Raw genomic sequence first — 60,948 nt, forward strand, 5'->3', positions numbered from 1 at the left:
AAACTACAACCTACGTATGAGTGAGTTGAGAGTATGAGACTAAATGTCCCAAATAAAAAAGAAGAGAAATAATGACTAATATAATTGTTATACGGATGGAACACTACAATAGGGGGGGTGAATTGTAATATGGAACTTGCTAGCCAATTTTTGCGGAATTATAAAGAACATAAGCAAGTAGAGAAACAATGCAAGAGAGATTTTACGAGGAAACTTTCCAGGGCCCAACTGGAAAGAAAACCTCGACCCACTAGGGATTTCAACTCAAACTCTTTTCACTATAGGGCAACAACTCAGTTACAATCCTATAAGAAACTCGGCCATTACTTGAGTTCCTCTACGAACTCAAGTTCCCAATAGTTGTTCCCTCAAACAACTACGCTCTCACTGACTTCCCTAGAAGTCTCTCTTGACTCTTAGACTTCACTCAAAGCCTTTCTGCTTCTCTCTCATAGACTTCACTCAAAGCCTACCCAAATACATATCAGGAACTCACTCAAGTTCCTGCCCCATACACATCAGGAACTCACTAAAGTTCATGCCCAAAACTTGATACAAGAATTCACTCAAACCCTTGACCAATTCCCCATTACAAGAGTTCACTCAACCCTTGACCAACTCTCAAAATATTGATGATTGATAATTGATTAGTATCCCTCTAGAATGTAGCACGTGAAAAACCAATGGGGAACATGTCACTCGTAGGAACTTGTAACTCGTAGGAACTGACTCAAAAACGTGGAATGAAAAACATATTCTTCTATAACATTATTCCACAGCCAACCCTTATGGAATGACACAAGTCAGACACTTTGGAATGAAGATATAAGCCTCTATTTATAGTGTGCACAAGACTTAACCATAATCCCACTTATTCCTCCACTAACAGTAAGTTTCCTAACTTCTAGGCACTTAACCATGATCAGTTAGTTGGGGAGAAACTTGGGGAGAAAGCAGTCAAAGTCTTGGGCACAACTTATACCATGTTTACAGTAAAACAGTTAGAGTAAAAATAGGAAACAAAAAGAAAATAAATACTTGGAGAAAAAGCAACGTTTTATCAAAACATAATCCAAGAGATATTTTTCCAAAACTCGCTTTTTATTTATTTTCTTATGCAAAAATATTTTACTGAAAACCTTTTCATAAACGTGAAATAAATACATGAGTTTTCGTTTGTGGAGGAACTTGCGTTACAAGTTCCAACACTCACAAACTCATTATACGTATTATAAATTTTGACTCTTTATTTTCCAAAAGCAGGTAAGATAAAAATAAATAAAAGATGCAATTAAAATCAGAATCCTAATTAAAGTTTATTTAATTTAAAACTTATCTTTTATTTTAAAATAAATCTTATCCTAAAATAACTAGTGCATATTATCTAAAACTCTTAACCAAGTAGAGATTTATTAAGAAACAAAACTCTAAATAATTCCCTATAGATTACGATAATAATATGCAACATATTCACCGACTCTTAGATGCTTTTGACTCTAAGTTCCACGAGTTCCTTTTGACACCTTGTTTCATTTCCTTTCACGCTAATATATACTTACATGAATCCTAGAAAATACTCCCTCCATTTCTAAATGTTGTATCCATTTGGAATCTTGGGGGGTTTTTAAGAAAAATAGAATCTTGGTTTGTATGGGTATAAGTGTAATGATTGGGTGTAAGAGAAATGATTGTGTGTAAGAATGTGTAAGAGATTCTTTTTTAAAGATTAAAGTAAGGAGAGAGAAAATATTAAAGAATTATGGGAAAGGGGATATTTTCATTTAATTAATCAAAAATCAGAAAAAATCTGATTGAAGTGGGGACCAAAGTACATGAGGTGGATTTATTTCATCCAATGAGATTACAGCAACAGAAAAAAACGGAGGGAAGACTTCCCAAATTGGGAAAGTCCACTTCCCTTTTTACACTTCCCTCCAAAAACAGAAATTTACCAAAAAGTTTTCCCTCCAAACTTTTTCCCTCCAAACTTTATACATTTACCACCCTTTATAAATAGGGAACAATTTCTACCCAAAAACCCTCATAAATTCCAACTGTTTTAATATCAGTTACAACAACAAAAAACCAAAGGCAATAAATGCACTACAATTAATCAGCAAGGGGACATTAATGGCTTCAGATCAAGAGGAGGACGAGTTCCTCGGTTTTTCCGATGATGAAGGAGACGGCACGAACTCTGATTCAGATTATAATGATGATGAAGCAACCCAAAATGCTGTAAGTGAAGTAAATGCTCATCAAATAGGGGACTTTGAGCAAAATCAACAATTGCCAGATCTGAATGAAGTGGGACAAGAATATGCACAAGAATGTGAAGTGGGACCACATCATACATCAGGTATATCAGATAACCACTCAGTTCCATTTTTGTTTGATTTGAACATGCCAACACAACAAGAGTTCCCACCATCTCCAATTCATCAAACAGAAACAGAGCAAAATCATCATAAGCCTAGAACCCCAAGGATTAACAACGAATTAAGGTTGGAAATCTTGTTGTTCCTTCTCTTAAGAAAAGAAAAGCATTCAGATGAACTCATTCATGGGACAAATAGGCAGGCTGTTATAAAGTTTGGTTACACAAGGAAGACAATTAGACTAATATGGCAGAGAGCATTGGCACATAAGGCAGCCATGGATTCGTATTTCTATGATAGCAAATATCACAACTGTGGGAGGAAGAGAATTCAAGTAACATATGAGTCTATAGCCTCCATAGCCATGGGGGATAGAACAACCATTATTGATCTAGCAAGGATGCAACTAGGGCCATGCTAATCAACTACCTAATCCCAGCAATTAAAGAGAAATGGCCACCACATGAGGGGGAAAGGGTGATATACATCATTCAAGACAATGCAAAGGCACACATTTTGCAAAATGATCAAGAATGGCAGCAACATTACAAGCAAGATGGCTTCACATTGATATTGACTCAGCAGCCAGCAAACAGTCCAGATTGTAACATATTAGACTTGGGGTTCTTTAGGTCAATTCAATCACTAATGCACAAAAAGATGCCTAAAACAGTTGAAGATTTAAGTGGTGCTGTGACTGAGGCATATAATGAACTGCATGCAAAGACTCTATCTAATGTGTGGATGTCACTTCAATATGTTGGAAATGAAATTTTGAAACACAAGGGGGACAATGACTACCAACTCCCACACAACAAGAAAAAGATTTTAGAAGATGAGGGGAATCTGCCAGAACAAGTTAAGGCCCCAAGGTGGGCTGTGAATGAATGCAAACAACTTGTTGATGAATGGAGAGCAAATCAGTGAAGTATAGAGCAAGAACGAGAGATTACTTTTTGTGTTTTGGGAACATGTTTTAAAAGTTACAAGAGCAAACAAAATGTCACTTTTGTAAGCTTGAATGAAAGCATCACATGTATTTAAAACATTTTGGAAGCAACATATCAACTGGAAGAATGAATGAATCAATTTGTTGTTGTTAATCTTTAGTTTTTGTTCATCATACTCACATATTTGTAGTTATTCATGTACATTGCATATTAACATATGATTTCAGGATTATTCAAAATCATAAGGGAACATGTACATTGCATATTAACATATGATTTCAGGATAAGTCAAAATCATAAGGCAACAATGCACAAGGCAATATGAACAAGACAGCATCAACAAGGCAACAATAACTAGGCAGCAATGCACAAGGCAATATGAACAAGACAGCATCAACAAGGCAACAATAACTAGGTTATCACAATCATAGTTTAGTTTTTGTTCATCATATTCACAATCATGTTTCTTATTTGTAGTTGTAATTGAAACACAAAACACCAATTTAATGAGTCAGCCATTCCTTAAACCATTAAGGGGACAACTTTATGTTTTCAAGGCAACACATGAATTCATTTTCAAGCCAAGGCAAAGCATGGGGACATGTTGTTCTCAGTTTGTATGTGTTCATCATCATTGAATCCTAAACTTTAATATCCTCCTCCCAAATGGAGTGAATGACTAACACAAACAGAAATGGGAAAGGAAAGTCACTCCATTTGACAGAGGATACTAAAAGTGTAGGAAACTCAGGACATGCAAAATCACAACTCTAAACACATCAGCTTCAAAATGGAAAGAATGAATATCACATCATTTTCAGATGGAATTTATTCCCATTTTGAAACCGATGCGTCAAAAGATGTAATATTCGAGTTACTAAATCATTTCATCATTGAACAACTCAAAAAAACAAGGCCATGAGCAAGGCAGCAAAGGCAAGGTATTTACTTACAACATACTTAGAAAGTCATATGCAAAATCACTTCTCTAAACACATCGGCATCTAAGTGGAAAGAATGCATATCACATCATTTTCAGATGGAAAATCTTACCACCTAGATACCGATGCGTCAACAAAAGTAAAATTCGATATGCTTAAACCAATTCATCATTGAACAAAGCATGAAGAAGAAGGCATCAAGTACATAGAAGCAAGTACACACAACCATCTCAGAATGTCCCCAAGCATCCCTCACACAAACCCCATCCACCAACACTTAGCTCCTGAGAAGCATTATTCATGCTAATGGCGCATGAGTGTTAATGGAATATAGGGTTTGAGTGTCAGCAAATGAAGACTCATCATAGATGACTCAAAACAAATAACAAGGCAGCAATGGACAAGGCACAACAATCTCAGATAGGTTGATTTACAGCATATATGTAGTATGTTTCCAAATTTTAACAATGACCAAACTCACACATGGGACATTAGCAAACATTAGGGTTCCAATCTCAGAGTTGTTGAATAGCATCATTGATCTATTGTATCAATATTTTCTCAACTTTAACATCCTTTTGCCGAACGGAATGATTGATATTCACTACTGATCATGTGAAATGACAATCACTCCATTCGACAAAAGGAGTTAAAGGACAAGTATTGAAACATAAATCTCAGGATATCAACCTTTAACATCATTGATTATCATTAACACCACAATCAAACATGTTGTTTAAGTGTCATGGTGGTCCTTCCAAAGGGAATTGACAAATTGTGAACTATCGCATTGGATATTTAAAAATAAGTCAATCCCCTTTGAAGGACCACCTAACTAACAAAAGTAAAACATGCATGACATCAAAATTCATCTCAGATGTCCCCAAGCATCATTGAAACAAATTCAACCTACACACACTTAGCGCCTGAGAAGCATCATCACTGATACTAATGGCAGCACGAGTGAGTGTAGGTAACTTGAATTGTTTCTCAGCATATGAAAGACTCATCATCGATGTAACTTGAATTGTTTCTCAGCATATGAAAGACTCAGCATATGAAAGACTCATCATCATGTTAAATTTGGTCTCAGATGTCCCCAAGCTTCATTGAACCACACCATGTTCACAAACCATTAGCACACAAAAGCCTCATACAGCCTACGGCTGGATGCTAATGGCGCACTGTGGTTTATGAAACATGGATAGTTTCTCAGCACTGAAAGACTCATCATAGACCTCATTCAAACCCTAACATCACAGACCAAGCATTCAGGAAAGACAAACAATAAGAGGGGACTTTAATGAAACTGTTTTTTTCCAATCACATGTTAAAATTTTATTCATAAACCCATCCCATATGCTTTCACCCCTCTCAAGGCAACACTAATCAACCAGCAAACATATGACAGTTTCAACAGGCAACATTATTAAATCAGCAAGCACACAAGGCAACATTCATCAATCAACAAGGCAACATTCATCAATCAACAAGGCAACATTCATCAATCAACAAGGCAACATGTTTCAAGCAACAAGGCAATAATAGAGGACATGAATACACTCCAAACCCTATCACATCATCAACAAAACAACAACACCCCTTGCCAACAACAGATCACAGTTGTTGGCTACTCCACCTTATGTCTCCACAGCTAACCAGCAATCCAAATATAATTAAAAGAGGGTTTATAGAAGACACACTTATCTCTAAGCATCATCAACACCCTTAGGTGGCTTTTTTTTTATTTCATCTTCCTTCACGTTTGGGGACGAAACCGAACATTGCCCATCAGAAACCTCTGGACCAGCAGTTGTGTTCTCACACTCACCCACATAGTATAGGTCGAATGAATCAGAGTGATTGGGTTCCTTGCAATCAAGAGGGGACATAAAATATGTTTAATATATTTCACATCAACTTAACAAGATCAAAGAACAACATCATCAAAGTAATCATGGAATTGAACATCCAAATCAACCAAAACAGACCAACATTCATGGTATTCAACATGCAATTTAAATAAACTCATAAAAATCGAGAAAAATCAAGGGATCTCTAACATGCAATTCATGAACTTCATCATTTGACAAAAAAATCAAGGGATCTCTGACATGCAATTCGAAAATTTATCATTTAACAAAATAAATCAAGGGATCTCTTACATGCAATTAGAAAACTTCATCATTTAACAAAAATTATCAACGAATCTCTGACATGCAATTCGAAAACTTCATCATTTAACACAAAAATCAAACATTTATGGGACATGCATGATCACAAAAAATGAACCAATGTTAAATCTAAAACAATTCACAAAAATCATCAACAAATGAAAAAAAATCATTAAAATTCACAAAAAATCTCAAAAAATCAGAACATGCAGAGTAACCCTAATTTTATTAGAAAACCTACGTTTCAACCAAAAATCACAGATTTTCTCCAAGAAACACAAAAAATCCCAAAAACAGAGTAAACCCTAATTAACTCGAAAAATCAGGAAAAAAAACCCAAAAATAAGGAAATATACCTCATCAGATTCGTCTCCTCCAAAGAATCTCAGATCTGCTGGTGTGGGGACTCGATCGTCGTATTTGGACTCCACCTCTTCACCAGGCTCCACTTCCATTTTCTCAAACCAAGCTTTGAGATAATTTCGGGTACTCGTGTTCTCCTTCTGGGCCAACCTCAAATTATTCAGATACTCGCCAGAATACGAGTGCTCGTTGTTGGGACAAATGCATTTCGAGCCCCAATCACAGTTTGAGTCAGGAATTCGTTGCCCAGAAGTACCAACCGAATAAGTCGGAAGATATTTGGAGGAAGAGGATCCCATTAAGAAATTAATAAAACCCTAATAAAACTCCGATTTTATCCCCAAAAAAATTTCACCAGAGAATCGATTACCAACCGGGATTTGGGACGACAAAGGGGACAAAACTAGAGGGGATCTCACCGGAATGTCGTTCCGGTTAAAGTTTGAGAACAATTTTGAGCGAAAACCCCAAAGATCTGAGAGATCTCACCAAAAAAAAACGAAGAACAGGGGCGGAGAAGGTTAGGGTTTTTAGAGAAACAGAGAGATTTCTTGAGGAGAGAGAGGGAGACAGGAGGAGAGAGGGATCCGAAGAGAATGAGGAGAGAGAGGGTGAGAGGGACGGGTTATAAGGAGAGAGAGGTGAGAGTGACGTTAGGGTTTTATTAATTTAATAAGGGAGGTGGGTGGGTTAAATGAATAAAATATTATGGGTGGGGAAAATTAGGTGGGAATATGGGTATATTCTTTAGGTTTTTTGGTTATTAGATTGAAATATAAGGGTATTTTAGGAAAAAAAGTATGTCCAAAAATGGAAAGATTCTAAGTGGATACAACATTATGAAACGACTAAAAAGGAAACGGATACAACAAAAAGAAACGGAGGGAGTAGACTCTTATTTCCTGTCTTCATGTTCCATGCTGCTCCGCATGTTGGTTGTTCCACCTCTGGAACTTCTCGAACCATGTTCCCATCAGGAACTTCTCGAACCATGTTCCCATCAGGAACTTCTTTATGCCTGCTTGATCAGTTTCTTTGATTGTCCAAGTCTGCATGCTTTGACCTTCTCTTGTTCCTACTCTGGAACTCCTGGTTTTCTTAGCATAGAAACTTAAACATTTATTAGTTAAGTTTGCTTGTCATCATCAAAACCATTTGGGTCAACAATAATACATTGATTGGCTGACTAAATATGACCAACGATTAAGATTTGATATCTACAAGTCTACAACTAAGGGTCCAGATTAAAAAAATTATCTACATTTTTTTATTGTACCTATTTAAAAATTGTACGGAGTAATGTAATTCCATACTACGTATATTTCAATCGTTCATTTTCAACTTATTATGAAAATAGAAATAGTTGATGTATTTAAATATTTAAATGTCCAAACATTTCAAACTATGTCCGTCATTGCTTACATTCTTCTGAATCATGCATGAGAATTTGTCACGTTTATGAATATTAAAAAATAGCACCGATAAATATTCATTTACGTTATCACTTGATTCACTACCCATGTTACATTTGCCTCATACTTGTACGTAATGATTTTAATTTCAAATAATATGAAATGAGTCAAGGCAACTCAATATGGAGGAGAAGGGTTCGACCACTTATAAGTTAAATGCAAGATTCACAATAATATTAATTGGTCATATTGGGAGTAAATGAGTAACTCTATAAGCTTATAAGTTGATATTTTCTCTTCTTTTTCTCCAATATAAGAAGAGAAAAAGAAGAGAAAATATTGAATTTCAACACCTCCTTAAAGAGATATTTCATTTGTCTCTCAAATATTGCATCATGTTAACTTTACGCTTCATAACAAATGACTTTGAATCTTATTGTCTCTTGAATTATGCACAAATACAAAATTATTTTGATATTTAGAAAGATATATATCAATACGAATTTAATAAGATTCTAAATGATTACATATTTTCTTACGTATGTAATATAAAAATGGTTAAAGACACAACGTAAGTAGCATAAAAATAAAAATAATGCGATATATATGAAACGGAAGAAGTATGCGTGTTCATCTGAATATCATTTATCTAAAAGCTAACACGAGTGGTAAAAAAATGTTTATGCCCCGTTTTGTACATATTTCGATGAAAAAGTTGGCATATGTATATATGTTGTGTAATGCGTTCTTAATAACAATCTAATCTAATTATGTTCGATAATTGTCGTAATAATATTATTTAGTAAATATTACGCAGTAGCGAGTTTAACCATGCCTTGTGTATGTTATTCAGTTATTGGAAATTAAAATTGATAAGGAACGAACTAACACAACTACACAAGTATTCGGGTTCAAAGTTAGGGATATGTAATTTTAGCTAGAGTACGACGACTGCCAATCTTTTATTGTTCGTTCAATTTGCCAAAGGGTGCAAGCAGTGGTAGATCTAAAAATGTATTAAGCGAGGTCATTATTAAAATTTATTGGAAAATTAACATAATTAAGTACTCCGTACTTTTTAATACGAATTAATATAAATTTAATAAAATTATGCAATTTCTTTCACCAACTGGGAAGTCAAGTGACCCCATTTGGTATTCATTGGCTTCGCTACTGGGTGCAACTAATTTTCTGATTTCCAATTTGTTTTGGGTTATATTTTAGCTTTTAGTGTTTTATTAAGTGTATTAGTGTGTCTCGTGTTAAAAGGGATGACAATGTTATCATAACTCAAACACCTTATTACGCCAGTTCTTTTTGGAGTTAAACAGTTTTGTGATTACTATTGTCCTTTTGATATCTCTATGTGTGTACTCATGCACAACGATTAATGAACTAGCCCATCTTCCGCCCCGGGAATATAGACAATGCGGTACTTTGTATATGAATAAAAAATTGCACTTACTCCGTTTGTTTTTACTTGCAAGGTTGCTCACTTTCACGTATGACAATGCATAATTTTGATTAGTGTCTTCAATTCTCTTCAATAAAAAATTATAAAAAGATGATATTTTGAAATTACACATTGACAATAACTTATCAAGATCTCCAATGACTAGGTTTTATCTTACATATAAATCACCAACAATAGTACGGTAAAGTAAAACATGTGAATAGTATAAAAAGTCCAAACGTTGCGAGTATTAAAAACGGAGGAAGTATACTCCTTGAAAGTTAGGGGAATGTAGACAATGTAGTACTCCTAAATGATTACTATAATTGGGTGAATGAACATTTGTAGAATTATCAACTTCTCTAATTTGATTCAATTAATTGATTGATAACTAGGCAGCCTAAATTATTAACACAACTCTTCACAAGAGGAGGTCAGCGATATTAGCGGAGAGAGGGACAATTTAATTGACATAATTTGAAAGTCAATGCAAAACTGTAGTTTGTTCACAATTAAGTTGCACCAAATTAATCTATAAATACCTCATTTACATCGATCCCAAACATAAGCAACCCACAATTAACCAAGAATTCTCTTAAACACCCCTCTCCTAATTGTTCTTTGAAGTTAAAATGGCCAATATTAAGGCTTTCTCTTTGCTTTTGGCTTTCCTCGTCGTTTCCATGCTTATTGCAGACGTTTATGCTGGAGTCAACTATTACGGGAATAACAGTTTGAAACCTTATCGTAAGTAATTATTGTAATTGGATGTTATATTATAGTAGTACGTGAAATTGTAAAGTTATTTTCTTCGTTTACACTAGTAATTAATTTGATTTGATTTGATTTGATTTTGAAATTGAACAGAATGTCAAGGACGTTGTACTCAGAGGTGCTCAAAGGCTAGAAAAACTCATGAATGCATGTTCTTTTGCTTGAAGTGTTGCGCCACATGCCTTTGCGTTCCACCAGGCACCTATGGAAACAAAGAAGTCTGCCCTTGCTACAACAACTGGAAGACTAAGAGGGGAACTTCCAAGTGCCCTTAATTTCATTGCATTTAGAGATGGAATAAAGCTCTAACATTTACGTATTACTGCTGTTTGGGCTCCCAATTGATTCTCTATTGGGCCACTAAGTCCAAAGCCCAATGGCTCTAAACAAACAGCATCAAACCCACCAATGGCTAGTCAGCCATCCATCAAGGCCCAAGGCCCAATAGCAATAAATGACCTATGGGCATTTATTGTGCAAACACTATAAATAGGCCGCCAAGGCTCACACCTCAAGGTACGTCGAATTTACCGCCTTAAGACTACTCTTCTAGAGAACTTCTCTCTAGAATCCGAGCATCATTCTTACTTAGGCATCGGAGGGGCTTTTCTCGGAAACACCCCCGAGGCTAGTAACTTTGCTATTGTGCAGGTGAATTCGGACTCCACTCATTCAAACAAGCAAGATCTTCAACACATACAAAAGGGCCTTCATTCGAAGCCCATTGTTTCCATCTTTACAACACCGGAACAATTTGGCGCCGTCTGTGGGGAAGAACACTTCAAAGCCTTTGAAAGACATCAATCACCTCTTTCCGCGAAAATGGTGAACGATGTTGTTAACAACTAAGACGACGATATGATGGTGCGGTCAGATTCAGAATCTGACCAAGAGGGGCACCCTCAATCGATGGCGAGGTCACAGCCAAGCAGAGCTACGACCGCCACAAATGCAGGACCTCCGATTCCAACTAGGGAAGAGCTCACTGCGGCCATGACCATCATGCAAAACTTCCTCTTCAATGAGAAGCAACAAGGGCTGGCAAATGACCGCAGAGAAGAGAGGAGGACCAGGCGAAGGCTGAACGAGCCACCCAGTGTGGAAGTGTCCAGACCCGAACGAGAACTCCTTCCCTTGACAGGTACACACTTGACGTCGAGGTGGATGGAAAGCACGTGGGACACCCAAAAAAGGGCACAACAGCAACCAGATTGGTTTGCGAGACCATCGCCTACTCCAACAGCTCTCCAAAGCGAATCAACTACCCGTAACACTCGGATCCGAAGCTCGGTGCTCAGCAGGTTGAGACCCTCGGTCCATTCAAGGTTAAGACCTTCGATCCATACGAGACTCGGGGTAGGTGAGTCGAGCAGGTCTGGCGAACGACCCGAGGTCAGTAGCCGAGAAAGAAGAAGAGACAGGAGGCATGATCGAACCCCTAGCCCCCATCGTACGCCCGAGCGTTCTAATCACAGAACCTCGGCAAACAAAGGCATCAGGGCTAGACTCGGGAAAAGAATCATGACTCCTACGTCATCCCCTTTCTCGGACGAGCTGATCATGGAAGAAATACCGAAAGTAAGACTGCCAGCGCACCTAACCTACAGCGGAATCACAGATCCGAGGGATCATGTCATCTCATACGAACAGCAAATGTTCTTGAGTCCCTACTCCGAAGCATGTTGGTGTAAATACTTCCCAACCACGCTAACCGGAGTGGCGGGAGAGTGGTTTAGATCGCTGCCGAAGGGATCGATCAAGAGCTGGAAAAAGCTGAAAAAGAGATTCTGCACACAGTTCGTGAGCAACAATCGCCCCGAGCGAACCACAGCAGAACTGACCTCAATCCAACAAGAAAGAGACGAAAGTCTGAGAGAATTCATGGCCAGATTCATGAAAGAATCAACAAACATACCAAACTTGCAGCCAGACGTGGCCATCTTCGCCTTGAAGCACGCGCTCCAGGAAGGGAAGTTCCGTGACGAACTCTCAATGAAGAACCCCTCCAAAATAGCTGACGTGCTCCAAATGGCCGATGCGTTCATCAGAACCGAAGAGTTCAACAAGGCCGCTGCAAAATTGAAGGGATCGTCAGATCCGAGAGACACAAAGAATAACCAGAGCAGGCCCGAGGGCGGCTCAAGGAAAGGGAAAGAGAAAGTAGGAGCTAGAGAGATGAGCCCGAAGAAAGACGGGAGAAGGGGTGAACTTCAACCCAAATACACCAACTACACTCCACTAACTCTGCCCCGAAAAGAGATATTTAGCCTCAACAGAAATGATGAAAAGTGGAAACTACCGGGGAAGCTCAAGTCCAACCCAGCTCGGAGAAACAAGAACAAGTGGTGCGAGTTCCATGATGACTTCGGTCACCATACCGAAGAGTGCAACTCGCTGAAAGATAACATTGAGGACCTCGTTCGCCGAGGCTACCTGAAACAGTACTTGTTAGACCGAAGGGAGGAAAAAGAAAAGGCCGCAAGCGGCAAACAACACGAGCAACCCCAGAAAAGGGTCTACGAAGCAACAGGGCACAAGAAAAATGACATCCTAGTGGTGTTCGGGGGACAGAAGTCTGGCCAGGCCAGCAAAAAACACCTAAGAGCCCTCTCCCATCGGGTCAACTTCAGCGCGGTTGGAGACAACCAACCACACCCCCCGAACATGACCTTCACTGCTGATGATTGCTTCGGAGTCCAGTACAAACATGACGATCCTTTGGTCATTTCCATGGACCTCAACAATCACAACGTACATCGAGTGTTAGTCGACGGAGGAAGTGCCGTCAACATCATCTTCAGAAACTGCTTCGAGCAGCTGATCCTCGAAGAACCAGAGGAAGCACTGACGAAAGTCAGTTATCCTCTGATCGGATTCAACGGATCCGCAGCTATCCCTCGAGGAAAGATCACCCTGCCAGTCACAGTGGGCGAAGGCCAGGCAGCAAAAACCCTTCGGGACGAATTCTTGGTGATGGACTGCGACTCCGTATACAACGTAATCATGGGGAGAACCATGATTCACAAGATGCAAGCAGTCCCCTCCACATACCACCAGCTGATGATATACGTCTCGGATGCAGGATTCGCCGAACGAATCAGAGGTGATCAAGAAGTGGCGAGAAGAACCTGCCACACTGCTGTCCGAAAGCCCAAACTAGGGGACGGCCCCGAGGAGGAAAAAGGAGCTACGGGAGAGGAAAGCGAGGCAAAAAGGAGAAGAGCAAGCACGAGCAGCTTGTCTCCCGCGGAAGTTGATGCTCGCCCCGAAACCCTATCCCCCGAACCGGATCAAGAAATGGAGGATATCTTCCTCGAAGATGATTCAGACAGGAGCGTCCGAATAGGCAAGGGCCTAAGCTCGGGGCTCCGAATCGATTTGATCCGATTACTCAGGGATCATAAAGACATCTTTGCATGGTCAGCAGCAGATATGCCAGGGATAAATCCGAAGCTGATTTGTCACAAGCTGGATGTCAACGCTGAAGCTCGGCCAATCAAGCAAAAAAAGAGAAATTACTCCTCGGAGAAAAACAAAGCCATCGCCGAGGAGGTTAAAAAGTTGCAAGAGGCCGGATTCATCGAACCATGCATGTATCCGAAGTGGCTGGCCAACGTGGTGATGGTCAAGAAAGCGAACGGCTCATGGCGAATGTGCGTAGATTTCACAGATCTGAACCGAGCCTGCCCCAAAGACTGCTATCCCCTGCCAAGGATAGATCAACTGGTTGACTCCACCAGCGGCCATGCACTGCTCAGCTTCATGGATGCCTTTTCAGGCTACCACCAAGTATTCATGCACCCCGATGACAGGGCAAAGACAGCGTTCATCACAAGCGCAGGAGTGTTCAACTACAAAATGATGCCTTTCGGCTTGAAAAATGCCGGAGCCACCTACCAGAGGTTAGTTGACCACGTCTTCGCCGACCAGAAAGGGAGGAATGTGGAGGTCTACGTGGATGACTCCATCGTAAAAAGCATCAAGGAGGAAGACCATGTCAAAGACTTGGCAGAGACCTTCGGAAATCTGAGAAAATACAGCATGAAGCTGAACCCAAAAAAATGCGTCTTCGGGGTGAAGTCAGGGAAGTTCCTCGGATTCATGGTGAGCGAAAGAGGAATTGATGCGAACCCAGACAAAGTCCAAGCGGCATTGGATTTACCCGAGCCGAAGACCAAGAGAGATGTGCAGAGGCTAACCGGCAGGTTAGCCGCACTAACAAGGTTCATATCAAAAGCCTCGGACAAGGGAGCTCCCTTCTTCAAGGCACTGAAACCAAAGAACCTCCCCGGAGGAGAAGCAGAACCAGTCAAGAAAAAGGGGGTCCCGAGGAAAGTGGATCCCGAACTGATATGGGAACAGGAGCAAAAAGAAGCTTTCCAGCAACTCAGAGCCCACCTAGCTCAACTGCCGACACTGGCCAGACCAAAGGAGGGGGAAACCCTGTACCTATATGTCGCAGTTAGCCCTGGAACCGTCAGCGCAGTGCTTCTTCGGGAAGAAGAAAAGAAGCAACAGCCAATCTACTTCACCAGCCGAACACTCACAGGGGCCGAAACCCGGTACCCACTCATCGAGAAAGTCGCATATGCAGTAGTGGTAGCTGCCCGAAAACTGAGGCCATACTTCGACTCCCACCAGATCACAGTGCTAACTGACCAACCGCTCGAAAAAGTACTCGACAAAATAGAGAGGTCAGGAAGATTGGCTGCCTGGGCCTTCGAACTATCAGAGTTCGGCATCAAATATCAGCCGAGGACAGCAATCAAAGCACAAGCATTGGCAGACTTCTTGGCCGAGTGCTCATACCAGGAAATGTTGGATGATACGAAAAGCACTTGGGAGGTCTTCACTGACGGATCTTCCACAATAAACGGCTCAGGGGCAGGAGTTGTATTGATCCCCCCGACGGGGAAAAGCATAGAGTATGCATTGAAGTTCGGCTTCAAAGCAACCAACAACGAGGCCGAATACGAGGCCGCAATCGCAGGGATAGAGCTTTGTTTATCCCTGGAGGCCGAACATGTTCGCCTCAAAACTGATTCCCAGCTTGTAGCCAACCAGATCCGAGGGGAGTATGAGGCCAAATGGCCCAGCATGACAGCCTATTTAGCAAAAATTAAATCCTTAACGTCAAAGTTAAGATCCTTTGAAGTCACCCTCATTCCCCGAGGACAGAACACGCAAGCAGACGCACTGTCAAAACTCGCAAGCTCAACACTCATCGACCTAAACAGGTCGGTCCACGTGGAAGTTCACCAAGAGAGAAGCATCGACTTGCTACCCACCACAGTATGCAGCTTACGTACCGAACCTAGCTGGATGGACGCAGTAGTTGCATACAAAGAAAGGGGAGAACTCCCCGAAGATAAGCTGCAAGCGAGAAAACTGAAAAGATTCAACAGATGGTTCATCATCAGCGCCGAAGGAGAGCTCATGAGGAAATCATTCTCTGCTCCGCTGTTAAAATGTGTGGGACCAACAGACGCTGACTACATCCTAAGGGAAATCCACCTCGGGATATGCGGAAACCACATTGGAGGTAGGACGTTAGCACATAAAGCCCTTCGGGCTGGGTACTGGTGGCCCACTATGGTTTCCGAGGCAAAGCAGATGGCAAGAAAATGCGAGAAATGCCAAAAGTTCGCACCAGCCATCCATCAACCAGCTCAAACCCTACAATCAACACTGTATCCCTTACCATTCGCACAGTGGGGGTTAGACATCATTGGTCCCTTCCCCTCAGCAACGAACCAGAAGAAGTGGTTGATTGTAGGAGTCGACTATTTTAGCAAATGGATCGAAGCCGAAGCTGTCTCCTCCATCACCGAACCCCAGGTCCGCAAGTTCATATGGCAGAACATCATCACAAGGTTCGGCATACCAAGACTGATGGTCTTCGACCACGGGAAACAGTTCGACAACACCCCGTTGCAAAAGTGGTGCAAACAGTTCGGCATACACCTAGCATACTCGGCAGTCTGTCACCCACAAAGCAACGGGCAAGCCGAAGCTGCTAACAAACTCATCCTCAACGCACTCAAGAAAAGAGTCGAGGATGACAAAAACAAATGGTTAGAAGAGCTACCCGGAACGCTATGGTCCCTTCGGACCACTGAAAAAGAAGCTACCGGACAAACACCGTTCCACCTTGTATACGGATCCGAAGCTGTAATCCCTGTGGAAATCGGAACAGAAAGCCTGAGGATCCAAGCATACAACAGGTATGATGGGCGCCAAGGAGAAAGCAACAATCAACTTCTATCCGAAGCTCTCGATCTACTGGACGAAGCTCGGAACGATGCAAGGACACTCAACGCAGCCTATTTGCAGAGGGTCAACAAGCATTACAACCGAAGAGTCAACGCCAGACCCCTAAAAGTCGGTGATCTAGTGCTCAGAAACGCCGCCTCGGTTCAGAAAGGACGGATCCATGGCAAACTCTCAGCCACTTGGGAAGGGCCATACATCATCCATTCCGAAAAGAGGCCAGGCACGTTTATGCTGAAACAGTTAGATGGAACAATTTTGAAGAACCATTGGAATACCGATGTTCTCAAAAAATATTTTGTATGACCTCTGTCTGTAGACCAAGTAAGTTGTTTAATGAGAAGAGGAAAGCCATTGGCACCATGTGTTTCATTAAACTTATCTCTATATTTATTGTCCCCTTATATATATATGCAGCCTCGGATCTGATCAATCCGAGACTAAAAACAGGTTGACTTTGTCCATTCCTTGATAAAATGCAAGAAATGACCAAATCATACACTTCAGGGAACCGTCCAGAATCCTCGGATTCGCGGTACCCTAATAAAAATTGTTCGCAACAAACAGTCGCTCGAATCAAGTTATAAAACTCCGGCTCAGATCCACGGACCGCCGAAGGCATAACTAAAGAGGCAGACTAGCGATCTCTTGCCCAGGTTTCCGAACCACAAGAGATCGGAAGAACAATCCAAACCTCTGAGCAGATCGACGGATTTGAAGAGTCTGGAAACTAAAGAGTCTCTTAGCAGATCTTCGGATTTGAAGAACTCGCAAAACTAAAGAGTCTCTTAGCAGATCTTCGGATTTGAAGAACTCGCAAAACTAAAGAGTCTCTTAGCAGATCTACGGATTTGAAGAACTCGCAAAACTAAAGAGTCTCTTAGCAGATCTACGGATTTGAAGAACTCGCAAAGTCAAAGAGCCTCTTAGCAGATCTACGGATCTAAAGAGCTCGCAAGGTCAAAAGGTTTTTAGCAAGTCTACAGAAAGAGGAGCTCGAGAAATCTACGGATTTAAAGACCTAAAAATTGCGAAAGAACAAGTTGAAAAGAAGCAGCCAAGTAACAAACATTCATTTTTTATTCAATATTTGGGGGAAGTACAAGTACATCGAAAAACCTCAAAAATTGAAAACAAAATGAAACAAGTTAAAATCGGCAGCCATCAACAGACAATACCGGCCTACCGAAGTACTAAAGAAAACAAAAAGAAATAAGTACAACGCAGCGCCGAGGCAAAAGGGGGGAAAGGCAAGCACATGTTCGGAAGTCCTCAACTGGAACCGACCGACTCTGAAGAAGACGACTGCCCGAATCCCTAGCTCTTGGGAGTCTCAGGAGCATCCCCCAGAGGAGCATCCTTCGAAGAACCCCCAGCAGTAGTATCACCTTCGGAAGCCGCCTTCTGGGCCCGAGCCTCGGCAAGAGCAGCTTGGCGTTCAGCTTCAGCTTCGTCTCGATCGGCCTGGCACTCCACCAAGTGATCCTGGGCCCTCATCCAGAGCGGAACCTTCTCATTCCAAGGGAAATGAGGCATGTGCTTCGCGAACATCCGCCGAGCACCCAGGATGCCATTCCAGTATTGCTCTCTACACTGATCAGCAGTGTAGAGGTCAACTCTCTCTTGCTCCAACTTCCGAATGGCAGCATCTTTCTCTCGGATCTTCAGCTGGAGAACGGGCACCTTGTCAGCTTGATTCTGAACAATCTCCCGGTGCTTGATAAACTGCTGAAGCCTCGCCTCCGCTTCCTGGCTCTGCTTAATGGCCGCCTCAAATTTAGACGTCATCTCCTTGAGAAGACTGTCTTTTTCTTCAAGTTCGCTCGCAAACTTGGCAGCCATTTCTCTCCTCTCCCTGTCGAAGGAAGCTATCTTTTCAGCATCCTCTTCAACTCGGAAAGTGAGCCTCCCAACTTCGGCCCCGATCTGTTCCGCCGCTTCCCTAGCCTCACGACTGTACTGAAGGTACAGTTGCTTGAGGTCCACCATCTCGGCCATGAGCTGCCCAGCCTTCTGGTCCAAGACAGGGATATCACGAGCATAAGCCTCCTGATACCTCCTCAGCTGCCTTTCCTCAACCGAGCTACACTCGGAAGCGAACGAGGACCAGAAAACAGCCTGGGAAAGAAGAAAAGACAAGAAAAGATGAGGAAAGAAGACAACAAACCAAAAACGGAACTCAAAACAAAATTTCCAAGACTTACCTCATTCAGATAATATTGGGCCATCATAGCTGGGTTCCTCTCCTCAGCTCCAGGAACCCTCCACTGCGGGTTGGCCCGAAGAAGATTCTCCCGTGCAGCTTCGGGACCCACCAAAGATCCCACGTGAGCCATGGGGTTCTCCCCCAAAACCGGAGCTCTGGCATAGCGAGCCATCGCTTCCCTTACCTCCTCGGGGATCCGTTTCAGCGGAACATCCGAGCAAGGGTCAGCGTGGATCAGTCTATCCAGGGCCGAGGTCGAAGTGGAGCCCAAGGTCGAATGACGCCTCTTCCTCGTCAGACCCTGCTCGGGTTCCTCCTTCTCAGCTTCGGGAACCTCTACGTGAGCTTCGGTGAGATCCACCATCTCCTTATCCGGACTTTTCTCCCTTTCGAGAGAAACGTCAGCAGCTTCTTCCTTCTGCTCGGCCACAATAGGGACATCCGAGCCAGGAACAAGGTCGGCTTCAATTGCCTCCATCACCTTGGTTATATCCTGGATCTCGATCCCTAAAGCAGCAGACGGCTTCAGCGGAGAAGGGATGGTATCTTCCTCAGCCAGCGGTTGGTCCACGGGAGGCGGTTCCACAACCACCACACTCTTCAACTTCTGCCCGGGCAAGGGCATGAAGTGAAGGAGGTTTTTGGGAGGAGGCATGACTTCCGAAACCACTTCCTACAGGGCAAACGCTCAAAGGTCAGTTTCAGAAAAAGAGAGAACAGACCACAAAAGCTCTAAGTCAGAACAAATACCTTCTCCGAAGACTGATCAGCTTTCGCCTTCTTCGGATGCGCAGAAGGCCTCAAAAGAGTGCTGCTCTTCCTTTTGCGCTGATCCTAAACAGAAGAAACCAAGGGTCAATAAAGGTAAAACAAGACAAAGGAAGGAATAAAGAAAAATCGCGAAATACCCGGTTCCTAGATAAAGAGATATCTATCCGAGCCGGAGATGAAACCGAAGGAACGGCACGCGGCACAGCGTCAGTCCCAGGACCCTAAAAAGATGGTCCAGGACCAAGACGTTAGCCGACGGCCAACCAAAAAGAAAGACAAACAAAAGATATTGAGATTAGAAACACTCACCGGATCCGAGGTTGTCCTCAAATCAGGGAGCACGACTTTCACTGGAACAGCTTCGGGAGAAGAGGCAGAATCCCACGGATCAGCTCGAACTTCAGATATCCGAGCGACACCCGACGGAGACAGCACGTAATCCTTCAAGCGAGGATTACGAGGATTCTCCTTCCCGAACTTATAATCAGGGGCCGAGTCGTGAATGGTCTTCAGATCCAAAGAAATACCCAAGACCACAGGATCAACGCAGCTGAAGCCGTACTCTGCAGAAACAAAGCACAAAACGAAATCAGTAAAACGAGACCAAAAAGGAAGAGGGCAAACTTACTAAAGCACGGTCCCAGCCGAAAGACACCTACCCCTGTCAAAAATCCTGCTGAGACCGGCAACAGCAAGAATGTCCTCCCGCAAGATATAGTTGAGGTTCGGGAGCCAGTTGGACGGCAATTTGTAGTTGTCCTCCCGAGCCAAAAACCACTGGAGGAGATCCACGTAGTGGTGATGGTTCCGATCCGGAGCAGCCACGCTTCGCATATCAGGATCAGGAGTCACAAACCACTTCGGAGGGCGGTAAAAATGTGGATGCTTCGGATCTGTCGGCACACGAACGAACAACCACTCCGTCTTCCAGTTATGATCAGAGCTGAGGTAAGGGTAGGCCGTAATATAGTTCGGCTCCCCCTTTCTTCGGGATCTTTTGTTGATAATGGTCCACCAACCATACCCATCCCCCTTGGAAGCGTGGTTGAAAGACAGATCGTGCAGATCCCGAAACACGGCAACAGAGCATGGAAAGTTAATAAAATCGCACACCCATCTAAATCCGATGATGTGCCTCATAGATTTGGGGGTAAGCTGGGCCAAACTGATGTTATACGACACCAGGAGCTCGGATATGAAGGGATCCAAAGGAAAGCGGAGGCCGTTCTCCAAATGATGAGTATACACAGAGATGAACCCCCTCGGCGGATGAGTCACCCGAGGACGCTCCTGGTCGGGAAGCTCGCACCAGTACCCCAAGGCGTGCTGGATTCCGTATAACTCTTCGGCCCTCCGATGGTAATGCCCCAGCTTCGCCTCCACCAACCAGTCACCACTGACCGATTTTTCCAAGGGACCATCGATCTTAGTGGTCTCATGCAGAATCGGGGCATACTTACCCTGCGGATCAGCTTCAGTCCAATGAACTGGAAACTCAGGGTAGGAGCGGCGCACACCCGAAGAGCCAGCCTTTTTACCAGAAGTTGCGCGTTCAGACACGCTAGACCCGCCAACAACATCATCTTTCGAAGCATCCCAACCAGTCGAACGCCTCTCCACTGGCCTCTCCGAAGGCCGACCCCTCGAAGTTTTCGGTAACCTTCCCGAAGGCACGTTCTCCCTCTCACTAGAGGAGCCAACAACGAACTTGCTCTTGCCCCTATTCTTTGCCATGGCCGCGAATTCTCGGTCTAGGGTTGAGATTGAGGGGTAGAAGGAAAAACGAAGAAAAAAGGAGAATTCAGAAACAAATTACCTTCTTCCGAAGCGGAATTCGCCGATAAAACGAACAGCACAAGTTCCCGAAGTCCAAAGTTGGCCGAATTTCGTAGATCTGAAGAAACAAATCGCACTGCGATCGCCGGAATTTAGAGAGAGAAAGGGTTTGAAAGAAGGAGTAAAAAGTTCGAAAAGAGCAATGCACCCCGTATTTATAGAAAAGAAAAGGGGCGCATCAACTTCCTCAACCCACGATCTACACGGCACAATACAACTCCCAACACTTGTCATCAATGCAAATCATCCCTTTTCAGAAAAAGAGAGGGAACTTTCGGACTTCTGACAGCTGGAAACCCACCCATTTAATTCTAAATGGACCGGGTCTGGGGGGCATGTTGTTTGGGCTCCCAATTGATTCTCTATTGGGCCACTAAGTCCAAAGCCCAATGGCTCTAAACAAACAGCATCAAACCCACCAATGGCTAGTCAGCCATCCATCAAGGCCCAAGGCCCAATAGCAATAAATGACCTATGGGCATTTATTGTGCAAACACTATAAATAGGCCGCCAAGGCTCACACCTCAAGGTACGTCGAATTTACCGCCTTAAGACTACTCTTCTAGAGAACTTCTCTCTAGAATCCGAGCATCATTCTTACTTAGGCATCGGAGGGGCTTTTCTCGGAAACACCCCCGAGGCTAGTAACTTTGCTATTGTGCAGGTGAATTCGGACTCCACTCATTCAAACAAGCAAGATCTTCAACACATACAAAAGGGCCTTCATTCGAAGCCCATTGTTTCCATCTTTACAACACCGGAACAACTGCTACTACTTTATGTTTACGTTTGTGAAATAGTACTAAGTTTCAATTTAGTACTCGTACTAGAATATGTGTTTTTCAATATTGTGATCGATTTTAAATTGTACTTTGAATTTCGTTGGCGAATTAATCATCTGCTTCATTGAAGGGTCTGAAAATTTGTTGTGAACCCACAATTGAGAGCGTTGTTGGTCAAGATTTTTTGGCCACTTTATGTTTTACATTTGGCGACGGCCCATTGGCTTAGCTATAATAATAATAATTAAAAAAAAAAGTATTGTTCTGAAAGTTCATGTATCAATGCATGTATTCCGTATTTTCGTACCATAATTTGGTTTGTATTATCTTAAACCTCGAATCATAGTTCATTGGCATTTTCCGTAAATAGAACTCGTAATGGACTTAACTATTCCCGCGTGAATCGTGATTCATAAGTAAAATCACAATTCTTATTTAAAGAATTAAAGGGGTGTGCCACAACTGGAATTTGGCACGGATTTGTAGGGAGAAAAAAAAAAACACTTTTTAATATATTTTTATTGTTAATTGGAAGTGGTTGTTAAAAAAAAATTAAGTTAATTAATTGGAATAAATATGTAAATTTATATGGTGCTCACTTGAGTAAACTGTACTGAAGGTCCCTAAACTTTCCCAAAAGGAGCAGTTAAGTCCCTCAAGTTTCAAAAGGAGCATTTAGGTCCCTCAAAATGGATGGAAAACGCTGCTTTTTGTTTTCCGTCACTAACGGCCGTTAAAATGAATATAATAATATAAAAAATTATTAAAATAAAAGGAGAATTAATATACACGTAGATTAATGATTGAAAACAGATGATTTTGATGAAAAGAAGCCTTTTCCAATTACTTAGCCTTTTCAACTTACTTTTTCAATGTGTACACGTGGGAACCTTCCAACTTCCCTCGTTTTTTCTGGTTCCTTCCTAATAATGTTTTGGCGGTAATTTTTTTACTGTTCCCAACCCTATTTCCCCCCTTTTCACTTCCTATTTATATGGTCCCCCCCCCCCCATTTTCACTCTCAGTTGTCTTTTTGCCATTTACTCACTCAAACACTTAAGAGAATTTGAAGTTATTGCTCTGAGTTTTCTGCAAAAATGGGTTCTTGCGTATCCAACAAACGCTCTGGTGATTCCAAGTGGGAATGTCGCACCCCCAAAAGAACAAGAATTTCCAGATGGGACGAAGGTATTTTCATTCAATTTGTCGGTTTTTTCAATAAATGTTTGCAGTTCAGCCATGATAAATTAGGGCTTTTTTGTTAAGTAATTTTTTCCCAAAATTGGTGCATGCATTATCTTGATTGTGGTGTTTTATATGTTAATTTAAACAATCGTGGGCTGATTTCGCATAATTTATCAATTGAAGTTGGAATTAGGGTTTCGTCCGTTTTTACTTTCCAATATTTAATTCGAATTGATGCTTGCATGTTCTTGAAAATGGTGTTTAATATGTTAAATTATACAATTATTGCCTAATTTGGAATTAATTTAAACTAGATTTTGTAGTAATTAGGGTTTCACTTACTGTTTTTGATTCACTTAAATAAAAAACAAAGTTTGATTAATTCGAATTGATGCTTGAATGTTCTTGAAAATGGTGTTTAATATGTTAAATTATACAATTGTTGCCTAATTTGGAATTAATTTAAACTAGATTTTGTAGTAATTAGGGTTTCACTTACTGTTTTTGATTCACTTAAATAAAAAACAGAGTTTGATTAATTCGGATTGATGCTTGCATGTTCTTGAAAATGGTGTTTATTTAAACTATTGTTTAATTTGGAAGTATTTTAATCTAGATTCCGTATAATAATTAGGGTTTACTTACTGTTTTATTGACTTTGGCCGTTACTTTGACTTTAGGAGACCTTGCTTTAAGGGAGGCACACCCCCTTTGTCATCATCAAGACATCATCATCACCCAGATCTTCACCAAGCTGGACTGGGAGGGGCAGGCTGCTGTGCAGATGGTGTGCAAGCAGTGGCGTAGGTGGGCCAAGTTGCGGTACCGCCTCCCATACCACTACCCTCAAGGATGCTACCGCGCGTGGCTGCGGGAGTGGGTGATCATGGACATCATTGAGAATGATGGCCGTGACTTCCACGCCTGGATGGACAAGGACATGACCGTCTACTTTGACGGCTTCCCCCTCCTTTTCAAGGAGGAGGAGTAGCTGGTGGTGGAGGCCATGCAGGGGTGGTGGCGACGCTGGTGGTGGCTCCTCTTTTGTCAAGCTTATGATGATCCAGCTTGTTTATAGTTTTTTTTATTTTTAATTTTCAAGGACAATTACATTACTACTATCATTGCAATTAGGTTTTTGTGAATGTGATAAATGTTGATTTTTGGTATTTGTCACTGCTATGACAGTAGTTTATATCTAACCGTAGGCTTCTCCCTCAATAGTGGATTGAGGTTTGAAATGTTAGGGTTGAAGCCTACCCTTTTGTAAATGAATTCTGATCATGATGGATGAATGAATGAATGCAATTTAACCTTTTGTTATCTCTTGTGTTGTTATTCAAGATTTGGTTTGGTTTGATTTCTTAAAGTTTTGTTTTTTTAATTGATATTGTTTAACTTTGATCAGATGTTGATGATTTGACTTTGAACCCTTGCATATATGTGCATCATGGTGGTGAATGGGTTGTGCAAGGTGATATGGTTTATAGTGGGGGGAGGGTGGATGTCTTTGATTACATCCATGAGAATGCAGATGGCAAATATGTTAAGGAATTAGTCGATAGTTTAGGTTATAATGATATAGAGAAAGTACATTTCTGGGACCCTAGGAAAGAATTCAAGAATGGGGTTAGGTTTTTAGGTTTTGATAGTAGTACTTGTGACCCTTTCTTAGCTTTACTCTTTGAATACAAAAGCATTCATATATAAATTGAACATAAAATCAAACCCACCTACAACTTTAACCTAAACAGGAGTGGAGGAGGGGGAGGAGGGAGAGGTAGCTTCCTTGAGTTGTTGAATACTGATGTGGTTGACTTAAATTCTGATTATGTGGAACCACCTTTTACAGTACTCCCACCCAAACGAACTGAACCTCAACCTGAACCTCAACATGAACCTCAAATTCAACCTCAAAATGTGCCTCAACCTGAAATTGATTATGATTCAGAGGGTACAGATGAGGATGATGATGAGTTAGCCACTGCTAGGTCTAAGACATCTGATGATATGAGAAGGGAAAAGGCTTATTTTGAGGAGTTAGTAATGCTGAAAAAACTAGCAGAAAGTAAAGTAGAAGGTGGTCTGAATTTGGGGGATGACTTTGATGGATACAGTGACTTAGACAGCCCTAGTGAGTCAGAAGATGAGGATGATGTTGGTTACTTAGTTGCACCACAACACCATAAGAGGGGGAGAGGGAAACAGAAGCAAAACAACACTGAAACTGAAGAGAGGGAAGCCAGTTTTCATGTTGGGCAACAGTTTGAGAATCCAAAGACATTTAGGAAAGCAATCATAGATTATTCAATTGATAAAGGAAGAAACATTCCATTTTCTAAAAATGATTCCACTAGGGTTTGTGCAGAGTGTGAGCACAAAGATAAAGGTTGTAAATGGAGAATTTGGGCTTCATGGGAGAGAGGAAGAAGGTCATTTACAGTGAAAACATTTGTCAGTGAGCACACTTGTGGTAGGACACCTATCATTAAGAAGATGACTTCACATCGGATTGCAGAACACTACCAGAATCTGTTTAAGGTTAACCCTTACATGAGAGTGCAAGATATTCAGGAAACCATTTGGTTAGAAAAGGGTATAAGGGTGAGCAAAGACAAGGCTGCCAGGGCTAGGAGAAGGGGTCAAGCACTCATTGTTGGTGAATACAAAGAGCAGTATGCATTACTCCCAAGGTATGCAGCTGAGATACTAAGAAGCAATCCAGGGAACACAGTGAAGTTGAAGTTGGATGCAAAGTGTTTGACAGACTGTATTTGTGTTTTGAGGCACTTAGGAAAGGGTTCTTGGCAGGATGCAGACCTTTCATATCACTTGATGGATGTTTCTTAAAGGGACAATTTGGGGGTCAATTGTTAGTAGCAGTAGGGAGGGATGGAAACAATCAAATGTTCCCTTTGGCTTGGGCTGTTTGTGAGGTTGAGAGCACTGACACATGGAGTTGGTTTCTAGAACTTCTAGCTACTGATTTAGGCACTAGTGAAGGAGCAGGGTACACATTCATGTCTGACCAACAAAAGGGTTTACTTGCTGCTATGTCAAATGTGTTTCCACAAGCTGAAAGTAGGGTGTGTGCAAGGCATGTGTACTGTAACTTTAGGGGAGTGTTTGGAGGTGGTTTAGAGTACAGAAAACAATTCTGGACTATTGCAAAAAGCAACACAGTAAATCACTTCAATGAAAACATTGAAGTAATGAGGGGTATTTCACATGAAGCTGCTGAAGACCTACTGAAAAGGAACTACAAGAAATGGTGTAGGGCATTCTACACTCCATTATCTTGTTGTGACAGTGTAGACAACAACATGAGTGAGGTGTTTAATGCATACATCTTGAGTGCATGGCACAAGCCTATTATTACCATGTTGGAAGATATCAGAGAGGGTTTGATGGAAAGACTGCATAAGAAAAGAGATTTCATTGGGAAAAAGGATATAATGTTGTGTCCTAGGATCCAAATTCAGTTAGAGAAACACAAAATTTGGGCTAGGGGTTGGAATGCATACTGGGATGGTGGGTTTTGCTATGGAGTAAGAGAAGGTGCAACACAGGTTAAGTATGTGGTGGATCTGAACCAACATACTTGCAGTTGCAATGCATGGCAGGTGAGTGGGATTCCATGCAAACATGCGATTGTTTCTATATGGAATAAAGTAGACCACCCAGAACAATATGTCAATGCATATTTCTGTAAACAGACCTACATGAAGGCATATGAATTTTTGTTAGAGCCTTTAAATGGTCCTCAAGAGTGGCCTACTTCTGATAGCATTGTTGTGGCTCCAAAGGTGAAAAAGGTCAATGGAAGACCTAAAACAAAGAGGATATATGGTGTTGGAGAGGTAACTGCATCTGGTAAGCTGAAGAGAACAGGTTGTTCTATGAAATGCAGCTTATGTGGTGTGATAGGCCACAACAAAAGGGGTTGCAAGAATGCCCCTAAGCAACAACAACACAGCAACAATCATGCTACTGCAGAGCAGACCACACCACAGCAACAACACCCAAGAACCAGTTCAGCTATACCAATGCACAATAGGGGTGTGGGTATTTATACCTACCCAAATGGGTATCAAAGAATAGCTACTGTAAGTCATTCAATAGACTCAAATTCTTTCTTACATGTTACTTTACTGTACTGAAGCCAACTTGTTCCTAATTTGTTTTAATTAATGCAGCCTATATCACAACATTTCCCCACACCACAGAGGCAAAGACCTCCTGCAGCTTTCTATTCTGATCATGGGGGTGAGCAAACCATCTACTCCTTCCCTGCACATGACTTCCCATTGTCACAAACTCAACCAAGTCAAGGACACACAAGATCAAGCCAAGCATTGCAGGATCTTGCAATGGCTAGAAGATTAGAAAAAAGACCATGAGGTTAGATTTTATTGAATTTAAAGTCTTCATTACATTTCATTAGTGCAGATCATTACATTTTACCTACCCACTTAACCCACTTAACTTAAAACAAACCAGATAAAAAAAACAGAACCACTAGGATTACAACCCACACTTCACATTTCACACTAATAGGTCTTCTCATCTTGCTCATCACATAGTCTGCCTCCTTCTTCCTTGCATAATTGTTAGCTTCACTAAGTTTTGTCCTAAAACTATCAACTTCAGCAGCAAGGCTTTGTTTATCTTGCATTAACCCTAGTATGACAATTGTTTGCCAAGTTGTTGGTTCTTGTTCATCAATCCATCTAAAAAAGATGCAACCCCTTCTGTTTGTTTCAACATCATAATCTGGACAAGCAATGAACCTCCTTCCAGGATTTTCTTTGGTCCATGCCTTTTGAATGGATACTGTGAATCCACAGTAGCACCTCTTAGGGTGTTCATTATCACCATTGTTGAACAAAGAGATAGCCCTGTTCATCATTCTGCAAATAAATTACGTTTTAATAATTATTTCCTAAATATGTTTAATTATTGTTAAAATAAGCTAACTTAAGATTTTTAAAAAAATGGCAGAAAAATACCTTTTTGTTGAGAAGAGTCAGCTATGGTGGAGCAACAGAGAAAAAACACAGAGCAGAAGATGGAGAAGAAAGAATTTTGTTTTTTAAGTGTTTTATTGTTGTTTTGTTGTGCATGGAATGTTAAATACTCTGTTTTTTGAGAGCCTCAACGGTTATATTTTTGTAAAAAGCTAACTGAAATGAATTTCCCTTTATTTAATTATTGGTAAATGGTAAATGTAACTGTTTTTTTTGTCGTTTAGTGCCTTTTATTTAGTTTCCTTTTAATTTAATTGAATTTTAACGGCCGTTAGTGACGGAAAACAAAAAGCAGCGTTTTCCATCCATTTTGAGGGACCTAAATGCTCCTTTTGAAACTTGAGGGACCTAACTGCTCCTTTTGGCAAAGTTTAGGGACCTCCAGACCTATTTACTCGTGCTCACTTATAACATGAAAATATTGCACTTAATTTGGGAAAAATATAAAAGGAAAATATGACACTTAAAATGGGACAGGGGGGAGTACTCTTTATACTAAAACAAACATTATGGATGACACGTATTCCTTCTTAGTGCAACATTTTTCCGTCAAAATTCATTTTCTTAAAAAGCGTATCTGTTTTAAGTTACTTTTATTCTCTATCCTCTTTTATAAACAATTTGTGTATGGAAAAAATAGTAGTTTATAAATTATGGCAATAATAGATACCTCGCGATAATAATTTTGTTAAATACTTTGTGTTCATATTTTAGTCAAATCGGTACATTAATATTGAAAATATATGAACTCAATATTTTGGTCAATTAGCATATTACGCATATAAAATACGCATATTAGATGAATAAATTAAATGAATATGCTCAAAACTTAATAATTATGCAATAGTTAGAGGTGGGGGATATTCAGTTAATATTTTGTAAAAAAGTTGAAAAATCCGTGTGTGCACGAGATGTAATCTAGTTGTATATATATCGAACTAAAAGTTACCTTGGAACACAATGTAAAAGTTATCTATTTTCAGTAATAATTTTTGTCCTTTCTCAATCACTAATATGTACTATAAAAGTACTCCGTAACTATGTAACCTTACTTTAAAATATTTATCCTTTAAAAAAAATACATAATGCTCCGTAAAAAAGTTAGTCAAAACATACTAAAATTAAAGTTATAAAAAGTTGGATAAATGTTACCTTGAATCCCCGATATATAATAAATTTACTGTTCAACTAGTGCATGCAAGACCTTTTAAAGTTACTCCGTAAATACGCATGCAGTATGATTTTTTTTTACTAAAGGAACATTGCCAGTACACTAAAACAATACGAGTACTACATAATACATTATTGATGGTATGACGTGTTCACACTTATAAATAAGTCCAACAAGTTGGTTAACGGAACCTGAAAGTAACACCAGTTATACAAAGAACCTCTAACATAAAATTGAAGAAACTGCAATAAAACAAGAAAAGTAACAGCGAATACAATGTATAAGTAACACCAACATGGAAAATAAAGTAACACCAGTCTATACAAGGAATCTCTAACATGAAATTGAAAAACTGCAATAAAACAAGAAAAGTAACAGTGAATACAATGTATATGTAACATAAGCATAGAAAGTCATGTAACACCAATCTATACAAGGAACCTCTAACATGAAATTGAAGAAACTGCAATAACTAAAAGTAACATCAGTTTATACCAGGAACCTCTGGCATGATATTGAAGAACCTGTAATAAAACAAGAAAAGTAACAGCGAATACTATACAATGTATAGTAACACCAGCATATAAAGTCAAGTAACACTAATCTATACAAATACAAGGAACCTTTAACATGAAATTCAAGAAACTGCAATAAAACAAGAAAATTAACATCGAATACAACGTATATGTAACATAAGCATAGAAAGTCATGTAACACCAGTGTATACAAGACATCTCACATGAAATTCAAGAAACTGTCGTAAAATAAGAAAAGTAACAGTGAATACACTACAAGAATTTGTATTATTAATGACAACCCAATAATGACGACTCAAAATTCCCGTCGCAAAATGCTTTTGCGATGGGGATAATAACCAAATAAAGACGGGAACAAATGTCCCAAATACCTTTTACGACGGGCTAACGACGTGATTTTCCATCAATAACGGCCCCCTTTATGACGGGTTCACTGCAGGAAGTTTCACTACTATTGGCCTTTAGCGACGGGATTTTCCGTCGTTAATGGTATATACAATGTATAAGTAATTAACACCAGCATAGAAAGTCAAGTAATACCAGTCAATAACCTTCTTCATAATAGTTGCGGCGCGCGTCACACCATCAACTATGGTGTGGCTGGTCACATAAGAGACGCGCTAATGATTTATACAGATCGGTTCTGATATTTAATAATAATAACAATAATAATAATAATAATAATAATAATAATAATAATATCTGATATGATATAATCTAAATTGAACTTATTTTTTCTGATCTGATGGTGAACTAAATAGGACCTTACTTTGAAAGATCGAGAAGTAGAAGTACGTAGCACATGCATTTATGATGCATCGTCAAAGTTTATGATGGATGACCATTATTTGTTATGATTATAAACATTTCATTTTCTATTTTAAATTCTCAACCGGCCTTCAATGATTAGCCTTGAAACTCTTGGGAGGGAACACAGTACATAACAAGATGTAGATCTGGATCACTTGTGCACTACATAAATACATAATTGAATCGATTAATTAATAATAATTCATATTTGGTTTTGGTATTATGGATTTATGATAGGTATAATTAGCGTGTCTATTTGTTATGAGTATTATGTAGTACTCTGTATGTACTATGAATCTTAAGGCACGTACCTTTGCAGCGCGCTAGTATAATTTAGTTATGATCAATTTCTTTTTTCAAAACTATGATTTTAGTTTATATAATTAGTTTGTTATTTGAATTAGTTGATGTATTTATATAATTCATCAAACAATGTCGATATGTAGTGACAAATCTAGAATTAATACTCCCTCCATTCTTGAATGTTAATCTTTTCTGTATATTAGGTTGTTTCTTTATTAGTACATTTCGAAATCTTTCTTTATTTGTTCAACATTTATCCTCATTATACCCTCATAAATTAATAATCCACTTGTTTGCTCCAAAGTAAAATATTTCCATTAAACATTTATCTCTCCTACCCACATGGTGACATGGTATGTGGGTTAGATTCATGTGACAAGTTTACTGATATTGGATTGTCTTAGATTCCAAATTTCACTAACATTCAAGAACAGATGGACTATATATGATAAATTTTTATAGGGTTGAAAAAACATGATTCAGCCCATGTATGTCATTGCTTACATTCTTCTGCATCATGCATGAGAATTTTTCACGTTGATACCCAATTAACCCCATGTTACATTGGCCTGATTGCCCCCATACATCGGAAGATCGATCTTGAAATGCCTGCATTATGCATGTATGCTTAATTAGTCCTAACCTCAATTCGTGGAGTTAAAGTATCAAAGTTAGCTGAAATTACCTACGTAATATTAAGGCTCTATTCTGCTCGACTTATTTCAGATAAAATTAGGTTCAGATAAGTTCAGCAAAAATATATTTTTTTCCAAACATTATCATACACAAATAAGTTAATTCAGACAAAGTGATTTTTTTTCAGATAAAATAAGCTCAGATAAGTTCAAGTAAGTTCAGATAAGTTCGGTTAAGTTTAGATAAGTTCAGATAATATAAGTTCAGTCAAAATAAATCCAATGGAACGGAGCCTAAGGTGGATAGTTGTTTCAAAATTATTGAAATTGTTTCCGGTGATGAACTTTGAAGAAAAAAGTTTGCTTGCTATTTCAAATAAATAAATCGTTTTCAATGTTATTTTTCAAAAGGTAAAATCCTCACTCTATTGCCCCCACCATCCAGTCATTCGAGCATCAAGGAGAAAATAAGTCACAATATGCACTATTTGTCAGTATACAAGTTAGGGGTTGTATACTTGTATTTCGCACAATAGATTTTGAATCCTGAACACACCATACATTTTCTAGTAACTGAGCTATAAGTTGGATTTATATTACCTCAATATTATTTTTATACTTGGGGAATGATAATTGAGTTATATAGTTGCAAAATGCAAGCACACCCTGCCAATTAGTGCCCACCCACTACAATTTTTTTAGTTTAAGATAATTGGACGTGATGTTGAAAAGTTAACTTACCTGAAACTTGGATTTCAGTTGTTTGAAAAGGTTAGAGTTGTTTTTATCTCAGAAATACTTCTCAATGTAAATGTTAGATAAAAGAAATAGCTAAAACGTTAGGTGTAAAGGTGCTAAAATAATAATGTACCGTTTTTTTCGAACTTCGTAAGTAATGAGGTAAATATATGATTCATTTTACAACTCATTTTATTTGTAACTTCATAAATTACCACTACTTGGTTAAAAAGAACACAAATAAACCTAACGTAATACTTAAAATTACTACTTATTACTTAATCAAGATTTTCTGTCGGCCCCAAACGATTTTACGGGTAAACTTAGTAATTTCTGAAATTGTATTACTTGTACATCTTGTTCTATGACGCGTAAAGAAGCTGCAGATGTTTTTCAGCTCAGTTAAGACCCTGTTTAGTTCACCTTATTTCTCCTGATCTGATCTGATCTGGTCTGATTTGATCTGAACTTATTTTTTCTGATCTGATCTGATCTGAACTTGTTTTTTCTGATCTGATCTGATCTGGTCTGATCTGATCTGATTCTTCTGAATTAAGTTTAAACAAAAATCTACATTTACTAATATTAAACGACTTACGTGTAAAATAAATGTTACACAAATTTATAATATTATTATTATTTACTTGACTTTGCTCATGATTTAACTATTCCTTATATTAGATAGACCTATACATGATCTAGATAGATCGGTTATGATCTGTACAGACCAGTTCTGATCTGGACATGATCTGTACAGATCAGCTCTGATCTGGACATGATATGTACAGTTCAGTTCTGATCTAGACAAGATCTGGTCATGATCTGTACAGATCAGTTCTGCTCTGATCATGATCTGTATAGATCAGTTCTGATCTGTTCATGATATGTACAGATCAGTTCTGATCTGGTCATGATCTGTACAGATCAGTTCTGATCGGGTCATGATCTGTACAGACTAATTCTGATCTGGACATGATCTTTGCAGATCAATTCTGATGTTAACATAATATGTATAGAGTAGATATCTAGACAAGTTATAATTTGGACATATCGATTCTGATCTGGACATGATCTGTACAAATTGGTTTTGATCTGAACATATTGGTTCTGTAAGGATCGGTTCTGATGTAGACAAGATCTTTGCATATTTGAACATTATCTGGACATGATCTGTACATATCAGTTATGATCTGGATAGTATCTGATCCTATCAGTTCTAGTCTAGATATATAATGGTTCTGATCTATAAAAATCAGTTCTGATATGGACATGACCTGATCATATCGTTTCTAATCTGGACTTAATGGTTTTAATTTGGACATGATCAATTTGAATGTTTTGTTAATATTTTTTTATGCCTTAAATAATAGATTTTAATTGCACCGACAACACATTATTTTTTATTAAAGCAATAATAGTAATAAAATATTAAATATGATAACAATGATATATACCAATAATAATAATAATAATAATAATAATAATAATAATAATAATAATAATAATAATAATAATCTGGTCTGGTCTGATCTGATCTGGTCTGGTCTGAACTGGTCTGATTTGATCTGATCTGAACTTATTTTTTCTGATCTGGTCTGGTCTGATCTGATCTGATTAGATCTGAAATAAGTAATAAGGTCCTGAAATAAGGTGAACTAAACAGGGCCTAAATACTTATATTTTCAGATGTTCAAAAAAAAGTTATATTGATCATCTGGCTTTCAGTAATCGAAAAACGAATGGCAAATAATTGGGGCCCTGTATATTCCATATCGGCCGAAAAAGTAGGCATGTACCTTTTTTTTTTTAATGGTATGGGGAAGAGAATAGCCGACACATGCCACAGAGTCACAGGTTAACCAATCAAGTTACACAAGTCGACACTTAACGTGATAGTAGGAGAAAGTTAGAGAATCCTCACTTTCGGTCACAAACATACGGCGAGACTCAAACTTAGTTACAACCTTATAGTCACAAGACGAGGAAGAAAAAAGGGTGTGGTTAAAAAATTATATACTCCTAGAGAGTTAGGGGAATGTAGACAATGTAGTACTCCTAAATTATTACTATATTTGGATGAATGAACGTTTGTTGAATTATCAACTTCTCTAATTTGATTCAATTAATTGATAACTAACTATCTAACCAGCTTACATTATTAACACTACTCTTCACAAGACGAGGTCAGCGATATTTACGGAGAGAGGGACAAATTAATTAATATAATTTGGAAGTCAATGCAAAACTGTAATTTGTTTATAATTAAGTTGCACCAAATTAATCTATAAATACCTCATTAAGATCACAAACATAAGCATCTCACAATTAACCAAGAATTCTCTTTCTATTCATTCTAAGCACCCACAACTTATTCTTTGAAACTAAAATGGCCAATATTAAGGCTATCTCTTTGCTTTTGGCTTTCCTGGTCGTTTCCATGCTTGCCGCTGAGGTTTTTGCTGGAGTCAACTATTACGGAAATAACAGTTTGAAACCTTATCGTAAGTAATTATTTTGATGTTACTATTAGTTGTAAAAGTACGTGAAAATGGCAAGTTATTCTCTGCCTTTACACCATGAACTTATTTTAATTTGATTTGAATTTGAATTGTGCAGAATGCCAAGGACGTTGTACGCAAAGGTGTTCAAAGGCTAGAAAAACCCATGAATGTATGTTCTTTTGTTTGAAGTGTTGCCGAACATGCCTTTGCGTTCCACCAGGTACCTATGGACACAAAGAACTCTGCCCTTGCTACAACAACTGGAAGACCAAGAGAGGAACTTCCAAGTGCCCTTAATTGCATTTAGAGACGGAATAAAACTCTAACATTATGTGTTACACTGTACTTATCTATTTTCTATATTATGCTTACAATTATGAAATAGTACTAAGTTTTTTAATTGTGATTTTAAATTGTACTTTAAATTGTTGTTACTTAATTGGCTAATCATCTTGCCGCTTCACTGAGGGGTTTAAACACTTGTGGTAAACCCCATAGTTGAGAGCGTTGTTGGGCAAATATTTTTGGCTATTTCCTTTTTTTACATTTGGCAATGGCTCATTTGCTTTTTAATAATAAAAGATTTATATACTGTTTGAAGAAGAAAAAAATACAGTGCATTGTAATATATTTGGCATTTTTTTTTTTTAGTGACCCTCAAATCAAAGGAAAATAGCATTATCCTTGAAAGGAGGTGTTAGTAGAATTCTATTTGTACACCCTTCATCCCTTTGAGATATTTTCATCTATTGTTTACGTGGTGAAACTCCGTACATTGTCAAAACAAAGTGATTTGAATCTCTATTACTTATACTTACGTACTATCTTGTGTTACAGATACAGACTACATAGTACGGAGTAGTGAATTACTATCGCTTCTCACTTTATATCTCCTGACCTAAAAGGAATTAATATGATGAAACGCTTAGACATTGTGGGATGTCCCTCGTCTCATCTCCTCTCTCTCACGTGGATCCCCTTCATTTTAGTTTTTACCGGTTTTTACAAAAAAAAAATCGTGCAAAAAATATCTGTATATGCATGAAAAAGAAAAATATTTACCCAAACAGAACTTTTAGCCTTAAGGCTGGTCAAAATAGAAAAAGAATCGAGAAGAAAAGCAGCAAATAATTTAGAAATCCTTTTTTGGCGTCATGACTCATAACTCATAAGTGTGTAGTAGCATGTGCTGAAGATCATATGGGAGCACATGCATGAGATGCATCAAGTCTCCTAGTGGGCCCAATTTCAACTGTAGGTTCTTTCATTTACATTTGGACCCTCTTTCGTGCTAAAATTGTCTTAAATGAGGATGGTAAAAATGATTTTTAATCAGTCGGATTAAAACGAGTTCAGACGAAGTTCAGATGGTAAAATTCTTTCGAGTTATTCAGATTCAGAATTAAATTGGGTTTTGGGTAATAAATTTCCAAGATCCAATGTTTTACGGGTCGATTTAGAATCAATTTTTAACCGGTCTAGTGTTACCTTATACAGTTGATCTGCCCAAGCTAAACAAAAATTATTCATATGACCAAAAATTTTGTTAGGTTCCAGTTATTGTGTGAATGAGAAATATTCTCCAATTTTGCTGAAAAAATTAAAAGACTTGTAGGAGATTTGCAGTGGTCCGGGCCCACAATCCCATTCTGATGAATTAACTCGTTATCCAGTGTCCACTCCCCATGTTCGACCCGCAGGTCTTGTTAGGCCTCAAATTTCTTTGTCCACAACTGCAAGAGCTGGGCTCACTCGTTTTCATTCCTCTAATTACGGAGTACGGAGTACTCCACTAATTTTTTTTGTTCTGTTTCAATTACTTTCATTTATTTAAACTAAAAATACAAATGTGGATTTAATTTCTTTTGCACCAGTCTACTTAATCACTAGACTTTGACCTCATTTATTCAAAGTTTCCAACTAGGTTTGTACTTTTGCATTTTTTTCCTTCCATTGTTCAATACTTCAATCCAACATTGTAGTATGAGTCAGTTCAATCTAGTACTTCAATTTAGGTCTAACAAGTTCAATTCATTTAAGTTTAGATTTACAAAACATGTTACAGAAAAGCTCATCCAATCCAAGTAAAACCCATACTTAAACCGACGTGCCTGAATAGGCATGGCCCATGTCAAGCTCACTTGTTTCATGTCGTGTCAAGCTGTTCCGAAAATTTAAAAAGGTAGCCTAAGCTGTCCCTCGTGTCAGGTCGGGGCCTAAGCCTTAATTTCACTAAATTTAACGTGTTTTGTAGTGATGGACCGTCTTGTCTATTTTCTCCAAAAAGTGTGTCCCTAGCACAACCCAAAGGCACCATTTCATGCTTGTGCCGAATCGTGATCTTTATGCCAAGTCGTGTCATGCCTCAGACCAAGAGCCCATTTAAGTTTTATATATTCTCGCACGCATCGCGTGTATAAAAGAGTAGAGTTACATAGTGATAGTATTAATTAGAATGACAATAATAAATATACTCAACCACTCACTACAGTCGACAGTTACTAATTACTACTCTCACATCCAAAAGAAAAATGAAAAAGAAAGAAAAACAGAGAGAAAATGGTGGGAAAACTAAAAGGGTGTAAATCACTAAATGTAGACATTTTCATAAAAAGTAGGGCCACAAACTATAACCAAAGCAAAAGTGTCCTTATGGGGGATCACAACTTGGGTACACCCATTCAATCTATAAATACCGTCCTACAAACACTTCCCTAACCATTCCAACTCCAATTCCATTTCCAATTCCTTTGTTTTTCTCATTCAAAAATCTCCCTTTGTTTTCCTTTTCAAGTGAGAAATGGCCAACTTTAAGGCTCTCCCTCTCCTCCTTTTGGCTCTCATTGCCTTCTCCATGCTTTCCACTCTGGTAAGTTTTGTTCACTTGCCCTTAAGTTTTGGGACACTTTGTAGGACACTTTGTTAATTAATTAACTCTCATTTTGGTTTCAGGTTTTGGCCAAGGGTCATTATGGTCCTGGGAGTTTGCAGTCTAACCGTAAGTAACCCTTTACTTGTCCATTTTGATTTTAAAGATGTTGCCTAAGTTATTCTCGAAATGTTCATGGTCAAACTTGTTCGTATTTCATGTCCTTTAAATGTTTTTGGTATATATTACTTAAATCTAACAAAAATATAGATTTAGGGTTACTTTCACACAATAGTAATACAAATGATAAATGGGATGAAAGAAATTCGAACCTCTAAACTGTTGCAACATTAGTTTTACTCCGTAACATTTTATTGCAAATACAAGTATTAATGTATTATACATAGAATGAACTTGTCAGTTGTCAGTCAATTTTGAGAATTGAAAAGAGCAAATTTCTTGTAATTAATTTTTAATTACACCAAAACAGTTTTAGTATAATATGGACAGATAATGTTCTGACAACTGACAACTATTATTGAACCCTTTAATTGTCATTGACTGTTGTCCTGAGCTTTAAATTGGGAAAAGTACACTCCCTCCATCCCGGAATACTTAACCTGTTTTTCTTATCGGACCGTCCCTTAATACTTGATCTGTTTTTAAATAATTAAAAATTTAACCCACCTACCCCCTACTCCATACAAAAATAATTAAAAATTCAACCCCTACTCCTTCCCCAACCCCACGTCCCCACCCCTTTATACATTTCCCACTAACTACATTAAAATAATACCCCACTATCAACTACTACCTATTAAATTAAATTAAATAAGTCAATTCAAGTCCCTTAAACCCTGTGTCGGTCAAACCGGGTCGAGTATTCCGGAACGGAGGGAGTAATAATAAAGCGTTACAAATGGTCTCATCTAACACTTGCTAAGTAGATAACTCGTTACAAATATATTCGAATACATTTGTTGTCAAATTTGTTTGTGTGCATTAACATATTTGGTTACATAATTTATGAAAAACAGAATGCCTGCCTCAATGCACAAGGAGGTGCTCACAAACACAATACCACAAACCATGCATGTTTTTCTGCCAGAAATGCTGCAGGAAGTGCCTTTGTGTCCCACCAGGCTTCTACGGTAACAAGCAAGTCTGCCCTTGCTACAACAACTGGAAGACCAAGGAGGGTGGCCCCAAGTGCCCTTAATTTCCTTTCTTTTCACCGCATAACGAGCAACGTGATAACTAAATCCCGAAAGCGTAGTATTTACTACTATTAAATTAATATTACTACTGCCTAATCCTTGAGACTCTGTACTAATATCTCATTAGTACTAATTAATATCCTATATCTAAGTTTATTTTTATTTTCATATTAAATTCAATATTTGTAGCGATCCATTGGGGGGAGGTTGTTTGAATCCCTCCAATTGAGAGTGGTGGTATCATGTTGTCTGGCATTGTTGTTGAATCAAAAAAGTGAAATGAATATTTATCAGCTTTTATCTTTGACCTTTTTTCTCTCTCCTTACTGTTTTTTCTCATGTTACTCACTACTCCGTATTATTTACCGTTGATGGCTTGATGGGCGGTGATCTGCCAAGACACGTGAATTTCAGAATTTATAATCATGGTCATAGATACTCCGTACCAAACCAACTACTGTAACTACTTTGGTCCAACACAATTTCAAATTACTACTCCCTGTCTTTTTATTACTGTCTTTTTATTACTGTCTTAAGCATGTGGAATTTTGGACCAAACACGGTACCATGAAATGAGAGATAATACGCATATAATGTGTGTATTTATGTAATCCCAACATACAAAATCAACGATAATCGTTAGATTAAGATCTGGTGAAAATTTTTAAGCGAGAAAAGAAGGGGAGAGAAAGCGGTAAATGCCGGAGAACTGGGTTTGACTTTCGGAAAATGGATTTTGGTACCTATTAACAACAAAAAATCTGATTCGGGTCCTATCTCACCATTTTTTTAAAAATGTCATTTATCACAATTTTTTGATTATAAAAAAATCCTTTCGGACAAAAATTCCTTAAAAAATAGTACTTCCTCTCTTTTTTAATTAATGTCTTAAGCATGTGGAATTGTGGATCAAACACCGTGAAATGTTAATTTTGCTAAATTAACATTTTCAAAAGTTACTCTACTTCCAACAAGACTTTGTTTGACAATTTACGGAAATAAGACTATGTTCTTCTATTTCTTCGGAATCAGTTTAGGCTCAATAAATTCAGGTCAGGGCAATGTAGTTCAGTTCAGCTCATTAATCCAAAAGAGCAAGGGCTAAGAAGGTTACTTGATTCGGACATGGATGAGTTCGTTTAAGTACGGTTGGAGAGTCTAAAGGGAATACGGGACCTACATCCCTGCAGATGTTGGGGCGTGATTAGAGGGCATCAAGGTGAAGTCCATGAGCTTTTTGCCTTGAATTGTGGTGTTTGTTCATGTACTAAAGTTGAATAATGGGTTGTTTTAAGAGGGTTGACTATTGCTTGGAATGGTGGTCATTGTAAGGTTCAAGTGACAGCCAACTCAGAGGTTATTGTTCGTGTGTTGGTGGATCCTATCCCACCTAACTCTCCTTTCATTCATCTGATCCGCAAATGTAAGTCTCTCATCGCTAATCGAGAATGAGAAATTATTATTGGGCATTGCTATAGGGAGGCCAATCGAGTGGCGGGTTGGTTGGCTAACTATGGTATATCGCCCGAGCAAAAATAGTCATCTTTGAGGCGGTCATGAAGGACTTTTCGACCGTTTTATTAGAGGACTTGAGAGGAGAGGCAATACCTCAGATGGTGCCACAGTTAAGCTCGTAGGAGCTTGGGGTAGTAGTTGTTGTAGCCTAGATCTCTATAGTTTGCTTTACTGCTTTATTTATTTTGCTTGTTTTTTCCGTTTTCTAGTTTGTCTCAGCTTTCTTTTCTTGGGGGTTTGCCCCCCGTAATCACCAAAAAAAAAGTTACTTGATGCAGAGCAATAATCAATCTTTATGATTTAACAAAGTGAAAATACGGTTTCACCAAGACAAAAAAATTAAAAGAGGGTTTTATTTGACGCCCTAATCCGTTTAAAACGCCCTCATTTATTGCGTAAAAGTACAAAGTTACCCTTTATAAATTAATTCACCCCCTCCCTCTTCACCTTTGATCATCCCCCACCCTTTCTACTTCACGACAGCAACCCATTATGGCCCTCCCCTCGTCGCACTCCGTTTAGTGTCGCCCTTCCCTCGCCGCCCCCCGGTGGGATTTTGTCTCTCCTTCGCACCTTTGTTTTGTGCCGCCTTCAAATCTGTTTTGTTGAAGCGTCAGTCTCTTTTTTCGATCTTTCTTCCCTTCCTCACCATTTTGTCTACCGTGCAAATTTGCAGGGTCAAAAACCTGACCGGAGAACCGCTTCCCTCTCGCCGTATTATTGGGTTTTGGAAGAAGTGATTTGCTCTTTATTAACACTATCTTTTACATTAATTCTTAATAAACAATAATAATCCCTAATATGTGCTGGAATTAAAGTCGGTAAAAGGGTCCGTCCGGTGCCACTGGGTGGTGGCGCCCGACCGAGCGCGAGTGCAAATGAAAATTATGGATTATGTGTTGCACTCTCGCCCGACCGGGCAGATTTGAGAAGCTTTTAGATGTGCACTCGCGTCCGACCGGGCGGGCTCGCCCGATCCGACCTGGCGAAGGCCAAAGGCTTGTGTTTGTCCGGTTTTTGAGTTTCTCTTTGGATTCCTTCTCTTAAACAATCTTGTTAATGTGATTTTAAAATGGTTATAATTCTGATTATTATGATTGAATGTACTCCATTATTTCTATTGATTTTGGAGGTTATAATCCCTTCATTATCACGTGTTTAATTGGATAATTAAGATCATTAGATTCTTTTGAGTTATTTGATTTTTTTGGTTGTTTTATCTCCTCCACTGATCCTATAAATACTCATCTCTTTTCTAATTTGTGGACACACAATATTGATATCTTCATCTCCTTCTCCTTTTCTCTTGTTTTGGATGGAAGACTTTTAGTTCATGATTAAGTCATGATTATTCATATCTCTTTAATCTTTTCCCTTCTTATTCTTTTTGGGCATAACTTTATGTGGCTCCATCTCATCACCCAAAAGTGTTTTTGTATGTTGAGAGTTGTGTAACCCTTAGTAAAATAATCGGTGAATACAATTGTGCACTCCGGTTGCACCTACCTCGTTTTCAAGGCAGTGGTTTGGTTACCACGACACAACAACTTCCATAAGATTCTCTTGTTCTACATTTATCCTTGAAAACACTTAAAATACAACAATTTGAAAACAAGATACTCCCTCCGTCCCAGAATAGTCGTTATATTTACCTTTTGCACAAAGTTTTAGATGATGAGTGGTTGTTTGGCTATCAATTGTTACTTTATTGAAAAAGTAGATGTGATAGGAGTTAGTGGAGTATTTTTTTAATTGAATGAAAGAGGGTGTGGGGACAAAAATAAATTTAGTGGGAAGAGAGACAATATAATAATTGTGGGGTCATTCCTAATTTAGAAGTGTAACAACTAATCTGGGACGGACGAAAAAGGAAAGTGTAACAACTAATCTGGGACGGAGGGAGTATATTTCAATGGATAAATACTTCTTATGTTTTGTGAGGAAAATTATATTAGTGAGTTTGAGTGAAAGATAAAGGAAATTTAGAGTGTTTTCAAAGATGTTTTTCATTCACGTTTTTCTGGGAGCAGTATCAAAGATTAACCCCGATTGAGGATCATACTTGATCCGATCGTCATGAAATTTTGACACAATATCCGAGACATATTCGGCTTGATTTTCAACGGATTAATTGTCAATTGATGATCTTGATTGTTAGTTACAACTTCAACAACAAACCTGCTTTTTTTGGATAAGAAAAGTCAAAAGTAATGTCTTGGAGAAGATGATTGATGAATGATGGTCATGATATCGTGATGGAGGAATGATTGAAGATTTTGAAATGTCATACAATACGCATACTTGATTTAATATCAAGGGAGGTTAATTCTAAACTACTTCTTTTAATAAGTTATTATTCTAACATTGTCCGAGCTTAACTCACGAGTAGCTCGTTTAAATTCAAGCTCGAGCCGACCGGAGCTATATCAGTATAAACGGGCTTTTCAAAGACACACCTTGATAAACGAGAAAAATCGAATTTAAACGTACATATTAATAAACTTAATATTATTTTAAAAGTTTAAAAAATAACCAATTCAAATAATGTTTTTGCATAGTACGCTTTAATACTATTTTATAATCTCGTAAAATAAAAACATTCTGAAAATTGAAGTGTAACAAAATAATTGCAACTTATTTCTAACTTAAAATTCGAGCTTGAACGAGTTTTAAACGAGCTTATAAACGATGAACGAGTTTATACACGAACATGAATAAGTTGTACACTAGCCTAAACGAGTCGAACACAAAGTTGTTCAAGCTATTATCTTATTAAACGAGTTTCAAAATTTTGTTCAAACTCGTTTCTTTATTAATGACCGAGCTTTTGTTGACCGACCTTATTCACGAGCTTTTCATGGACGTATCAGCTCATTGATATCTCCACCCTTAAATTCACTCAAGCGCGCACGGAAAAAAGATAAAAACGGACCAATGAGCCAATGACCATCCCACCACATATCATAGTACTTTTCAAACTAACAAGCCCAAGCCCACACCCAGTAAATGAAGCAAACTCGAAAATTTCGACCAGATTTCTATTAGGGACTTGGACCCTTTACATCATAAATTGGACCAGATTTCTTTCCGAGTCGAATTCGGATTGAATTATCATCCATGGAAAGACCTTGCACCGGAATCTAATTTCTTTTGAGTTTTGACAGCATTTGAACCTTTTTCAATTCCACCAAATTCACATTATTAAGTCCTTAAAAATCTTCTAAACAGACAAAACAGAAGAAAAAAAGGGGCTATTTTTATTATTAATTACTCTGTATTAAGATTGTGGACAAGCATCGATTCTCAATTTGTCCGGTAGAGCTCAGATCAGCTGCTGTTCTTGTAAGTTCTCATTGACCCACTTCATTAAATCATATTTCTCAATTACCCTTTTCGATTTTTCTTCTCTTTTTAACAAAATCCTGTCTTCTCTACTGTATTATAATGTCTGAAATTCCTTGAATTTAATATCAATACGAGCTGAGAATTTAAATAATAAAACAAAAACCATCCCCTTTTTGTTGTTGTTGTTGTTGCAGGTTGCGTTTATGTTCTTGATTTAGTAACATCTGGGTTTAATTGTTGATGATTGTTTGAAGATTTGAATATTATTTTCTGGGAATTGAAGCTTGAAATTGTTGAAGTTTTGATTGAGGGTTGAAATTGGAATTTGGGTTGAAATTCTGAATCTGGGGTTATTGATTTATTTGTGAAATTTGACCCTATTTAGTGGGGTCAGCTCTGAAAGAATTGGAGAAATTAGGAGTTGAGAGATTTGATCCTTGTGGGTTGATCTCATGATTTAGACCTTGAGTTTAGGATTAAATGTGTTGTCTGTACAAAAATAGGAGCAATGGCAAAGAAGACCTTGCCAACCTCAAGGTTGCTTTTGAGCATAACATCCTTTTCCATCTTTTTCCTCATAATTTCATCCTTCTTTCTGTTCCATTCAGTGATTAGTCCGTTTATACCATCATCGATTTTTAAGCAATTTGTTGTTGAAAGTGAACCTATTAACTACAAAAAAATCGATGATTTGTCGGGAAACAAGGCGTGTGATCCAAATACAGCTCTACTAAGGGTGTATATGTATGATATGCCTCCTGAATTTCATTTCGGGTTGTTAGATTGGAAACCAAGTCAGAACCAAATATGGCCTGATGTTAGTGATCTAAAGGATGTTCCGCGATATCCTGGTGGCTTAAATTTGCAACACAGTATAGAGTATTGGCTCACTCTTGATCTTCTGTCATCTAAAATTAAGAAAATAGTTAGACCTTGTAGTGTTATTAGAGTAAAAAAACCAAGTCAAGCAGATTTTATTTTCGTGCCATTTTTTGCATCCCTAAGTTACAACCGGCATTCTGAGGTTTTGGCAGAAGAGAATGTTAGCCTCAACCAGAAATTACAAGTTAAATTAGTAGAGTTCTTGATGAGTCGGCCAGAATGGATCAAGTCTGGTGGGAAGGACCATATTATCGTTGCACATCATCCGAATAGTTTGTCGTATGTCATAAAGGAGCTTGGTTCTGCTAGATTTGTGCTCGCAGATTTTGGGAGATATGCTGCTGCAACTGCTAATTTAGACAAGGATGTCATTGCTCCTTACCACCATCTTGTTACGAGCATCAGTAATAACAACTCAGCCCCGTTTGACAAGCGTCCTACATTGGCATATTTTCAAGGAGCAATCTTCAGGAAGGATGTGAGTAGTCTCATCTCTTTGCACCAAATTGCAAGCTTTATAAGTTTCTTTATGTGGAATTTTCATGTCTTTCTGCTTGATACTATATTTGCATTTTCTGGAGACTGTTTTCTTGTTTGGAAGTGGTAGTTTGCAGATTCAGGGTTTTTTAATGGTCTATAGACCGATATTGAGCCAGATTAAGTTAAGTCCATAATCAGATTTTCATTTTCCATATCAGATTGAGAAAAATGGAACAGTAATTGAAACTATCCTTAGTAAAGGGCCCTCTCTTCTTCTGTTTTTGTTTGGAGGTAATGGAGAAGACTTGTTTAGCAAAATCACCGAGAAGATATAGTATCATAACAATCATTAATGTTGATCCAGTTGTTCAAAATTTTCTTCCACGCCTTTTTTACAACAACATTCTTGAGAAAATTTCCTCACCATGCTGATAGTTGAGAGTATATGAAAATTTGCTACTAGGTTAAGGATTTGTTTTCAGTGAAAATACTGTTTTCGGAAAGAGATCAGCATTCTTTCCAAAAGAGGAGGTGTTATGTTATTTTTTTAAGGGGAAGAGGAGGTGTTATGTATGACGGACTGAAGTTGGTACAAATGAGGGCAAACTGATTTCCCCACTTCTTAAATGGATCATTTGATCATGTAAACAACAGAGAATTAATTTTGTGAACCCAAATTACTTGGATTGTTGCCATCATATGCTCTATCAAATAACCCTAGATGTTTCCTATGAGTGAAAGTTCGACATGTCTTGAATAGATTTCCACTTTTTACTCGTGTCAAAAAGCTTTTGATCATACTGTTTGATCAGTTAACATTTGTAGTACATTACAACCTCCAGTTTCCATCACTACGATCATTATTTGGTGTCATGCGACTGGCAACTTATTCTGCCTGTATATTTTTGTAGGGAGGAGCTATTCGCCAAGAACTTTATTATCTCCTGAAAGACGAAAAGGACGTGCACTTCACATTCGGAACTACTGCAAAGGGTGGGCGCCGCTTAGCAAGTCATGGGATGGGATCTTCCAAATTTTGCTTGAACATAGCGGGAGATACTCCTTCATCCAATCGCCTTTTTGATGCAATTGTTAGCCATTGTGTCCCGGTCATAATCAGTGACAACATCGAGCTGCCATATGAGGATGTCTTGGATTACTCAGAGTTCAGCGTGTTTGTGCTGGCATCAGATGCTGTAAAACCAGGGTTCCTGGTTAATCTTCTTAGGGAAATTGATGTAGATGAGTGGACAAAGATGTGGGAAAGATTAAAGGAGGTTGCCATTCATTTTGAGTATCAGTATCCATCTCAAACAGGGGATGCTGTAGATATGATTTGGCAGGCATTCGCGAGAAAACAACAATCTGCTGTAAAGATGAAACGCAGGCAGAGAAGATACCGATTGCCATAGTTCCTCTCAATCGATAAAATGCTAGATTTCATTCAGAAAAGCTTCAACTTCGAACAGAAGATATACTAAAATTTTGCTTATAGAATTTCTTTGTACTTTGTGTAGGGATATGTTACCAAATTTAGCAAGTTATGTGATTTCTTTGTAGAGTCCATGATATTGATCGATCTTTACGATACTTCCATCGAAATATGAAATGGATGATATATTTCTTTATGGCTAGGGCCGTAAACGAGTCGAGCCGATCCGAGTTTTACCTTGTTCGAGCTAAGCTTGATCAGGATTTTCACTGTTCTAGCTTGTATCGAGCTTAACCGAGCTTTGCAATTTGTTGTTCGAGCTTTGTCCGCTAAGCATTAGTATGTCTCGAGCTCGAGCTAAACGAGCTCCGAGGAATCGTCAAATTGATATAAATTATATAATCAAGGAGAAACGTCAGAATATATGTATGACTGGAATATTCTATGGGATATTATACTACATGACGGATTCGTTTCCGTTTTATACATTTCTTGACATTTAAGGGTCATATTTTTAAAAAAAAAACTTATATTGTATTCCATTAAATTATTTTTTCGAGCTTGAGCGAGTTATAAACGAGCGCTCTTGAACATTAACGAGCCGAACATGATGTTGTTCGAGCTTAGCTCGTTTACTTATCTAGCCTAGAATTTTTGTTCAAACTCGTTCATTAATTAATAAACGAGCTTGTTCACGAGTTGTTAGCGAATGTATCGGCTCATTTTGCAGTCCAATTTACTGCAACCATGAAATGCATGATAAGAAGAATGTTCTTCAACTGATAAAAAAACAACTGTGAGCTTCTAATATAGTTGTGCAGGTGAAATCATGATAAATTCAGAAGTCGAATCAACTGTAGATATTCTAATATTCTATATATATTCTATAACAATGGCTATTTGATTTTACAAAATGGAGATGATCCAATCTGATCTGATATGATCTGATCTGATCTGATTACTGTATGAATTCAAAGCTCTAGCAGACTAACTGAAGCTCTGCCCTACATGAAACTCTTTGCAACTACAGTAGGAGTATTATATGTTTTACATATGACCTACCTCTGTTTTTTGCCAAACAAAATTTGTGACCTCCCCTACTACACCTAAGGAGGGAATTGTGGCGCGCTTCAACATCTATTATGAATGGGGTCTGATCCCCTTCTGACTCTTCGTTTGCTCGACTGATCTGGATGAAAAACAGTTGATGGTGCTGGAGCTAGAGTAGGAGGATATATCAAATCCCTGACAAAAACTCGGTGTAGAGTTCGTGATCTTCTTGGAAGTAGGGAGTAACCCTTTAGTGCAAGATCAATGCTGTTTAACCCATCAACTTTGCTAGCAACTAGAAATGTTGAACATAACAGAAAGATGAATAATTTGTGGTGAAAACAGCCCATTTTCTCTGAATTTGCTGTAGGAAGATTGGTTTTGGACAAGAGAATGAAGAATACTTGGATATACTTAAAGAGTTTTGTGATCAAAAAAATGTTGGTTTAGTGAAGAAGAAGATTTATAAAGAATAAAGCAAAGAGAGGGGGGAAGGAGTAGGGGACCTTAGAACAAATCCAAAGAAGGTAAAATAAGATTCAGTGAATTCCCCAATGATGAGCAAACTAATTGGGAGTATTTATAGTATGTGGCAAAATGTGTAGTAGAAGAAGAATAAGTAAGAAGGGTTTGTGTTCTTTTTTGGGAAGTTTGAACAAAAAAGGACAAGTTGGAACACCATTCTTGGGAAGCTAAGTATCTTTTCAATGGTTCCCTACATTCCTATCATTTGCATTTTTGCTCTTTTAGACCAACCAAAGACTGACCATAACCATAACCCACTCTTTGTTTTATGTTATCCTCTTATATATGTGTACGGAGTTCATCTGTATTTACTGTTGTCATCTCACTATCAACGTGACTATTAGTACTGGAGGGAGGAATGATGTATGTCTATATGAATCTTTTTGTTGGTTAATGAAGAGTGGTAACATCTATGTGTTGATTCATAAGGTATTGTATAAAACAATATCATCACATTACAACTCCAATAATCCAAAAATTGTTCATATTAGTTCCTAAGAAGTCCTCAAGGTTCTCAAAATATCCTCGTAATTGTAATAAGAATGTCACAGTTATAAACTAGACAGATCTTGGGGAACAAGGGAAAAGTATAGTCTCAACTACTAAAGCAGATATCCCATTCAAGTATTCAACAATCAAAATCACATATTCCATGATCCAAAGCAAGAGTAGGGTTAGTGATAGAAACCACTAAGATATCTTTACAATAGAGTGTGCCCAACATAATTCTTTTAATCTCACTAAAACCTATGTTATACATCAACAACATTATCCAAGATCAAAAGAAATCCTATAATATAGCATTGGGACAATTTAAAAGCTCTTTTACAAAACTACATTGTAGTTCTTAATCATCCTTTAATTATAGCACTCTTAGATTGTGTGTTTAGTTAATCAATACAGTGAAAACAAAAGATATACTACCTCCGTTCCTTAATGTTCTTTACGCTTACTATTTGCACGGAATCAAATGCAATATTTAACGACTTATATATCCATTTTCGTATGTGAATTAATTATAAAAATTTGATATTTTGAAAGTAAATAACGAGACCAATCTAACAAGATCTTACATGATAACATTTTGATGTATATAACAGTGAGAATCCACAGTCAAAGTTTTCATACTTTGGACACATATTCCAAAGCGTAAAGAACATTAAGGAACGGAGGTAGTATATTAGTACTATTAGTACAATATTATTTGTAGAAAACAAACATAATCTTAAATTCAAATTAATTTATTCTAAAATCCAACCTATATATAACGACCTTAATTAGTTGGATAGTGGAGATAATCTACCAATCTAAATCATTCTTAAAGTGTAGATCCTCTAAGTAAAGGTAAACGAACAAAATACACTATACATTAGCATAGGGATCAACATCAAAGATACTACCATCATACAAAAAATGTTAAAATGTAAATAAAAATGATAATAAACTTTATTTTTGTGGGTGATACAATGAATTAACGGTTTTTTCATGAAATACCCCTGAGGTTTCACAAAACGCACCAAATACACCTGCGCGTTTCAAATCACATAATATACCCCTATTTAAACTTAAATGCACCAAATGCCCCTAGACTTAACGGAAGTCTAACTCCGTTAACATTAACTCTTAATTTATCCGACTAATCCTAATTAAATACTAATTAGCCTAATTAATCCTAAATAACACCTAATGAACCCTAATTAACTCTAAATCCCCTCTCTTCTCTCACTCTCCTCTCAATCTCAAGTCCCTTTTTTTCTGGGTATCAAAATGGTGAAACCAACCACAATTTTTCCTTTCTTCAAACCATTTTCATCAAATATCAATTGCTAACTCAAACCCCCAAATATTCGAACCCAGATTTTCGAGTGAATTGAAATCGTGAACATGAATTGAAGTTTGATGAAGAAGGGAAAGATTAAGACGATGACGAATGGTGATGATGATATTGTAACGGCGGAGGTTGCGGCGGAAGTAACAGATGAGGGAAAGGGTTGCGGCGGTGGGGGCGGCTCCTTTTCTCTCTTCTGTTCCTTTCTCTCTCCTTATCTTTCATTGCTTTCTTTGCAGCCTTACTTGAATCAATTTCTGGGTTTTAAGCCCCAATTCTTCGATTTCAGCCATAATGGAATGCAAAATTAAATTGAAAAATCAAACAAGAATGCAAAAATCATCCTGGGTTATAATAGAATTAACGGTTTCTTCATCTGAATAAATCAGATTAAAGTCGACCCTCTATCCGCGATTCTAATTTGCATACGCAATTCTAATCCTCTTCTCCTCCCACAACATGCATCTCCATTAACAAATGAAGGGTCATACCTTTGGTTTATACCAGACTCAATCATCTTCAAAAACATACAAAATGTCAGATTATCAATCTTGTCAACAACAATGAAATTTCTCTTTGCAGGTTGTCAATTGCAAAAATTCAATGATACCAATAACTTAATTTCCAAAAATGGAAATAATAATAAAGTGGGCTGCAGATTAAAGAGATCGAGTCATCGAGAGAGCTTGACACTAGCTTACTACTTTTCTCTAACTTTTTTTTTTTGGTAATCTACAACTTCTATCTCTCATACCCTTTGTGTTGTTGCATACTTGCAAATATCAAAAGAAAGAATCGAGAAGAAAAATGGCAGAAGAAGAGGAGGAGAGGAGAGAGAAGAAGAAGAAGAAGAGGAGGAGAGGAGGAATTTTGTTTTTAAAAAAAATAGTTAAATGTAAAATATTGGGTGAGTAAGGGTATAAAGGTACAATAATGCTAACGGAATATTAACGGCGTTAAGTCTAGGGGCATTTGGTGCACTTTAAGTTTAAATAGGGGTATACTATGTGATTCGAAACGCGCGGGTGTATTTGGTGCGTTTCGTGAAACCTCATGGGCATTTCATGAAAAACCGATGAATTAATAATAAACGTTGGATGTTCTATTCAAATCTCATGGAAGCAAAGTTAACAAACATACACAACAGTTGCAAGAAACCCTTTAAAGTAGAAACACAAAGAAACAATATTGAGGAATAGAAGCATTTTTGAGAAAAAGCCACAATTGTTTGATTTTATCTTAATTTTACTTTACAATTTCATAGCTTCTTTTTTTTCCTTCTATGCATCAAATATTGTAGTCCTCATTTCTTGTGCCCAAATGCCCAATGGATTTTTCTTTATGCTTTTCCTTCCCACTCCTTTGGGTTTTCTATCCTTACGCCCTACAAATTGTGTGTCTTGAATAAGACAAATTAATGACTGTTATTATTACAGGACTGCGACTTTTATTTGGAGGTCGACTTATTAATATTCTAAATGGACCATTTTTATATCTTGCAATAAGTTCAAGTGTGACTGTCTCACCTTATACATGTTTACACTGATGAAATTGTAGATCACGTAACAGTCGTTCTAAATTTGAATAGAATTATCCTCTATAAAGTTATAAATCGATCATTGATTATATGTTACACTAACTCCATTATTTTGGAAAGCATTTAATATGATCATTTTACAATATTTGTGAACTAGGGTTCATTTAATTGTGTGACATATCTAAAATTTGAGCTCTTATTAATTGTATTGTCCTTGCAAGTTAAATAATTTGCAAGTTGTTAGTGTTTGTAATGAACATTTTCTTGATTAGCAATGGCCTACCTACTTGAATTATATGCTCCTTGCACATGCATGTAACCTATCCACTAATGATCATCCATATAGATGTTGAAATCACACGCCAATACAAATGGATTAGGTAATTGACTTGTACACATTTCTTCCCATCGTTTTCTTTAAACTTCTACTAATCTTTGGTATCACAAAACAAGCTATCAAAATGTGGACACCATTTGGTTCTCTTTCTCTAGGTAATCGGTAGAGTTTAGTGTCTAAGACTCTAAGGGAGAGGACACGAGGATTCAATCAACAACCTTTCACATTACCAAGTACGTATATATATCAATTATTCTTAGAGTAGATAAGTAAATTAAATCGTTATTCACTATTCATCTTATTTGAGGATTGTAGACAAAATAGTCAAGGTGAAGAGTGATGACACTAATACACGAGTCACAATACACCAACACATGTGATAATCCAGATTCCACACATAAGAGCATGTTTTTAAAACCTTTATTGCAATGTACTGTAGAGATATAACAAGTGTGTATAATAACTCTTAAACAAACGAACTGCATAGGAATTATACTTCCTTATAGGCTTATTATAGTGATAGTTTGGTGCATTATATTGTCACACTTTGTATAACAAAACTTGAAGAAGTACAAACCTAAAGCTTAGATTTATGAAATAAAGACAAGTATGGTCCAATGGAAAAGGAATTAAAATAATATGCTTCCCATAGCCTAGATATATATTCTAATATTGTGGTTCTTTAATCTCTCTCTCTTAGCTTTAGCATAGTGAATTAAAGTGAAGCAAAAAAAAAAACCATGACTTGTTGCTTTCAAAAGTGATCACTCTTGCCTATCAAATTTGAACTTTTAAAACACCAACAAATTAATTTAGAAGTGAGAACAATAAAACGGACCAATTTCACCCCAAAATGACAAAATCTTGATACCCTTAGAAATTCTATACTATTGGATAGAAAGGCAAAATGACAAAGAGAACAAGAATTGCCCCCAATATGTGGATGGCAAGTGCGCGATCTTCGAGGTAAAACGACTACTCAAGTAAGTTAGAGTTCAGTTTTGGTTAGACAGAATAGCTAAGACTCAAGATTTAGCATTAGTCAAATGTCATCTAAAAGCTTAACAAAACAATGTAACTCCACAAACTCAGCACGCCATACTGATCAAAGCTGATGGTTTGTACTAACTGAATAAACTGACACCTAAAGAAAATCAATTTCTTGGTTTAGATTTACCTCTTCCTGAATCTTCAATCTTCACATCAAATTATTGCGTTTGTATAACTTTAAGTATTAAACAAAATCTCACAGATTCAGGATGTCAAAAGACACTGATAATTTGTTGCTTATAACGGACTTCTCAAGTGCTACAAATGACATATTACACTGAAACGATAATGGTTTATATGTACAAGCAAATGGGAGCTGTGTCTACGGAGTTTAGACCCTAACATCGGTATTTCTTTAGTAATATGAAGTTATACTGAGAAAAGGTTACAACATAAGCGGGCAGTTTCACGCCAAAAAATATTTGGCAAATTTGATAAACCAACAGCTCTAAGCAGAAACTCAGATACTATGACGTTATTGCTGTTGCTCAGGCTGATGAGTAACTGCAGGTCCGGGAGCTATGGTGAAATGCATGCCTCCATGCTGTCCTGCCTGTATCACATATGCAACTTCACCTGCTGCCAATGCTGCTGCTTCCTGTTGAGAACGAACATATATGGTTAAAAATGGATGTCATGTTTTTGGATGAGAAGAAAGAGCGGAACTCAAGTGTCAAAAGCTTGGTCTATGAATAATATATGCTTCAATTATTTTGAGCCAACCTAAAACATATTCCTTTCTGCAATACAAGGATTCAGATAATACACAAGCTTGGTCTATGAAATTTAGAGTGTGTTTGTTTAATGGGAAATGTGATGGGAATGGGAATTCATTTCCCCACTTAATCCATTTCCCATGTTTGTTAGGTGGGAATGGGAAACGTTACGCTCATTTCCCTTCATTTCATTCCCAAGGGAGGGGGTCGGAATTGAGAAAATGTGCAAAATGACCAAAATGCCATTAATGAAAAATAAAAATGAGTTATAGTACTGTATGAGAGTGTTTGAGTAATTTTGTAATATTTTCCAAATCTATTTCCCATCACTATCCAAACAAGTGAATGGGAAAAATATCAAGGAATTCCACACCCAAATTCCATTCCTAATCTCACACTTTGTTCCTCAAATTCTCATTCCCACATACCAAACACCCCCTTGTAGGTATTTGAATCGAACGCTAGAAGGTAGAGTCAAATGTCAAGGAACACACCTTAAAGTACACACTGTGTTTATTTTAGAGGTGATCCATCTCTGGTTTTCATACATTTCCTTCGTCTTTCAGCTCATTTCCACCCCCAATCACTAGCAATTTAACTCCTTACTAAGATAACCACAAAAGCCTCCATTTAAATTTGATATCACCTCCTCCATAATTGTGTTCACAAAACAAAAAGGAAAGTGTACAGGTAACTCAAATACACACTCTTACCTATGATTAATGTTATTCAGTACAATGTTTTCTCTACACAGGTGTCACTTAGAGTTGAAGTGAGTATTCATATAGTAATATCATGACAGGTATGTGGAATGCCCTTGTCAAAAGGGAGGGGAATATCAGTCTACACGGTATCCCTCCCACTCAATCCAGTCCTCTATTACACACTAAAACAGTGATCTATAAAACAAATTGGATAACCATTAAGAATTAATGACACATCTAAATCCTAAAACTCGACAAATGCAGCTTCCTTCGAAAGACAAGCTGAGAAAAGCTGATCATACAAGGAAAACTTTACAACTAAGCTGAGTAACATGCTTCCTACGAAAGACAACACTTAAAATTTCGAGATTATAGACAATAACGGTAGAGATTGAATTTGGAGACAGTGAAAAAGGTGTCAAGTTAATTTTGAGACAATGTGATACACAACTTTCAGAGGCGGAAGTTCGGAACCAACCTGTCTTTGCCTTCGTCGTTGCAATATACTAATAGCCCAAGCCATTATGTAGCATGGAAGAAGAAAACCAGCAGCTCGAAGCAAGAAAAGCTGCAACAGAGCAACCAGTCAACAAAATGTATAGCAAACAAAAGGCAACAAGCCAACAAATGCACAAAATATTTGCATTACTCACAGAAAAGAAAGTGGAAACATCATCATCCTCGCCATCAGGACTTGTCACATAAAGAGCATGCCTCAAGAGTAACAGAGCCATCAACTGCCACGAGAGAGACAGTAATCAGTATAACAAAATTGACAACAGGCATAGTAAGCCATGATCACGAAGAAACAATAAACCAAATGGGAGAGAGCATCATCATCAGTCATCACAGAAGTGTTTACATTACGGTGCAGGTACTAAGCACCAAATCCTAAATTAAAACCTAGTGATCAGACCTAGCTAAAATGCTTGTTTAGATCTAGCTTCATAAAGAGAGACCTGAAATGTCTAATAGAACACATAAACCTCATTGACCGATTTACCTAGCTAAGTAAGCTCACTCGTCATATTAGTAAAACTCTAGGGTGACTAAGGTCAGACTTTTAATCTGAACTGCAGACATGTGGGAAAACTTCATTATATCAACTAAAAGCTGACACTAAATGCTAATGCTTTTCCAACTTTTGAATTGTTGTAAAGAGTAACCTAAATCCTAGAAATACGAGGGTTTATTTTCTTTACATGAAATTTTCTGAACTTCCTAGAGTTATTTTATTGAGCTTTTCTGAATCTTCTAAAAGTAAGTAAATTTATGTGGCCACATTCTGAAAGTATGGGTTTCCAAATTCTGGAGAGATTGGCCAAGAGATACCATTATTCTTAATCAACTCAACAAGTCCTCCCCATATGTGCAGGAACACATCAAATTTTCAAAATCAAGTAATACTTTATAACTGATAGATGAATCTTATATAAGGTTGTGCTAAAACTGAGTCCTTCATTCATAGGTTTATAAACACCACCACGAAACTTGTGCATAAATACGCAAGCATATGTGGTATGTCTGTTAAACGGGGTAAACAAGACAACACTGATACAAACACAGAAATTATCACCAATAGAGAGAATCCCACAACACACGTTCACAATTGGCAGCCCCTAGGTAAATTCTAACCATGCCTAATTTCCTACCCACTGAAAGAATAGCATCTGGTACTACATGCTACCAAACTCGACAGAAGTATTATACTGGTATATCCAAGCGCCTCAAATCTTAACTCTTAAGATACAAGGCTGCCCTAGTACTGAATATAATCTTAATGGTATACAATAAAAACGATAATATCAACTTACAATGAGGGCAGCAGAGCGGCAAAATGCTGCTCCATTGGCATTTGTATCAGCATACTCATCATACTCAGCTTCCAGTAGACGTCTTTCAGCAGCTGCCATCGCCAAAAGTCGCGGGTCATTCAAGTCTAATGGTGCACCAGACACTGTCCATTGAGCACTGTAAAAACACAAGATATCAAAAAACTGGATCCGACATTGCTCCACCACTCAACAGGAAAAAATAAGCTTTAACTGCAAGGCTCCACTGGCCTGATATACACGTGTAAAAGAAAGGGACAAATACATACATCATATGCCATACGAGGACGTAAGGGAAACATAAAGGCATCAAAGAGTGGACCACCAAAAATTACCTGATGTCTATAGCAGTGTCATCAGCAGGTGGAGGCGGCGGTGCAGTATAACCTGGTTGATAAGGCTATAAACCAAGAAAGAAAAACAATAACTTATTGATGGCTCAAAGATCCATAAAGGCATAAACACATAAAAAAAAAGGCATGGAAAACTACAGAAGGCATATATGGGAGATCCACACGTAGGTGCATGTTGGTTAAGCATAATCATCAAACACATGTGCAGACTACTTTTAGTAGAATTCAGATCAAACATGCCATGCTCGTTTGAGGTCCTATATATGGATTTTCCTCAGTCAAGAGAAAAATACATCCAATTTCAAAATAATGCAAACAGTAATTATGATATAAAGCCAATTCTGGTTCAACTACAAAAATCTGCAGAGCTGCAACTATCCTAAAGACTACTACGTATAAACACATACGGAAGATGAAAAAAATGGTAAGGTTTGAGTTAAGCTACTTGTCATCTGCAGGAAATTCAAACCAAGATTATTTAAGTCAAAACAGCAGTAGCATTTTGTATATAAATGTGATAAATATCCCTTTGATGGTAGGATGAACTCGTGCACAATATGACTACTATCATAAAACATCTCATAGAACAAAGATTTTGGTGAATATGCCATATCCATCCCCCCAAATGATACTTAACATTAGGCTCTTGGTTGTAAACACAATAACTTGACTTCTTAGTTCAGTGTCAATAAAGGCTAATGCTAAGCGAAATCATGTAAACCTTAAGCAAAGACTACCTTGTGGCGTGATAAATATGTTAAGTGTAGTATTTCAACTCAACCATAAGTGGCCTATTATAAAGGGAAGGAGGGAGTAAAAACAATCCAACAGCTAGTCTTACAATAAGATGATAGCTCACCATTCTTCCATCCTCAAATTTCAAAACTTGGAAACCTATTCTGGTTGTAGACTAGCAAGGCCTTGAAATACGTTTTACATCTCAAGACATTTGCCAGATAAAACCACAGGCAACAAAAGAAACTAATCAAGCAGCTAAAAACAGAACCAAGATCACATCAAGGGTCAAAGAATCACCAAATCAGCTCCCTTTCACAATTTTCTACCCAAACTGATAGCATTTGGAGAAATTTCCCATGATTTACAATAAAGCAACTAAATACTAAGTACATATTCACAAAATAATATCATTCCAATATAAATTGGGAAAATCTACAGCTATAGGCCATAAAACAAAGACTTCACACAACAACAGCCAACCAACACAACAATCTTTTCTATCCAAAAAAACAGTGAAGTTTTACATCAATGAGTAACATGACGTTGAGGAACATAATTCCAGACAAATAACTCTAGACTAATTTTACAGGGATTAAGGTAACGGCAACAACCACCAATGGACATCAAGAAACAACACATACCTGATGACAGATCTCACATATAATGTCTCCTTTCTCATTGCACCACCTTTGAACGCATTTCCTATGAGCATACTGCATCACAACCAAAAACGTTAGGTTAAAGAAATAATTGCAGTCTAGCGGTAACATATGCAACTGTAAACATCAATTACATGCTCCCTCCATGCATAGAAACTACCGGGTATAGAAAAGTATAAAAGATCCACTACAATCTATATGGTAATACACGAATATAACAACTAAAAAAAGGTGAATCTAATGCATTAAGTAATGCTAGAAAATGTTTGTCAAACTTTTATGCAATTTTTTTTAAAAAGCAACATACATTTGAGCTCAGAAATCATCCTAAAACAAAATTATGAAGGGATAAAAGTAGTAAAAATATATAACTCCGTATTAGTTAGACAACTCATAACTTCAAACTCCTGTCTTACACAAAACATGCTGAATTCCAGCTCTCTTTTCCACAAGTTTCACAAACTACATATATTAAACATGCAATGCAACATAAATCTTCCTCAAAACCAAAGATCAAACAGTTATTAATTGTGATAAGTGAGAACCACAAAATACTCATGAACCTTTTCTTTTAGCCAAAATTATAGAAGCATGAATGACCAATTAAAAACATAAATCTACTTAGAATTTCCTCACCAGCCACAACATACAATGACAAATTAACCATCATACCCACTATGTAAAAGAATGTGGCAAGCTACATAGGTTTATTATCAAGGAGTAAAGGGCTCGAAGCCTATCAGTTGAACTGTTAAGTCTTTAAGAGTCATCAGGAATCAGAAATTGAAATGCATAAACAAGAAAGAAACGCAATAAGACATGTTCAATGCCAAGGCCAAAAGATGTTTGCTGACCAAAAAACCAGTGGCCACAACTCATGAAGATTCCATATTAATAAGTACCATTAAGGATGCACCAGGAAATATCAATTCATCAGCAAGCATGAAACTACCAAGAAGTTAGTCACAGTTTATAGACATGATTGAAAATTTATCCTCGGAGCACAGCAGACACAGCATCGATCAGACTGATTGATTGGTTACAAAAATGTAAAATATTTACAAGACAAGAAGGCCATACTCCCTCAATTAACGGCCTTGAACCAGAATCAAAACCAGACAAACTAAAATAAAATAGTTACCTTCAAGCTACCACTGCAAGAGCAAGGGACCTCCAAGTTCTTTACACTATCCTCCTCTTGACAAATCCTGCACTCATTACCCTGAATGAGTGGTTGCTCTTCATCAGGCACACTATCTTCTCCCAGCTCATTATGTTCAACTGAATTTGAAGATTCAGCAACATGATTATGATTATCACCAGATGATTCTGGAACCTCAGTCCCTTTCGCCGATTGCAAGGTGTCCGGTGTAATCAGACGGTCCACACACACAACATGATGATCACTCATTTATCTTCCTGATTAAAGCTGATAGATGACCAATAAATTCAGTTATACATACATACATACAGTAAAACGACACAGGCCACCTTTCATTTGCCTTAAAAACTTCCATCTTTGAACAACACAAATTAAGCATAACTGAACTATCTAACAAATTAAGCATAACAGGACTATCTAACAAATTAAGCATCAGACTGACAACCTCTAATACACGATTCACAAATTAACTACACTCTTGAAACTCGAAAACAAGATAAATGTTCATAAGCTCTTCCCCAAAACCTAGAGAGAATACCCAAAAAAATATGCAAACGGGAAGAAATGTAGACAAATAAATGTCAAAATAGCCTAATCCTCTTCAATTATCTATCGAAATTACACTGCGTAACAAATTCAGCCAAACATTGCAAATCTCACAAAGAAAATAATTAGCAAAAGACCCAAATCACATCAAAAGCCACATTGTACATCTAAACAGACAAATAAAGTTCCCAAATTCCTCAAACCCTTAATATCTACATAAATTGATTTGTCCAACTTTATCCCAAATTAGCAAATTCCCATCAAATTGATCAAGAAAAACAATCAAATCCCTTAAAATCAACCACCATCAAAGCTCATAACCACTGTTTCCCTAAATTTTCATCAATCAAACCCAAAAATAAAAACTTTAAAGACAAGAACAATTAATTACCTTTTAAATTCAGCACTTTCTGGAAATGAATTGTACAAACTTCCAATGAAAAAGGGGGTTACTTTATTTAAAAGGATGACGAATTATTGAGATGAGATTTTTGTAGGAATTTCTGGAAAATGAATAAAATGGGGCCTGGTTTTTATATATTCACGGAGTTTGGTTGATTTGAGTTTTTGACTGAAAAATAAAATCAAAAAAAAAAGAAAAGGAGGTGGCTTTCTTGGAATTCTTCCTCTTGCTTTAACGTCTGTTATGGGAAATGAGTTTTCAGACATAACGGACGTTAGGATTTGAAGAGGTGACGCTATGGAATCTAACTTGGTGGTCACCCACATTTGGGGATTTCTAATTTCGTGCAAAAGGGTGCCATATCACATAATATGGGGTTAAAGTGGTTAACAAATATGGAACCTACATTTAAAGAAAACATCAACGAAAATTTGGTCTAATGGTTAAGATTGAAAGGTTGTATTATATAATACGAAGTAGATTTTAGGTTCGAATCTCCATTCTCATTTAAACAGATTATTTCAAAGTGAAAATTAATCATATCTATTGCGA

The 60,948-nt window shown here is 37.9% G+C and overlaps 7 protein-coding genes across 7 annotated transcripts; 5 read left to right on the plus strand and 2 right to left on the minus strand.

The window, feature by feature from the left end:
* Positions 1–4,192: 4,192 nt before the first annotated feature.
* Positions 4,193–7,550, minus strand: LOC130461946 (uncharacterized). The gene is made up of 2 exons (XM_056830256.1): positions 6,800–7,550; positions 4,193–6,140 (listed from the first exon to the last, which is right to left on the minus strand). The coding sequence occupies exons 1-2, from the start codon at positions 7,103–7,105 to the stop codon at positions 5,979–5,981; spliced, it is 468 nt and encodes a 155-aa protein (XP_056686234.1). The 5' UTR covers positions 7,106–7,550; the 3' UTR covers positions 4,193–5,978.
* A 2,677-nt stretch (positions 7,551–10,227) lies between these two features.
* LOC110798694 (gibberellin-regulated protein 6) lies at positions 10,228–10,770 on the plus strand. The gene is made up of 2 exons (XM_022003883.2): positions 10,228–10,418; positions 10,539–10,770. The coding sequence occupies exons 1-2, from the start codon at positions 10,304–10,306 to the stop codon at positions 10,718–10,720; spliced, it is 297 nt and encodes a 98-aa protein (XP_021859575.1). The 5' UTR covers positions 10,228–10,303; the 3' UTR covers positions 10,721–10,770.
* A 15,631-nt stretch (positions 10,771–26,401) lies between these two features.
* LOC110799389 (uncharacterized) lies at positions 26,402–28,908 on the plus strand. Its single transcript, XM_022004649.2, has 3 exons — positions 26,402–27,601; positions 27,692–27,896; positions 28,497–28,908. The coding sequence occupies exons 1-2, from the start codon at positions 26,402–26,404 to the stop codon at positions 27,893–27,895; spliced, it is 1,404 nt and encodes a 467-aa protein (XP_021860341.2). The 3' UTR covers position 27,896; positions 28,497–28,908.
* A 6,116-nt stretch (positions 28,909–35,024) lies between these two features.
* LOC110798700 (gibberellin-regulated protein 6-like) lies at positions 35,025–35,713 on the plus strand. The gene is made up of 2 exons (XM_022003892.2): positions 35,025–35,216; positions 35,332–35,713. The coding sequence occupies exons 1-2, from the start codon at positions 35,102–35,104 to the stop codon at positions 35,511–35,513; spliced, it is 297 nt and encodes a 98-aa protein (XP_021859584.1). The 5' UTR covers positions 35,025–35,101; the 3' UTR covers positions 35,514–35,713.
* Positions 35,714–37,892: 2,179 nt separating this feature from the next.
* LOC110799398 (gibberellin-regulated protein 6) lies at positions 37,893–39,609 on the plus strand. Its single transcript, XM_022004662.2, has 3 exons — positions 37,893–38,085; positions 38,169–38,214; positions 39,123–39,609. Exons 1-3 carry the CDS (start codon positions 38,017–38,019, stop codon positions 39,302–39,304), a joined length of 297 nt encoding a protein of 98 aa, XP_021860354.1. The 5' UTR covers positions 37,893–38,016; the 3' UTR covers positions 39,305–39,609.
* Positions 39,610–43,889: 4,280 nt separating this feature from the next.
* Positions 43,890–47,152, plus strand: LOC110799405 (probable arabinosyltransferase ARAD1). Its single transcript, XM_022004672.2, has 3 exons — positions 43,890–44,159; positions 44,357–45,522; positions 46,436–47,152. Exons 2-3 carry the CDS (start codon positions 44,671–44,673, stop codon positions 46,934–46,936), a joined length of 1,353 nt encoding a protein of 450 aa, XP_021860364.2. The 5' UTR covers positions 43,890–44,159; positions 44,357–44,670; the 3' UTR covers positions 46,937–47,152.
* A 6,341-nt stretch (positions 47,153–53,493) lies between these two features.
* LOC110799414 (uncharacterized) lies at positions 53,494–60,619 on the minus strand. Its single transcript, XM_022004681.2, has 8 exons — positions 60,385–60,619; positions 59,427–59,714; positions 58,268–58,339; positions 56,871–56,935; positions 56,518–56,674; positions 55,357–55,440; positions 55,182–55,271; positions 53,494–53,881 (listed from the first exon to the last, which is right to left on the minus strand). The coding sequence occupies exons 2-8, from the start codon at positions 59,694–59,696 to the stop codon at positions 53,759–53,761; spliced, it is 861 nt and encodes a 286-aa protein (XP_021860373.1). The 5' UTR covers positions 59,697–59,714; positions 60,385–60,619; the 3' UTR covers positions 53,494–53,758.
* Positions 60,620–60,948: the final 329 nt, after the last annotated feature.

Source organism: Spinacia oleracea, chromosome 5 (genome assembly GCF_020520425.1).
Source record: "Spinacia oleracea cultivar Varoflay chromosome 5, BTI_SOV_V1, whole genome shotgun sequence".
NCBI classification, from domain to species: Eukaryota; Viridiplantae; Streptophyta; class Magnoliopsida; order Caryophyllales; family Amaranthaceae; genus Spinacia; species Spinacia oleracea.

What these genes read in the sequence shown, in the direction of transcription:
- LOC130461946 (XM_056830256.1), bottom strand. Translation starts at nt 7,105, where the DNA reads ATGGGATCCTCTTCCTCCAAATATCTTCCGACTTATTCGGTTGGTACT. An exon ending in GAGGAGACGAATCTGATGAG is followed by an intron (nt 6,141 to 6,799) that starts GTATATTTCCTT and finishes CTTGATTGCAAG; the next exon opens with GAACCCAATCACTCTGATTC.
- LOC110798694 (XM_022003883.2), top strand. Translation starts at nt 10,304, where the DNA reads ATGGCCAATATTAAGGCTTTCTCTTTGCTTTTGGCTTTCCTCGTCGTT. An exon ending in TAACAGTTTGAAACCTTATC is followed by an intron (nt 10,419 to 10,538) that starts GTAAGTAATTAT and finishes GAAATTGAACAG; the next exon opens with AATGTCAAGGACGTTGTACT.
- LOC110799389 (XM_022004649.2), top strand. Translation starts at nt 26,402, where the DNA reads ATGTTCCCTTTGGCTTGGGCTGTTTGTGAGGTTGAGAGCACTGACACA. An exon ending in GGTATCAAAGAATAGCTACT is followed by an intron (nt 27,602 to 27,691) that starts GTAAGTCATTCA and finishes TAATTAATGCAG; the next exon opens with CCTATATCACAACATTTCCC.
- LOC110798700 (XM_022003892.2), top strand. Translation starts at nt 35,102, where the DNA reads ATGGCCAATATTAAGGCTATCTCTTTGCTTTTGGCTTTCCTGGTCGTT. An exon ending in TAACAGTTTGAAACCTTATC is followed by an intron (nt 35,217 to 35,331) that starts GTAAGTAATTAT and finishes TGAATTGTGCAG; the next exon opens with AATGCCAAGGACGTTGTACG.
- LOC110799398 (XM_022004662.2), top strand. Translation starts at nt 38,017, where the DNA reads ATGGCCAACTTTAAGGCTCTCCCTCTCCTCCTTTTGGCTCTCATTGCC. An exon ending in TCTCCATGCTTTCCACTCTG is followed by an intron (nt 38,086 to 38,168) that starts GTAAGTTTTGTT and finishes TTTTGGTTTCAG; the next exon opens with GTTTTGGCCAAGGGTCATTA. An exon ending in TGGGAGTTTGCAGTCTAACC is followed by an intron (nt 38,215 to 39,122) that starts GTAAGTAACCCT and finishes TATGAAAAACAG; the next exon opens with AATGCCTGCCTCAATGCACA.
- LOC110799405 (XM_022004672.2), top strand. Translation starts at nt 44,671, where the DNA reads ATGGCAAAGAAGACCTTGCCAACCTCAAGGTTGCTTTTGAGCATAACA. An exon ending in GAGCAATCTTCAGGAAGGAT is followed by an intron (nt 45,523 to 46,435) that starts GTGAGTAGTCTC and finishes ATATTTTTGTAG; the next exon opens with GGAGGAGCTATTCGCCAAGA.
- LOC110799414 (XM_022004681.2), bottom strand. Translation starts at nt 59,696, where the DNA reads ATGAGTGATCATCATGTTGTGTGTGTGGACCGTCTGATTACACCGGAC. An exon ending in TATGTGAGATCTGTCATCAG is followed by an intron (nt 56,936 to 58,267) that starts GTATGTGTTGTT and finishes CTTGGTTTATAG; the next exon opens with CCTTATCAACCAGGTTATAC. An exon ending in GCCGCTCTGCTGCCCTCATT is followed by an intron (nt 55,441 to 56,517) that starts GTAAGTTGATAT and finishes CTCTCGTGGCAG; the next exon opens with TTGATGGCTCTGTTACTCTT.